Consider the following 72,089-nt stretch of genomic DNA (forward strand, 5'->3'; position numbering starts at 1 on the left):
AGAGAGTAGTCGCACTTGCGACTTTTTTGCGACAATTTTAAAGGGTATCTCTCATCAAAAAAACTTTTGATATATTATAGATTAATGTATGCAGAATAACTTTACAATTGCATGTTATTAAAAAATATGCTTCTTTCTATTTATTTTCCACTTTGAAGAAATTACCACTAGGGGTCTCCCTACCAGTCCTGGCAGCAAGCATTTCAGACTCATGCTGGAGTCCTAAACACTACATGCTGCCAGTCTGCTTTGTTCACAAAGGAGAACACTCAGAGCTGCCAGCCTGCTTTGTTCACAGCCTGTTTGGCTGTGAACAAAGCAGGCTGGCAGCTCTGAGTGTTTAGGACTCCAGCATGAGTCAGAAATGCTTGCTGACAGGACTGATCGGGAAAAATACAATAGAAAGAAGCATATTTTTCATTAACATGCTATTGGAAAGTTATTCAACATTCATTAATCTAAAATATATCAAAAGTTTATTTGATGAGAGGTACCCTTTAAGCAAAAAAAATCTACTAAATGCTTTGATAAATGTCCCCCAATGTTTATATAAGAAAAAATCCATCTAGATTTTTTATGTAGTTAGTTATGATTAAAGATAATCTGTCAGCTGTATTTCCTGAGCTACAGACACAGTTGGGTATAAAAGCAAATTGTACCTTTCCTGGAGCTGATGGTGGTTACCAAACTTTAAAAATCCATTTTTAGCTCTCAGTCAAGTGTCATGGAGGCAGGGCCCAACTGCACAGTGTCACAGCCTGGCACACCTCCTAGTTAATCCTCACCTCCCAGCCCCTCTCTAATTCAGGTACGGCTCCCTGTACATCAGTCAAAAAAGTTGCTGGAAGGTGAGGACAGGAGAGGAGGCATGCCAGGCTATGACACTTGAACATCTCAGCTCTGTTTCTTTGACACTTGGCTGAGAAAGGTATGGTTTGCTTTTATACCCTAACAGCTATCTGACAGTGTCTGCAGCTCTTATCAGGAAATGGACCTGACAGGATCTCTGTAAGAATATATTTTTTTACCTGGTATTACTTGTGTTAAAGAGCTTCTGTCACAGGGCAGGCCGGTCATTTTACAGCATTATACAAAACCTGTAAAACAGTAGTTAGCATCTGTATACATTGCATTCACTGGCTTCTGCTGGAGGAATACACTAAGAATGTATACTTTGTACAGAAGACTGTAATGGATGCCATGCCATCCCACTTAAAAAATGCATGTCAGCCTGATTGAGGCCAATAATGACTTATAATTGGTCTCCATCAGGTGAATAGGGGCCTATAGATACCAAACATAGTGTACAAACACTGAGCACTAGTGCTACCACTAAGTGTGCACTAATCCACCAACGCAAAACAGCAGGAAGAATCTAGCACTCTGAATGCAACTGGTTGGAAGAGAGTTCTCCTAAACATTCACTTAATATCATGCACTATACAGTGGGGATCAAAAGTTTGGGCACCCCAGGTAAAAATTTGTATTAATGTGCATAAAGAAGCCAAGGAAAGATGGAAAAATCTCCAAAAGGCATAAAATTACAGATTAGACATTCTTATAATATGTCAACAAAAGTTAGATTTTATCTCCATCATTTAAACTTTAAAAATAACAGAAAACAAAAAAATGGCATCTGTAAAAGTTTGGGCACCCTGCAGAATTTATAGCATGCACTGCCCCCTTTGCAAAGCTGAGACCTGCCAGTGTCATAGATTGTTCTCAATCATCATCTGGGAAGACCAGGTGATGTCAATCTCAAAGGTTTTAAATGCCCAGACTCATCGGACCTTGCCACAACAATCAGCACCATGGGTTCTTCTAAGCAGTTGTCTAGAAATCTGAAACTGAAAATAGTTGACGCTCACAAAGCTGTAGAAGGCTATAAGAAGATAGCAAAACGTTTTCAGATGTCAATATCCTCTGTTCGGAATGTAATTAAGAAATGGCAGTCATCGGGAACAGTGAAAGTTAAAGCAAGATCTGGAAGACCAAGAAAAAAATCAGACAGAACAGCTCGCAGGATTGTGAGAAAAACAATTCAAAACCCACCTTTGACTGCACAATCCCTCCAGAAAGATCTGGCAGACACTGGAGTTGCAGTACACTATTCCACTATAAAGAGATACTTGTAAAAATATGGTCTTCATGGAAGAGTCATCAGAAGAAAACCTCTTCTACGTCCTCACCACAAAAATCAGTGTTTGAACTTTGTAAATGAACATATAGACAAGCCTGATGCATTTTGGAAACAAGTTCTGTGGACCAATGAGGTAAAAATTTAACTTTTTGGCCGGAATGAGCAAAGGTACGTTTGGAGAAGAAGGGGAACAGAATTTAATGAAAAGAACCTCTGTCCAACTGTTAAGCATGGGGGTGGATCAATCATGCTTTGGGGGTTGTATTGCAGCCAGTGGCACAGGGAACATCTCACGAGTAGAAGGAAAAATGGATTCAATAAAATTTCAGCAAATTTTGTATGCTAACTTGATGCCATCTGTGAAAAAGCTGAAGTTAATGAGAAGATGGCTTCTACAAATGGATAATGATCCTAAACACACCTCGAAATCCACGGGGGATTACATCAAGAGGCATAAACTGAAGGTTTTGCCATGGCCTTCACAATCTCCTGACCTCATCATAATTGAAAATCTATGGAAAGACCTTAAAAGAGCAGTGTGTGACAGACAGCCCAGAAATCTCAAAGAACTGGAAGACTTTTGTAAGGAAGAATGGGCAAAGATACCTCAAACAAGACTTGAAAGACTCAAGCGTTTACAAGCTGTGATACTTGCCAAGGGGGCAGTACAAGATATTAACTCTGCAGGGTGCCCAAACTTTTGCAGATGCCATTTTTTTGTTTTCTGTTATTTTGAAAGTGTAAATGATGGAAATAAAATCTAACTTTTGTTGACATATTATAAGACTGTCTAATCTGTAATCTGAAGCCTTTTGGAGATTTTTCCCTCTTTCCTTGGCTTCTTTATGCACATTAATACAAATTTTTACCTGGGGTGTCCAAACTTTTGATCCCCACTGTACCCATAAAATCACAAGGTGGTAAATACACAGAAGCACACACTGAAGTTACATTCTTGGGTTCTTTGAGGATGAATAAAAAAAATACATAAGTCTGGAATGGGCATCCAAAAAAAATAAAATAAAAGAAACTATAGTCACTGACTAGCTACTTTTGGTACCTGGTGACATGTGGTCCCCAAATGAACTGTCCTGCACAGCCAATGACTAGTCAAAGCTGTGTCTCATCTCAATAAGTGATTGTTTGAGTGGCAACACATCACCAGAAACAAGGAAGTAGAAGTGATGAGGAGCAATGGCAGAGCAGATGCACGGGCTAAGGGTAAGTGAGCATTTTTTTTTTTTTTACAGCGTCTCGCATAAGTATTTTCCTCTTCCCAGCTCCCTATCCCCCCTAGTCCTTTCAACATTTTTTCATGGTATAACCACAGATTCAAATTTATTTTATTGCCATCTTATGTAATGAACCAACACAAAACAGTCCATCATTTTGAAATATTGGATTGCAAAAATATTTACAAATAAAAATCTGAAAAAGGGTTGAGTGCATATTTTTTCACCCCCTTTACTGTGAAACCCCTAACAAGAATCTGGTGCAACCAACTGTCTTCATAAGTGACATAATTGGTAAATAGGGTTGAGCTGTCTTCAATTAAATCTAAATTCAAATACATCTGTTCTGTGAAGGCCACAGAGTTTGTTAGAGAGCAATACTAAACAAACAGCCACATGAAAACCAAGGACCTTACCAAACAGGTTAAGAGATAAAGTTGTGGAGAAGTAGAAAGCAGGATCAGGTTATATAAAATATCTCATGAAGCACCATAATATCCAACATCAGAAAATGGCACAACCACAAACCTACCAAGACAAGGCTGTCCACCCAAACTGAGCCAGGCAAGGAGAAAATTTACCAGAAAAGCAATCAAAATGCCCATGGTGACTCTGGGGGAGTTGCAAAGATCATGTAAGGCATGTACTGCACAAATCTGGTCTTTAAGAAAGAGTGGCAAGAGGAAAGCTGTTGTCGAAAGTTAGCCATAAGAAATCCTATTTTGAGCTTGCCACAGGTCATGTGGGAGACACAGCAAACATGTGGAAGGTGCGTTGGTCATATGGGACCAAAATGTAACTTTTTAGCCTCAGTGCAAAGCATAACACTGCCCATCACCCTGAGCACACCATCCTCATAGTGAAACATGGCGGTGGTAGCACCATGCTGTGGGGATGCTTCTCTTCAGCAGGTGCAGGGGAAACTGGTCAGAATTGATGGGAAGATTGATAGAGCCAAATACAGGGCAATCCTTGCAGAATATCTGATGCAGTCTGCAAAAGACTTGAGACTGGGACACAGGTTCATCTTTCAGCAGGACAATCCTTGGGAGAGATTTATCAAAACCTGTGCTGGGATAAAAGTGGAGCAATTACCTAAAGCAACCAATTAGCTCCTTTTTTAGAGTTTTGTTTGGTTTTTAAGCCCTTGAGGACTTTTGCACTTTTGTTTTTTCCTCCTTACCTTTTAAAAACCATAACCCTTTCAATTTTGCACCTACAGACCCATATGATGGCTTGTTTTTTGTGCCACCAATTCTACTTTGTAATGATATTGTAACACCATTTTGTAACTTTTGGGGGCTTCCGTTTCTATGCAGTGCATTTTTTGGTAAAAATGACACAATCTCTTTATTCTGAAGGTCCATACAATTAAAATGATACCCTACTTATATAGGTTTGATTTTGTTTAACTTCTGGTAAAAATCATAACTACATGCATGAAAATTAACACGTTTAAAAATATCCTCTTCTGACCCTTATAACTTTTTTATTTTTCTGCATACGGGGCAGTTTGAGGGCAAATTTTTTGCATCGTGATCTGACGTTTTTATCTGTATCATTTTTGTTTTAAATTTTTATGGTATAAAAAGTGACCAAAAAATACGCTATTTTGGACTTTGGAATCTTATTTACATGTACGCCATTGACCGTGGGGTTTAACTAATTATATATTTTTATAGTTCGGACATTTACACACGCGGCGATACCACATATTTTTATATTTATTTCTATTTACTTTATTTTTATTTTTTTTAAATGTGATTCAAACTTTTATTAGGAAAGGGGGTAAATTACATTTATTAACTTTTTTTTTTTTTAGACTTTTTTTTTTTTGCAATGTTATAGCCCCCATACCTTGATTGCAGACACTGATCAATGCTATGCCATAGCATAGCATTGATCAGTGTTATCGGCGCTCCACTGCTCCTTCCTTGATCTGCCACTAACTCTGGGCACGGAGCAGTGAAATGGCGATCGGACAACGAGGAGGCAGGTAGGGACTCTCCTTGCATCCTCTACAGCGATTGGTGATGTCCGGTATAAGACACGGGTCCCGGCTATCATTAGCCGCTGGGACCGACCTGCTATGACGCGGGGTCACCGCATAATCCTGCGTTAAAGCACGGGAGCAGGCACAGGGCATACAAGTACGCCCTTCATCCTTAAGAGGTTAAATGAAAGAAGCAATCTGATTGGTTGCTATGGGCAACTGCTCCACTTTTCCTCTGTACAAGTTTAAATAAATCTCCCCAAATGTCCCTAAACATACAGCCAGAGCTACAATGGAATGGTTTAGATCTAAGTGCATGTTATTGTGTGAAAATGGCTCAGTCAAATCCCAGACCTAAATCCAATTGAGAATCTATGGCAAGACTTGAAAATTGTTGTTCACAGACGATTTCCATTCAGTCTGACTGAGCTTCAGCTTTTTTTTCGCCAAGAAGAATGTACAAACATTTCCATCTCTAGATGTGCAAAGCTGGTTGAGACATACCCCAAAAGACTAGCACCTGTAATTGCAGCAAAAGGTGGGTCCACAAAGTATTTTGCACTTTCAAAGCACCATGCAGGTTGTGTTGATCGTATTGTAAAAGTCTATTAATATTTCAGTTTGTAACAGTCCAAAAGGGGTGAATATTTATGCAAGGCAATGTATATCGCCCTGAACCATATATACATTTTGTTTTTAATCCCTGGACATTTACTTTAATTATGTCTGGTAAAAGATGCCCTATACAAAGCACAAGATGCCACAAATATAAAATGAACTTTTGAGGAAATGTTTGAAAAACATAGTAAAACTAACAACCGTGCCTAAAAAAAAGTGAATAATTTTGATTAAAAATGCAGTGTCTTTTATAGAGAATTTATTTGTACGATTAATACCCTTTAAGTAAATAAAGGTTATTCATTGTGTATACTTTCTGGATCAATTCTTCAGCTATTCAAGATCTTTTTACCGTCATAGAATTGGATCCTTCATTGATTACTTCCAGTGGATAATAATCTGTGCAGATCATGTGACGGACATATAGCTGCATTGCTATTTACAGTACGGTTATCTAGTAACTGTTACGCCAAGCGCTCCGGGTCCCCGCTCCTCCCCGGAGCGCTCGCAGCGTTTACCTGCTTGCAGCGCCCCAGTCAGACCCGCTGACCGGGAGCGCTACGAAAGTGTCTCTAGCAGGGATTAGACCCGCGATGCGGGACGCGCCCGCTCGCGGTTCGCATTCCAGCCTGCTTACCGGACCTGTCCTCCGTCTGTTCAGTCCCGGCGCGCGCGGTCCCGCTCCCTAGGGCGCGCACGCACTGGCTCTCTGCGATTTAAAGGGCCAGAGCGCCGCTGATTGGCACCTGGCCCAAATTAGTAATTTCACCTGTGCACTGGTCTATATTACCTCACTTCCCCTTCCCTGTATTGCCGGATCTTGTTGCCATTGTGCCAGTGAAAGCGTTCCTTGTATGTCCCAAGCCAGTGTTCCAGACCTCCTGCCGTTGCCCCTGACTATGATCCTTGCTGCCTGCCCTGACCTTCTGCTATGTCCGACCTTGCTCTTGCCTAATCCCTTGTACCGCGCCTATCTCAGCAGTCAGTCGGGGTTGAGTCGCTATCGGGTAGAACGACCTGGGGGTTACCTGCCGCAGCAAGTCCATCCCACTTTGCGGCGGGCTCTGGTGAATACCAGTAACCCCTTGGACTCCGTTCCCCTGGTACGGCCCACGTCATTACCCCACTGACACAGAGGATCCACCACCAGTATCCTCTCAGTACCCGGATCCTGACAGTAACAAGCCATACGGCCATCGGGACATATCATTATCCCTTTATCATAAACAATGAAACTATATGACTGCAAAAAAGGACCTGAAAGGCATGAGGAATTGATGAAGAAAGTGAATCAGAAAATTGTATAACTTTTCATTTTATAAAAAAAACAAAAAAAAAAAAAACAACATTTATTTGCTGAAACCGGAATACCCCTATAAATATATATAAGAACAATCTATTAAATCAATAGCATTAACAAGAAAGAAGAGGAGAGGAAATAGCATTTAATATAAAAAGTTGCTAGTTTAAGATCTGTATGATCCCAGCATATTTCTGAATACTAAATAAATCTATTGAGAATTGCACTAGGAAATTAACTCATCACTCACATTAGTTGATATGTTTTCAGTGCACAAAATGTAACCATTTATTGTGATTATGAACAATGTCGTTTTCTAAACAAAGGAAAAAAATATATAGACGTTGCTTATCTTTGGTCCAATGGTATAATAATCCATCCGGTCCTTCTTCTAGTAAAATGGGACTTTTTGCAGACTAACATCAGTGTTGTCAATGCCCCTCCCCCTATCCCCTCCAATGGTATAAATGCAATAGCTGCACCGATCAAGTATCGGCAGCTTGATAAGTTTCAGGCGAAAGATTGTAAAATTTCAGATTTGGGTGACATTACTTTCAAGGTTCGGGCTAACACCTGATCTTGTGAGTCAGTGACTTCCCAAATAAATCAAATGAAGAATATGCAAATTCATGACCTACAAGAAGCATTTGAAAAGGGAAAGTCTGTATAACTAAAGAACATCTGGTATCCCCCACCATGTTCAATAGACACAGATAGGGTAGACATTATGCATAAAAAAGGTGCAACAAACCACAATATCACTGACAATAATAAACAGAAATAAATAAAAAATACAGTATTTTTTTTTTTTTTTGCAACTATTATGCAATATAATTTCAGAAACCTGCTGTAAAAAGAATCACATTATAAAGCATTCTTACAGCATTATCTTGAGCTTACTACTGTTATAGTATCTGTGGTGACCTCAATAAGCCACCAGGTGGAGAGTCATGTATAGACACAATTGTGCCACGATTCTTGATTACATTCTCCGCAGGAAACCTTACAGAGAGAGGGCACTTGATAAGGATGCACGATAACTTTCAGTCTATTTGTTTCTTAATAACTGGAATAATCCAATTTATAAATTCTTTTTTTTTTTTTTGTTTGTGGCCCCCCAAGTTCTCTATATGTCAGGGCCACTTTGATATAAATAGCAATCATAACCACTTGAATAAATGAGAACAAATGTAATATTTATCCACATACAACAGTCACGCTTGATCCTGACACCCTGGACTGTACAGCATCCATACCTGTATGCAGCACCATCTCTTAATGCAGACATCACCCGTCCTGCTTAACCCATTCACTCTCAGGCCACAGACAGGTGTAGCATACACAGGGACTCTGCACAACTACGCTGCATTTATTAACGGATAGTAAACAACCAGAAGGGGAAGTACGGAGTACACATTGCATTCACAGTCACACACACTGCCCTCATTTGTTTCAGTCACCCAAGAAGCTCACTTGGAACCAGCCTACACATACACACTCCATTCATAGATTGAAAATAACCAAACATCCGGCCTTGACAAAGAAACAATGTCTGCAAAGACCCACACAGTCATACGCAGACTCACAGACAACTACCCTGTCCCCCGTCCCATAAATTTCCCCACTCCCTTGTCCACCTGCAGCTCCTCACTTATCGCTTCGGAGGGTGTTGCTGCTGCTGCTGCCGCTGGGCTCTGGACAGCACCCTTAGGTGCCGAGTGCTCAGGAAGTAGATTCGAGCAATGAATCGAAGAGGAGCCCGTGGTGGCTGCTGTTGTTGACCGTTGTTGCGCCCCAGAGGCGGGACACATCCTGGGGACTGGGCATTCGGACCCTGAAAAGGAGACAGCACCTCTGCGGGGATCAACAATGCAGGTGCCATCCCACATGGCAGAGGAGGCAGGCGAAATACAGCAGGGGGCATCTGTGAAGGAGCAGCAGGGGATGGGATTGGTTGAGCACTGGCCTGAGGGGTTTGATCTCTGGGATTGTGGGGTTTCTCCTTGGGGTTGGAAGGCAGTTTCCTTTCAGGGGGCATTTTGCTGGTTTGGATGGGCAGTTCTCGAGGTCGGGAAGGCTGTTTGCCCCCAGGTGCCACATCACGAGGCTTCATTTGAGGATCCCGATTTGGGGGCATTTTGGTGGATTGAGGGACAGGCAAGGCCTGCTTATGGGGCAGTTTTCTTGATTGTGGGGGAAGTTCCTGAAGCTTTGGGGCCAGGTTCTGGTCAGAGGGTAGTTTGGTGGGTTGTTGAGGGGGCATATCCCGGTCAGGAGGCAGTTCTTGGTTTTGGGGGGATGTGTCCTGTTCAAGAGTCTCTCCCAGAAGCTCGAGCAGCTTCTCATTCTGGATCCTGCGGATGTGACATTGAGCCCGTAGCAAATGGTAAGAATCCAGGAAAACAAGGAGAGGGAGGGAGCCCTCCAGGAACAGCTGAGAGAGGGCCTAGTGTTGGGGTTTTGAGATGTCACCGATGTAAAGACAAGCACGATAAGAACATGACAGTGTAATGGATTCAATTCCGCCAGAAAAGATTGAAGAGCAATGGTGTGAAAAATAATGACATAAACAATGGGTGAGTAATGAATACGTGAAAAATGGACCAATAGGGGGAAAAGGTTAAAAAAAGAGAAAAAGATTGCGTTAGATATTCAACAGGCCAAGGATCAGTTCATCTTTTATTTATTCGGAGATTAACTATTTTAATAAGAATTCTTTATTGCCGGTCCCCATATTTTCTTACACATTGTTTACACACAACTAGAACAGATGTAGTAGTATTTCCTTTACATGGACACAGTAGTTTAGAACTTAAGATGTTAAAGGAACATTCCAAGCAAAACTGATTGGGTATACCTAGTGCAGGGCCTGAGGGTAGATTATATGATTCGCTCATTCATGTTCTTTTAAGTCCAGCCTTGCACTGGGCATAACACAGTATCCAAGTTTCAGACATGTCTGCAGTGTTCCTTTAAAGGGAACTGAACAGTACCTTTAAGTTGTTGTGCATAGCGTTCGGAATGCAATGCAGCAGGATCAAAATAATCAACTTTTATTTCTTCTCCCTGGCAAGTAGGCATGGGCACAGTCACAGCAACTGGATGTAGTCACACTGCCTCTGCCCTCCTCCAAGCAACTCAAGTTTGATTGACTCCCTAAGTGCTAGGAACTTCATGAAAAGCCCAGCACTTGGTGTCAATCAAACCTGAGCGGCTGGGAGGAGGGCGGAGGCAATGTGACTACTTGCTGCTCCTCCCTCATGTCTACTAACAGGGAGCGGAGATTAAAGTCGATTATTTTGAAAATGCAGCTATGAACAACATCTAAAAGGTAGTGGCAAGCATTTATATAGCATCAGGGAGCTAACTGGTTCCCTTCATGTTTAGGAACACTTATTGGAATACTTAACCTTTTAATTCATTTTCTTGTGGCCATTTAACTGACCATGAGGCCCTCATGTTTCCTACAAGAACAGCTTAATATATACAATCCTAGGATTATCTTCCTGTACGTTGATACTTTGTATTCATTAGGATATGTCCAGTTACTGCAGTATATGGGCCATCCTTCTCAGTGACTAATTCCTGTAAATTTGCACAAAGTTTACAAACAGAAACAATTTTTTTTCCGCCTCTCTATTTAACCCTAGTATATCAGGTCAGACTTCACATCTGACATCTCATGATCAGCGTGATTTATACTGTACGATTCCTTAGTGCCTTGAACAGAGATCTGCTTTCAGACAATTTGTGCTTGAAATGTTGGAATCCTCAACACACACTGACCTCACATTCTGCCTCGGTGCTCTGCAGCTCCTCCTGCAGGTGGCTCAGTGCAACATGGGGATTACATTTCTGCAAGAGGCACTCTACGAAAGAAAAATATGGTTAGTTTTATTGTAAAAATTCATACCTAGTCATCTTGCTTGATTCAGATAATGTGTGCACATTAACCCCTTAAGGACTGAGCCCTTTTTCACCTTAAGGACTGAGCCCTTTTTTTGCAATTCTGACCACTGTCACTTTGTGCATTAATAACTCTGGGATGCTTTTACAGTTTATTCTGATTCCGAGATAGTTTTTCCGTGACATATTCTACTTTAACATAGTGGTAAATTTTCGTCATTACTTGCATCCTTTCTTGGTGAAAATGTTTTAACATTTTGCATTTTTTTAACTTTGAAACTCTCTGCTTGTAAGGAAAATGTATATTCCAAATAAATTATATAGTGCGCTCTTACTCCTGAGCCTTGTTATGCTTCCACAGAGCATTTTATGCCCACATATGGGGTATTTCCGTACTCAGGAGAAATTGTGTTAAATATTTTGGGGGTCTTTTTTTTCCCCCTTTTACCTCTAGTGAAAATAAAAAGTATAGGGCAACACCAGCATGTTAGTGTAAATTTATTTTTATTTTTTTAGACTAACAGGCTGGTGTAGACCCCAACTTTTCCTTTTCATAAGGGGTAAAAGGAGAAAAAGCGCCCCAAAATTTGTAACTCAATTGCTCCCAGGTACAGAAATACCCCATATGTGGCCCTAAACTGTTTCCTTGAAATACGACAGGGCTCCGAAGTGAGAGAGCGCCATGCGCATTTGAGGACTAAATTAGGGATTGCATAGGGGTGGACATAGGGGTATTCTACACCAGTGATTCCCAAACAGGGTGCTTCTAGCTGTTGCTAAACTCCCAGCATGCCTAGACAGTCAGTGGCTGTCTGGAAATGCTGGGAGTTGTTGTTTTGCAACAGCTGGAGGCTCCATTTTGGAAACACTGCCGTACGTTTTTCATTTTTATTGGGGGGGACAGTGTAAGGGGGTGTAGTATTTTACCCTTTATTGTGTGTTAGTGTAGTGTTTTTAGGGTACATTCACACAGGCGGGGGTTTATGGTGAGTTTCCCACTAGGAGTATGAGCTGCAGTGGAAAATTTGCCACAGCTCAAATTTGAAGCTGGAAACTTACTGTAAACCCGCCCGTGTCTATGTGTGTGTGTGGGGGGTGGGGGAAAACCTCCAGCTGTTGCAAAATTACAACTCCCAGCATGCACTGACAGACCATGCATGCTGGGAGTTGTACTTTTGCAACAGCTGGAGGCACACTGGTTGCAAAACCTTCAGTTAGATTCTGTTACCTAACTCAGTATTTTCCAACCAGTGTGCCTCCAGCTGTTGGAAAACTACAACTCCCAGCATGTACTGATTGCCAAAGAGCATGCTGGGAGATGTAGTTATGCAACAGCTGGAGGTACGCAACTACAACTCATAGCATGGGGAGACAGCTGTTTGCTGTTCGTGCATGCTGGAGATTGGTAGCTTTGAGTTGTAGTTGTTTCTGACTGACCAATAGCAGGGATAGGAGGGGTGGCACCCCTGCCACCTCACTCCTATCCCTTCAGGGGAATCGTAGGTGTCTTGGACAGCCCCTTCCCCCCCTATTTTCCAGGGTCACTGGAGACCCGTATGACCCAAATTGCCGCAGATCGCCAGTCTGAATTGAGCGGTGATTTGCGGCAATCGGCGACATAAGGGGGTCTCAGGAACCCCCCCCTCGGCAATGTGCCGGGATGCCTGCTGAATAATTTCAACCCTCAGTCCTTAAGGGGTTAAGTGCAAGAAATACAACACCTTTTATTATGTAACAACTTTTAACTGTAATTCTTTAAAAAATTATGCTATTATAATCAGTTTTTTTTTTATTATATATATATATATATATATATATATATATATATATATATATATATTGCCCCAAACAACCATAGTCAATAAAACCACTGACAAGTGATGCATATTGATTATCTCATGACAATGGTACATAGTCAAAGAGTGGTGTACATTAGGCAGCAAATGGTTTGTCAGTTTTTGAAGCAGATCCGTTTGGCAAGAGTAAGGCCACTTTCACACAGCTTTAAGCAATGTCCAGTTTATTCTGTGAAACAAAAATGCTGGGACAGGTCCCAGAGCATGCAGTAAGGCTGGGTTCACACTACGTTTTGTACTTACGGTCCCGTATAGGGCTGGGAGGAGGAGGGGCGGGGCTTAATCGCAGCGCCCGCACTCTGCCCTATTTGGGAACCGTATTTAATGCATGTCTATGAGCCGACCGGAGTGAACCGCAGCCTCCGGTCGGCTGCGTTTTCGGGTTTCCCGACAGCAGGCAAAAACGTTGTCGACCGCGTTTTTGCCTACGGTCGGGAAACCGCATACGGCCGAAAACGCAGCCGATCGGAGGCTGCGGTTCACTCCGGTCGGCTCATAGACACATTAATTACGGTTCCCGAATACGGCTGAGTGCGGGCGCCACGATTAAGCCCCCCCCCCCCTCCTCCCAGCCGTATACGGGACTATAAGTACAAAACATAGTGTGAACCCAGCCTTATCTGATTCATAGGCCACATATACCTAACAAAGGCCAAAAATGTGTCTTTTTGGCCTCCATTCAGGACACATGAGGTGGGAGTAACACCACTGAACTGTAAATAAATGTATAACACCTAGTATACTTTTTATTACTATGGATCCTATATTTGTCGGATGCCTCTAAGTACCATCCATCATAAGTATACATCAGAGGCACACGTCGGGAACTACCCCAATGTGTATGTCTACTGACACTGCTTAACATGGTGTGAAAGGAGCCTTAGAATCATAGCAACTTTGATAGATGACAAATTGTGATGGCTAGATGACTGGGTGAAAGTACCTCCAAACAAAAGGGTATGCAGTAGTTACTATCAACTAATACACCTGTATTCCCTAATGGCTGTGGTCTGTTTCAGTAGAATAATGCATCCTGTAAAAATTGGTTAGGAATCGTTTGAGAAACATTCCATAAAGTTCAAGGTGATGTCGTGGCCTCCAAATTCCCCAGATCTATTCTTATTTGAGCATCTCCGAAATGTGTGGAAAAGACACGTCCTTCTCTCAGAGACGCATCTGACCGATGATACTAAATAGGTGCTAAATAAACCATGGTTTGGCCATACCTTCCACACCACTTTCTCCTTCCATGCTGGGGGTGGGGGGGGGGGGGGGGTAAGTGTCCCTACCCATAGGAATATTTTGTTTACCTGTTATTCTAGTCTAATTGACATGGAGGGTTGGTTTGTCTGCCTTCATGGCAAATTCTATCGCTTTCCTCATATTTTATTTGTGGATTACATTCCTCCCCCATATTCGAGTGATTCGCAGAATAGTGGCTTATATCTCCTCTCTGCCTGACTTGCCGCTCCTTTTGGTGGGGGACTTTAATAACCTTTTAAACCCTACATTAGACAAATTTAGTGGTAGGGGGTCCCCTCCGGGGTCCTTCTCTACCGGTCTGACCAGGTTTGTGGAGGAGGTTGGGTGGGCTGACCTGTGGAGATTATGTAATCCCCTGGGCGTACAATACTAGTACAATTCTAGTTCTCACGGTACTTTGTCACGTATTGATCTTGCGTTAGGTAAACCTGATTTTCCCATTGGTTACTTTGGTAGAGTATCTTCCACGCAGTTTATCTGACCACTCTCCCCTTCATGTGCACCTCACCTTAAATTATTGTCCTAGGTTGCGGGGGACCTTGTGGCGCCTTAATCCGTTTTGGCTTCAGGTTCCCACAATTGGCCATACTCATGCAGCTGATGCTGCATCCTTTCTCGAGATCAATGCGGGTTCTGCCTCAGTGGGTACGGCTTGGGATTCTTTAAAGGTGTTTGTATGAGGAATATTTTTAAAGGGACTTCAATACAGGAATATTTGTAAGGGACTTTAATACATGTAAGTCGAAGAATACGGCAATACAGGACTCTTTGCAACAACAATCGCTTTCTGCGGAGCAGGAGTTCCTGAGGAACTCGTCTGACACTGCCGAACTTTATTGGTAATCTCTTTGTTCATTGTTAGATACACACTTGCTACAAATGGCGGATAACAAGCATTTCTTACTACAACAGCGCTATTTTGAGTGTGGAGAAAGCACAGGTCGTTTGTTAGCCTGTACAGTTAGGGCCCAGCAGAGGTCTGCGTGATCTCGTATATTTCTGGTAGGGCTGGGACTCTGGTCCAGGAAGATGTGGTCATTTTAGATGTGTTGGTTTCCTTTTATGAGGAGACTTATTCTCCCAGATTGATCTATGATGCTACTACTGAGCAGTTTGTTTCTACCATTACAGTCGCAGCTCTATCGCAGACACAGATAGACCAATTAAATACACATATTACTATGCAGGTTTGGAGGAGGCGATTGGGGCTCTGCCTACCAAAGAATCGCCAGGTGTGGATGGGTTGCATGAATATCTTAAATGGTATAGTGATGTGCTGCCTCAATTGTTAGGCTAGGTTCAGACTACGGAATTTCCGCCTGCAATTCCGCTTTGAAATTGCAGGCGGAAATTCCGCTTGCTAAAATGTATAGTGTAGTGAATGGGTTTCTGTTCACAAATTCACACTTCAGAATTTGTGAACGGGAAATCCGCTTGGAAATTTCCATCTGAAGAATGGCGTTGCTCTTTCTTCAGGCGGAAATACTCGTGGAACACATTGCAGTCTATTGGAGACTGCAGTGTCTGCGCGGTCCTAGCGCCGACTGATTCAGTCGGCACTGGCCGCACTCGGAGTCTCCGGGCGGAAATTTTCTGCACGGAGATTCCGTAGTCTGAACCTAGCCTTAGAGGTTCTGTGGGCTGCTGAGGAGGTAAACCCCTACCACCTTCTATGTCGGAGGCCATTATAGCTTTATTGTTGAAAGCTTGGAAAAATCCTCTATTAGCAGGTTCGTACCGACCAATTTCATTACTTTGTTCAGATGTTAAGTTGCTGGCAAAGGTTTTAGCTAGTCGTTTGTTGTTGGTGATTTCTACCCTGGTGCATAGTGACCAGACTGTGTTTTTGCCGGGCAAGTCCACAGCAGATAATATTAGGAGGCTCTTTCTGAACCTTCAACTGGTGTCGGAGGGGGCAGTCAGTAGGGCCATACTTTTCCTCGACGCAGCCAAGGCCTTTAACAGCGTTGAGCGGAAATTTCTATGGAGTGTCATGTGCCATATGGGATTTGGCCCTCAATTGTTAGAAGCTGCCCGCGGGCTAGGATAAGAGCCAATGGCTTGCTCTTACATTCCTTTCCCCTGGGTTGTGGTACGCGCCAGGGGTGTCCTTTATTCCCGTATCTATTTGCCATAGCAATAGAGCCTCTGGCCATGCTGGTCAGGTTGTCACTGAAGTTCAGAGGATTTTGTTATGGGGAACTGAACGAACGTATAGCTTTATATGCTGATGACATGCTCCTCTTCCTAGGGGATGTCGCTGATTCCTCCGTTGATGAAACTTATAGAACGGTACGGTAGGTTTTTCCGGCTTAGCTATTAATTGGGACAAGTCAACTATACTTTCCCTAGATCCCCTGCCTCTGGTCCCAGAAATTGCTCGGATAGGCATGCCAGTAGTAACTCAATTTAAGTATTTGGGTATTCAGGTAACAGCTTTCCCTTTTAGCTGTATTGACCTTAATTTAGTGCCCCTGTTGGACCATAGCGCCAGAAAGGTGGCCACCTGGCGTAAGCTCCCTCTTGCTGGCAGATCTAATCTGATAAAATGGTACTGATGCCTCAGTTCTTCTATATCTTACATAACTTCCCTGTTTGGGTCCCCATGAAGTATTTTCTCAGAATTCAGTCTTTGTACAGAGAGCTTATATGGAACAGTAAGCCCGCTAGAATACGTCTTGAAACCTTGCACCGGGGTAAGGAGGCAGGTGGTCTATCGGTCCCCAATCCCTGGTTATAACTTCCTGGCAGCGCAGATCCAACAGTTGAAGGGATGGTCCCTGCATGCTACTATGGCATCATTGGTATCAAAACACTTTGGGGGAGTGACTTCTATCTATCTGTAGGAAATTGCGGCCCTGACAAGATCCCCTGACATGGTCCCTACTTTTCTTTTAATTCATAAGGTATGGATGACATTTAAAACCCTTATGCAATACACTACCTTTGTCACTCCCCCTTATGGAATAATCCCAACATGCCTGAGCTTCATACACTTCCTGATTCATCTCTTTGTTCTACACAGTGAGTCCTCTATCTGTCTCAATTGTATGATGGAGCGGTGTTGAAATCCTTTACCAAACTCTGAGAGGAATTTTCATTGTCACAGTCCTTTTGTTATAGATTTCTTCAACTATGCCACACCCTTGAGATCCAGTCGAGGACCTGTGATATGTCTTTCTGCTCGTCTACGGTGGTCAATAGGTTATTTACTCATGCTTCCACAAATAGGATGATCTCTGAACTTTATAGTGAATTATTGTCTTCATGTCACAGGTATTACCTGTTGACTATTAAAGAGAAATGGGAGTCAAACGTCGGTCCTATCTTGGATGAGCAGTGGGCTCAGGTTGTGAACATGAACCCGCGACTTGCGGTGTCAGAGGCTCACTGTTTCTCACAGTTCTTGTTACATAGAGTGTACCGGACTCCTGCCTTTCTCCATTGGAGTCTGGCCGGATTCCTGTTGTTCTCAATGCTCCCTACCTGATGCCCATCTGCTGTTGTTCGTGTTTTTTTTTTTTTTTTTTTGTATGTTAATAACAAAACTTTAATAAAAATTTCTGATAAAAAAAAAAGAAAAAAAAGACACGTCCAGTTCATGGAGGCCCCACCGCACAACCTACATGACCTAAAGGATCTGCTGCTAATGTTTTGGAGTGAGAAACCACAGAACACCTTCAGAGGTGTTGTGAAGTCCATGTCCCAATTGGTCAGAGCTGTTCTGGCCTGGCAAAGGGGAACCTACGCAACATATGGCAGGTGCTTTTAATGTTATTGCTGATTGCTATATGTAAACTATGACATTTTCTGCCATTTGTTTTATGTTGCTTGACTATCAATATAGAATAGAAACCTCACTGTTCAGCTTTGAGCAGAGTAACTTGAAGGGGGTGGTGGACAGATGTACTGCTGAAGGTCTAACAGAACAGCACCTCTATTCACTGATAATGCTCTGTATGCTTTTTCCATGCTGCTAACTGGGAGGATAGTACCCCATCTCTTTAAAGGAGTTGTCTGGTAAAAAAAAATAACTTATCCACTATCCAAAGGATAGGGGATAAGTTATAGATTGCGGAAGGTCCAAGCGCTGGGACCCCCTGCAATCTCCTGCACGGGGCCCCGGCAGTCTGCTAGAAGGGGGCATGCCGACACGCCCCTTCATGTACCCCATAGAGATACATGGAGGGGGTGTGCCGGCCGCGGCTTCCTGCGGGGTCGGATGTCAGCTTCTGGCATACTGCCGGGGCCCCGTGCAGGAGATCACAGGGGTCCCAGCGCTCGGACCCCCGTGATCCATAACTTATCTCCTATCCTTTGGATGGGGATGTTATTTTTCACTAGACTACTCCTTTAAAAAGGCTGTATTATTCTTTGTGGGTCCCTTATCGGATGGGCATGGACGCAGATTTTGGCTATGACCCCGCGGCTTACCGTCTTGGAGGCTCATTAGGTGTCCCAAATTTTTCTACTGCATCAAGTGTATCGCACTCCTGCATTTCTTCATAAGATTGGGGTACGGCCCGACTCCTGCTGCCCCCAATGCTCTCTGCCTGATGTGCTCTGCTTGTGCCATTTTGGGCTGATGTGGGGTGTTTGATTAGGAGGGTTTATGGATGCCCGTCTAGACTATCTGCCATGACGTGTATCCTGGGTTACTTGGACGGGTTAGATGAGGACAGTGGCTTATATATAGGTATTGACAGAATTTTGTATCAAGCCTGTAAGCTAATAGCACAGTTTTAGCTGTGTTTTTCAAAACCTTGTCCTATCCGCTGTATTTACCACAGGTAAAGACTCCAATCAAGGTGAAGAAACATCTTAGAAATGATAATGGTGCAGAGCTAAATTCCATGTGTCATAGGTCATAGAAAAAGGATACTTACGTCCATGAAAAATTTTAGGTTTGCCTTTTTAAAGGGGTTGTGCGCTGCCCTGCAGTTCGGAGCTCCGCTCACAGCATCCGGAAGTTCATTACTTTGAACGCTGTGTGCGGGCTTCCGTGTTCGCGGCCGCCGGGAGTGATGTCTCGCCCGCCCCCTCGTGACATCTCGCCCGCCCCCTCAACGAAAGTCTATGGGAAGGGGGCGTGACCGCTGTCACGCCCCCTTCCCATAGACTTTGGTAGAGGGGGCGGGTGAGACGTCACGAAGGGGCCTGGCATGACATCACGCACGGCAGCCGCGACACGGAAGTCCGCACACAGTGTTCGGAGTAATGAACTTCCGGACGCTGCAGGCGGAGCTCCGAACTGCAGGGTAGCGCACAACCCCTTTAATAAATTTGCAAAAATAAAATCGAAAATTCTCTTTTTACATTCTTACTATGGAATATTGAGTGCAGACTGATTTGGGGGCTTGAATGTTTTTGATTTTAGCACATGACCTCACCATAAACAAAAAGTGAAAAAAGTGAAAGGGTCTCTAGAGAAACACAGAATGTGTTGGCAGATAATAACCATTTGGGCCATCTAGTCTGCCCAATAATCTGAATCCTATGAATAGTCCCTGGCCCTATCTTATATGAAGGATAGCCTTATGCTTATCCCATGCATGTTTAAACTCCTTCACTGTATTCGCAGCGACCACTTCTGCAGGAAGGCTATTCCATGCATCCACTACTCTCTCAGTAAAGTAATACTTCCTGATATTACTGCAGAAAACGTTTCCCCTCTAATTTAAAACTATGTTCTCTTGTGGTAGTTTTTCTTCTTTTAAATATGCTCTCCTGCTTTACCGTGTGTATTCCCTTTATGTATTCAAAACTTTCTATCATATCCCCTCGGCCTTGTCTTTCTTCCAAGCTAAGTCTGAAGACATTCTGAATGCATTGTACTTTGAAAAGATCAATACAGAGAAAAACAATGGCACATATATCCAGAAAATATATATCTGGGAAGCATGCATGTACAGAATGTATTTTCTGGTGTCAGCAAAGTTGCTAAGGATAAATATAGCAAAAGTGTCAATGGCAGCCTGTGCCAAACAGAAATACCATAAGAACCACCAAACACTTCCTATAATTTCACAATCTTTCATGGTGCAGTTGAGAAATGTGTGCTTTAATTCAGGTACATTAATAGATGTTTGCATATGAAATTATGTTTTCAAAGTATGTATGGACTAGGACTAGCCAATCCAAAATTTCTATTTCTACTGATGCATAATCCAAGGATGTTTCATATTTTGTTATTTACCAGATAATCAGACAGTTGGGCACAAATTCTTTAAAAGGGTAGTCTCAGCTGGGACGGCCACCATCAAGTAAAGTTTATCCATATAATGAAGACCTATTGGTCTGGCACAAGTTCATTGTTATTATGGATTATTGTAGGTGCAAAAGGAGCCCTGCTTACCATCCAATTAATCTTTTTTGTTCAATTTCTTTACTGTTATGGAGTGGCAAACACTGTCCTTAAAGGATAACTATGGCAAAAAATAACTTATCCCTTATCCACAGGATCTCTGGGACGAGACCCGACGCTCAGTGAGGAACGCGGGCACATGCTCCATTCATTTCTATGGGAGCGCCAAAGAGACCCAAGTACAGCTCTCGGGCATCATCGGTGCTCCCATAGAAATGAATGGAGCAGCTGCTGTCTACCGGCAGACGGCACATGCTCCACAGTGAGACAGCCGGGGCTTTTTCTAAAAGTGGTCAGACCCCCGCAATCAGCTACTTATTTTTTGTATGGTTATCATGTGATATGTTGCCCACTGATTCTCATTTTCAAGATAATGTATCAAATTTAAAGGGTAGGCTGGTTAAGTGGGCATTTCCTGTAGAGATGACACATTGAATTGGAAGCCATTGGAAGAGCAGCTGCAGGATAATGGAGCGGGTGAGTATGAGATTTTTATGTTTAAAGCACCTTTAGGCCACTGTAAAACCTATTATACCCCAAGTATACCCCCTTTACGTATACTTGTCATTTCAGGTTACTTTTCAGAATAAGCTGCCCTGTGGGTGTACATGAGAAGCGGCACTATTACTGGCCATTATATAGCTTGTAACAATATTTTTGTATATTTTTCAGAAGATTTCTGCTCTGAAGGCTTTATTTCTAATTTGCAGTTCTCCAGAGTTGGTGGTCGAAGCACCCTCCTTCGACCAGACACAGGACAAAGTTGAGCTGATTTTCTGAGTGGAAGAGATTAGCAGCAGAAGGGGGAGGGGGGGGGGGGGACTTAATAACAGGAGAAAGAGGCATTTTTGTCTAATAATCATTATTAGTAATAATGATTTTAGGATTATTTGATAATAAATAGTAAAAAGTAAAATAAAAAATGTGAAAAGAAAAACACCAAAAAATGTGAAAAAAAAATGTTCAAGATAAAAACTAGATAAAAAAAATTTCATATTCTGATGATACATACCCTTTAACCCCTTAAGGACCCAGCCCTTTTTCACCTTAAGGACTGAGCCCTTTTTCGCAATTATGACCACTGTCACTTTACGAATTAATAACGCGAAAAAGCTTTTACCGAATATTCTGATTCTGAGATTGTTTTTTCGTGACATATTCTACTTTATTTTGGTGGTAAATTTTCGGCGTTAATTGCATCCTTTTTTTGGTGAAAAATCCCCAAATTTCATGAAAATTTAGCATTTTTCTAACTTTGAAGCTCTCTAATTGTAAGGAAAATGAATATTCCAAATAAATTTAATTTTTCTTCACAAACACAATATGTCTACTTTATGTTGGCATCATAAAATGGACATATTTTTGCTTTTTGAAAAAATTAGAGGGCTTCAAAGTAGAGCAGCAATTTTCAAAAATGTCATGAAAATTGCTAAATCTGAAGGGACAGATGTTACAGAACTACAACTCCCAGCATGCCTGGGCAGTCAAGGCATGCTGAGAGTTGTAGTTTGGCAACATCTGGAGGGCTACGGTTTGGGCACCACTGTAACAGTGGTCTCCAAACTGTGACCCTCCAGATGTTGCAAAACTACAACTCCCAGCATGCCCAGACAGCCTTTGGCTGTCTGGGCATGCTGGGAGTTGCAGTTTGGCCCCCCTAGTGGTTGCCACAGTAAAGATCGATTTACTTTCACTTTCAATTCCCCCCCCCCACTGTCGATTCCCTACCAGGAATCAGGATCCTGCAGGATCCTGCAGGCTCCAGCGAAGATCCCAGTTCCCCAGGCATCTTCTCCTGCAGGTACGGCCTCCATCTTCTTCCCAGAGCCCCTCGACATCCAGGGGCGGGCAGAACGGGGGGTTGCCATGGCAACCCCCTGTTCTGCGCTGCCATTGGTCAGAACTCTGTTCTGAGTAATGGCAGGGGATAGGAGTAGATCGCAGCTTTGCGACCTCACTCCTATCCTTTAGGCTGATCGGGGCTGTTGCTGACAACTCCGATCAGCCCTATTTTCCGGGTGATCGGGTCACCAGAGACCCGATCAGCCCGGATTTTGGAGAAAATTGCATGTCTGAATTGACATGCGATTTTCTCCGATCGCCGACATGGGGGGGTCTCAGGACCCCCCTGGGCGATGTGCCAGGGTGCCTGCTGAATGATTTCAGCAGGCATCCAGCTCCGGTCCCCAACCGCTAGCGGTGGGGACCGGATTTCCCACGGGCGTATGGATACGCCCTCGGTCCTTAAGTACTCGGAATGCAGGGCGTATCCATACGCCCTGTGTCCTGAAGAGGTTAAGGGTATGTTCAAACAGCGAAATATCAACGTGGAATTCCGCAGAAGAATTTAGATGGGAATTCTGCCATAATTTACTGCAAATTGATTTAAATATGATTTCACAGTCCCATTCAGACAGCAGAATTTCCATGGCAAGCATTCCACTGCGAAAATATCAGACTAGTCCTATATTTTGCTGAATTCTGTGGCAGAATCCCATTGAAATCATTGGGGCTTCAATGTCAGTGGTATTCTATGTTTAGATTACACAAAATTCTGCCACAATTCTGTTACAATTTTTGCAAAAAGACATGTGAAAATACCCTAATGCTAAGTTTCTTCTTGTTTTTTTGTGGCACAAAAAAAAAAAGGCCAGAAAAAAACACCACAGCATTTTCCTGTGTTTGGCGTTTTTTTCTTGCATTTTTTGCCTTTTAGTGGAAATTGCATTTTTGGCCCCTTTGACGTTTTTTCAAAATTTGTTGGGTACCAAAAAAAAGATGCAGTAGTGGATTCAGTAGTGATGGAAAAAATTTGATGGAAAAAAGTTTATTTAATGACATTCATTTTTTTTATAACAAAATGTTATTAATTTTTAAACAGGGATCAATTTATGTGGATGGGCAGGGCAATAAAAATGTAGCGGACAATAATAAAAATGTAGTGTGTGTGTGTGTTTCACTTTTTTTAAATATTTTCTTTATATTTTTTAGGTAGTACTACTCCCAGCATGGAACACACTGTTCCATGATGAGAGTAGAATTTTCTGTATTAATTGACAGATTGCCCCGGGTGTCCATCCTGACACCCACTGCGATCCTCCTGTATAATGTATAGACGCTGGCGGCTGGTCTTCTATGGTCCCCTGCACTGACGTATATAAACACATATTCCTATTTCTCACAGAGAGCTGTGATTGGCTGGAACCATCTGGCCAATCACAGCTCTGCGGGAAATATGAATATGAGTATATATACGACAGTGCAGGGGACCATAGAAGAGCAGCCGCCGCATCTATACATTATACAGGAGGATCGCAACGGACCCAGGGCGATCTGTCAATTAGTACAGGACCTACTTACTCCCATCATGGAACAGTGTGTTCCATACTGGGAGTAGTAGTACTACCTAAAAAAAAAATGTTAAAATAAAGAAAAAAAAAATTTGAAAAACACACGCACACACTACATTTTTATTATTGTCGGCTACATTTATAGGTCCCTGCCCACCCACATAAATTGATCCCTGTATTAAAATAAATAAAAAAATGAGTTATAAAAAAAGATACATTTCGTTAAATAAAAAATTTTTCCTCACTACTGTATCTTTTTTTTTTTTTAATGGTACCCTACAAAATTTTTGTAAAAAAGTATCTCTTTTTTTTTTTATTGCTAAAGTTAAAAAAAAGAATAAAAATCACCTGCAAAAACGCCAAAGTTAAAACCCAGATCTTAGCATTTTTTTTTACTCCCATAGGAGAAAAACGCCATGATTTCAGGGGAAAAAATGCCATAGGCTCAACAGGCAAAACCGCCAAGGAGCTAAAAAAGATTGAAACAACGTCAAAAGGATAGGGGAAACAAAACGGCAAACTAAAAACGTAAAGTGAATTTTTAAAAAATGATTTCTCATTGATTTACAGCTAACATCTGGCCGCAGCGTTTTTTCAATAAAAATACCCCATGGGGGCCATTTTGGCGTTTTTTGGGGGAAAAATGCACAAAAGGAAGTAGAAACTTAGCCTAAGGATGTTGTCTTATGAGTCCAATCGTTGCCAACATGTCGTCCTACAAGGTATGTTCACACTAAGATTTTTATACTTGGATTCCATGTGGAATAAAAAAAAACAAAAAAACTGTCTGAAATTTTACTCTACAAGAAAACTCAGTGTGAACATACACAGTCATATGGATTTCCTAGCGAAAAGTCACCTATCTCTACCAGCCACAGCTACAAGCAGCATCTCTTGGTATATTTTATGTATGTTCTGAGAGAGAAGTATAGGTTTTATGTTATTACACAGCCTGGGCACATTTATTAAAAAAGTTTACTGGATAACCCCTTTAACAATAAGACATCTTTCAGAATGAAAATTATGCAGTAAAATATCAAATAAAAAATGCATAGAAATAGTTATTGAAGGAGAAATGGCTCTTATTTCCCATTAAAAATAAATGTATAATTATATTAATACAAATCTTCACGTCTTACCATTAAGGCTGGGTTTCCACTACGTTTTCTCCCATGCGGGAGCGCATACGTCAGGGTGGAGCTAAAACCTCGCACTCCCGTATGCGCTCCCGCTTGTCATTCATTTCAATGAGCCGGCCGGAGTGAAACGTTCGGTCCGGTCGGCTCATTTTTGCGCTGTGTGCGCTTTTACAACCGGTCCTAAAACAGTGGTTGACCACAGTTTTAGGTCTGGGGAAAAAGCGCATACAGCGCAAAAATGAGCCGACCGGACCGAACGTTTCACTCCGGCCGCCTCATTGAAATAAATGACATACGGGAGCGCATACGAAGGCATACGGGAGCGCGAGGTTTTAGCTCCCCCCTGCCGTATGCGCTCCCGTATGGGAGAAAACGTAGTGGGAACCCAGCCTAACAATTCCAGTCCCTGTTTTAACATGACAAACCATTATCCACGAAGAAATGCTTTGCATTGAGTTGGCAGTGGAAGAAGCCGACCTCAATTGTGTTTGTCAGATTGCAAATGAATCTGTACCCAGAACACAAATCGGGCCTTACTATCCAGCATCTGTGCCCAACTTCGCTAATGTGCCAGTGCCTGAATGGAGGAGTAGCCCAAAAGCTACTGTCATGTCTGTATTGGCCTATGTTCACACACAGCTACTGGTTTGGTTGTGTGTGAACAGTTCTACGTTCCCTGGTCAGGGAATAGTTAATAGCCGCTCCATGGGGACTCCTTGTCTACTGGAGGTGTTTTGAGGAATTGCAATTTATCCTGTCTTGTGTTCAGTGTGAACAGTGTTCTATAATTATATACTGTTGTATCTGTTTTTCTGAGTTGTAACAAGGCATCCCTGTTATCGCTCCATGGGGACTCCTTGTCTATTAGAGGTTTTATGTGGGATTGCAATTTATCCTGTCTTGTGTTCAGTGTGAACAGTGTTCTATAATTATGTCCTGTTGTATACATTTTTCTGAGTTGTAACTTGGCATTCCTGTTACCTATCCATGGGGACTCCGTGTCTACTGGAGGTGTTCGGAGGGATTGAGATTATTCCTGTTTAGCGATAGATCCCTTTTACCTGTCCGTGGGGACTCAAAGGGTATTGTTATTCCTGTGTCTACCGGAGGTTTTTCTAGGGGATTAAGCTTATTCCTGTTTTGTTCTGGAGTATGTTCGGACTTATCCGTTTTCCTGTCTGGTGTTTTGAACTCTATGGGGGAGATTTATCAAAACCTTTCCAGAGGAAAAGTTGCCCAGTTGTCCATAGCAACCAATCAGATTTCATCTTTCATTTTGCAGAGGCCTTGTTAAAAATGAAAGAAGCAATCTCATTGGTTGCTATGGGCAACTTTTCCTCTGGACAGGTTTTGATAAATCTCCACCTATATGTTTATTAGTTCTTTAGAGTTCTGTTCATGACCGCTTATCTATAGTGTCCTCTGTTCACGACCACTGAATCCTCTGTTCATGTCCGCTGATATAGTGTCCTCTGTACTAACTCTCTGATCTGTGTCCTCTGAACTTTATACTATAGAGTTCTATGTTCCTATGATGTTTCTGCTTTGTGACCAACTATTTATTACTATGTGTTTTTAGCCCACTGCCCTTTAGTTCAGGGAGGGACCGGCGCCCAGTTGTCGAGCCACCATTTAGGGTGGATGGGCAAATAGGCAGGGAGATTTTACGGTCAGTTTAGGGCTCACTCTCCCTGTCCCCCGGTCAGTCCCTGACAACTACGTATTCCTGTCTAAAAGAAAGCCGAGCCAGGACAGTGGAGGCTGTTACAGCAGCTATGACTATGTTCACACTACATTTTTAAAGACATTTTACATCTCGGTAAACACCCAAACAAATTTTTTCTACTTTTTTCCACATTAAATTTTACAGAACTCAATGGAAAAAACTGCTCTTTGTTGACAAGTTTAATTTTACATCCATAATTGTAAAGGGTGTAAAATTAGATCATTGGTTTAGGTGAGAAAATATGGCCTTATTTTGGCACATTTTTGGGACATATTTTGTAAACAAAACATCTTGTTCCAAAGAGTAATTTTCTGGACTATAGCTTTTGTTGTACCTTTAAAAAAAAAAAAAAAAAGAGAATTTGTTCAAAAAACATTTAAATGTAAAGTCAGCAAGTATTGCCCTTGTTGTCTGAAAACCTGCATTTAGTCAGATTTCCTAAAAGTATTCTGTTCCTGTGTGGGAATACCCCTTTAATGTAAGAGTATTTATTTTAATTTTTTTTGGTTAAGGTTGTTCTGCAATTTCTATGCAAAAGTACACTGCAGCAAACTATCAGAGTACCAATAAGCTTAAAACAGACCAAACAGATTCTATACATTTATATTAATTTGTGGTATGGAAAAGCGTACTACCACTCTATTCAGTTCTACAAAGAAAACATTTTGGGGGGCATTTCGACACATGCATGCTTCGTAGTGCCCATTCTAGCTGTGAATCAACCTTAACCGGGCCTAGTTATGTTTCTAGAACGTGTGGGCAGGAGACAAGTAAAGGTATTTTATCTTCATTAAGGTTAGATTCTTGGAAGTAGCAAAAATCATAAATGTGCCAAGGACGTACCACCTGAACAATCTCTGGGGTGAAGTATTCAGGGAAAGGGCTTCAAATCCTGGATGCTATGTAAGAGTTTTTTCTTTCAACAGACCAGGAATATATTCAGAAACATTTCTCAAAAAGCGATGGACCATATACCAGGTCAATGTGAAAACTGGGTCCTCCCAAACTCAAAAGAGAACGTACAGAGATTGAATGAAGATTCATCTGTAATGGTCCCAGTATTTATTGTTACTGCGTGTTCAAATAATGCTTACGTTTTTAGTATACCTATCACCTTTGCAAACTTGCCACATGTCATAGTGACAAGTCAAAAGTTTGATCAGTGGGAGTCCGGGTACCGGGTATGGCCGTCACGCCCCCTCCCATAGACTTGCATTGAGGAGGCGGGGCGTGACGTCACAAGGGGTGGAGCCGTGACTCCACAATACTCTGTCCTCTGTATCGCCACAGAGCCATCCTCACTCCGAGCAGCTGAGGAACAGGGGTGCTGCAGGAGAGATCAGATCAGACCTCTTATCCCTTATCCTTTGGATAGGGGATAAGATGTCTAGCGGCGGAGTACCCCTTTAAGAGGCTACATAGAGCAATACAGTTCTGCCTTGTGCAATATGTTACAAGCCAAAACGCACATGCTGAATGGCAGAACATGGGTACATTGCGGGCATAGAATAGAATGGAGATATCTATCCCCAGATCAGGCTTGGGTTTGGCCATGGACTATGCTTGTTATCAAAATAGGATTCTGTGACATGGGCCTCCTTAAAAAAATCAGTTTCAAAGATATGTTTAAATCTAGGAATGTTAAGAGCAAGTCTACATACATGTTCACATCACTAAATATCAGACTGAAAAATAAAAGGTGCTAAATCCACACAACTTGTATCTGAAATCTGAGCTGATTTTCAATGCATATTTCTAAATCAGAAGTGGATTTGGATGATGCAGAAGTCCTGTGGATATTGAGGCAGATTTTAAGCTCTACAGAAGGGATGAAGCACAGAACAAGTCCCCAAAATAATTGGCATCCTCAAATGGCATACTTATTCTGTTTAGGTGGGTGTCACGCACGACAGTCTTTTGGAGCTACAGTCAGAAGTGGATTTAAAAGGAATGGGAAATATAAAGGAAAGACTTATACTTTTCCTTCATCATGGATCTACTTCTGACTTTGGCTCACAAAGTGATGGTTTTCCAAAAACACTGCCATGTGTCACCAGTGTCCAGGATTTCAAGTGCTATAAAGTTTACAAAGAGGTGCTCATGTAAAGATATCTAAGGTTCTGGCAACAACTGCACAAGTTTATATATAAGTTTTATATATGGTACTGTACATTGCTGTCAATTGCTAACTGAGAAAAAGTTTAAAGAAAACCTGACACCTGTCAGAAAGTGGAACACATTTGCTCCAGTTAGAATTAAAGGGGTACTCCACTGGCCAGCGTTCAGAAGTAAATGTTCCCAATGTTGTTTTCGTGCTGCGGGGGTCGGCCACGCCCCTCGTGACATCACGGCCATGGCCCACAATGCAAGTCTATGGGAGGGGGTGTGACAATGCTACAGGGGCTGTAAAGTTAGTGTAGTTCATAATATAGTGTCTGTACCTGTGTTTGATGGCTGGTCTTGCAGTTCTTATGTAACCTTTTCCCCGATGTTTATTTTTAACAGCAAACAACATGAGTGTCGTATAAGGTTTTCCCAGGTTCTAGTGCGGGCCCAAGACATAATATTTAAGGTGGGTGGGGGGGGGGGGGGGGGAGATAATTCTCCACACGGCTGCAGGGAATTGTCCCATGTGTGCTTCAATGGGTGAGGTGGCTGATGTGTGGGAGGGAGAAAAGTGACCTCATAATTACAAACAAGGGATCCCGGGACTTGTAGTTGGAGGGAGGGAACTCCAACAGGAAGTAGCCATTTAACAAGAAGAAAGCAGCAGCTTATGGTGGACTCTCAACACTGCTATCTAGCACCAAGACAAGCACAGATCCTTCCCAAGCATGTGCATTATTGTATTATTGTCTGGGAGGTAAGTAGCAAAATCACAATATGGTGGATAACCTTTATAAGGGTATGTTCCAATGTTGCGGCTACCACAGGCAGATGAAACAACACCTCCATGTGTGAGGGTAACTGTGAACAGTTTTACCTGTAATACCAGCAATATGGTGCAGACATTGTGCGCCATACACAGTTATGGATTCATCTGCATGCAGCAGTTACAACATACGGTCAAGAATACACCCTCACTAAACAAAGCTGGTCACCGCAAATCTTGCTCCTGAAGTCCTCAGCAGTAATAACAAGGAGTAAGCTACATTAAGTCGTACATTTAGGGTACGTTCACACATACAGGATCCTGTGCAGATTTGAAGCGCAGGATTTGTAACTGCCGATTAGAATCTGTGCTCAGTCATTCAGTTTACATTGAAATCTGCAGCAGCAAATCCTGTGCATCAAATCCTGCACATCAAATCTGCCTACGTGTGATTGTACCCTTAGGGTCTATTCACACGTACAGTATTCTGCGCAGATTTGATGCTGTGTTCAGTCATTCTGTTTACATTGAAATCTGAAGCAGAAAATCCTGCGCATCAAATCTGCGCAGAATACTGTACGTGTGAATAGACCATTCAGGGGAAACTGACAGCTGGTTCACATGACTTAAGCTAAACACACTAAAATAACCTACTGAAGATAGAACAGCATCTACAACATACATAAATATTACACCCAAATTACACTGCACATTAATGCGGACCTGTCAGCAGAAAAATATAGCACAAGGCTACATAGGGCTAGTCATCGGGGATCCATGCCTTTTTTATTTTCATACGCCTTTCTGGTAATGAGATATAAAAGTCTTTTTGTTATTATGAAGATGAGGTTTAAAAGCCCAGGGGGTGTTCCCCAGCACATCAAGAGCCCAAGTAAGTCTAGCCCATGTCCTAAAATGTATATTACTGCCCCATGACCCGCTTGCACCACCTACCCCATCTGGCTGATAACCATGAGATAAACAAGACATGTACTGGACTTACCCGGGCTCTTGCTGTGCTAGGGAACACCCCTGAGCTTTTGAGCCTCCTTTGCATAATAACAAAAAGACATATCTCAGTGCTGAAGAGGACTATGGTAATAAATAGAGATGAGCGAACTTACAGTAAATTCGATTCGTCACTAACTTCTCGGCTCAGCAGTTGATGACTTTTACTGCATAAATTAGTTCAGCTTTCAGGTGCTCCCGTGGGCTGGAAAAGGTGGATACAGTCCTAGGAGACTCTTTCCTAGGACTGTATCCACCTTTTCCAGCCCACCGGAGCACCTGAAGGCTGAACTAATTTACGCAGGATAAGTCATCAACTGCCGAGCCGAGAAGTTTGTGACGAATCGAATTTACTGTAAGTTCGCTCATCTCTAGTAATAAAGAGAAAGGTATACCTGGAATCCTGATGACTAGTCCTGTCTAGATATGGACTTATTTACGCCCCAGTTTTCCTGCTTGGCAGGGTCGCTTTACATGTTCACCAGAAAATAAACCAAACTGCTTATAAGAAGTCACAGTAACCATCTCCTGCAAAACAAATCCTGTCAACCAGTTCCCAAGTTTATGCTATGTCCTGTCAAGAGCTTCATAGGTTCAAATGGAACCTTCCTGACACGTATAGAACTAATAGCAGAATATACGGAAAATTTAGGGTGAATTATTGTGATCATGCCTTGTTAAAGGGGTACTCCGGGGGAAAACTTTTATTCTTTTTTTAAATCAACTGGTGCCAGAAAGTTAAACAGATTTGTAAATTAGATGTGTGGAAGTTGTGTAGCTCACTCGGGGGGTAGATTGTACCTGAGGTTTAAGGTGTTACCTTTACCCAAAAGGCCTATAGTAGAATATATGGAGATATATAAAAATAGAATTTATATAGAACCAGTCCTCAAAGGTACAATTGAAAGGATAGAAATGAAGATATAGATGAGAGTAGGTCCAGTAAATATTAATAAATGGTGTTTATTATCATAGTACGGTAGATATAAAAATTGTTAATAATATATGTATGATAAAGGACGGCCTAAAAACCTCAGCAGGGCCCTTGCATGGGGTATAGGGGTCCAAAAATGAGTAAAAGATAGATAAAAAATGATAAAAAGTAGATAAAATCAAGGGAATATGCTGTATATAGGGGCAATAAATAGTCTCTAATGTAGATGGTATAGATGATATTTTCACCAGAAATAGTCCATTCAATCAATTGTGTATGCATACAGTTCATAGGTGGTACGGTGGAAGATAGCGCTTATTGATAGAAATGTCACAGTTCAGTTATAATATTCAGCGCTGAGGTTATATTGATGCGTGGAAGTACAATGTAACAATGTACTGAGATGTGCCTGATCGGCTCCTTGTAACAAGGTTCGGTGCACAGCACCACTCACCCGCTCCTGGAGGGGACAGAACAGGCTGATTCTGCTGTATATCGGCATTCAGAACTGTATGGTCATACAGACATTTGCAACTGCTGGATGCCCCCGGTTCAGTGACCACCGCATCACGTGCGCAGTTAGCGCCCTGTTCAGACTCGTGGACGCCAACACAACCCATCACTCCCGTAACCAACTCCGGAGCGATCAGCGGCAAACCAGAATCCTGGACATCTACCCCAAGAGGCCGGACGCCAGCCGTGCCAGCCCAGGAGCCAACTAGCCAGCCGCCAGACAGGTATCCTCTTGTGCAGACTGCCCAGCCGCGCCAGCCTGTTCTGTCCCCTCCAGGAGCGGGTGAGTGGTGCTGTGCACCGAACCTTGTCACAAGGAGCCGATCAGGCACATCTCAGTACATTGTTACATTGTACATCCACGCATCAATATAACCTCAGCGCTGAATATTATAACTGAACTGTGACATTTCTATCAATAAGCGCCATCTTCCACCATACCACCTATGAACTGTATGCATACACAATTGATTGAATGGACTATTTCTGGTGAAAATATCATCTATACCATCTACATTAGAGACTATTTATTGCCCCTATATACAGCATATTCCCTTGATTTTATCTACTTTTTATCATTTTTTAATCTATCTTTTACTCATTTTTGGACCCCTATACCCCATGCAAGGGCCCTGCTGAGGTTTTTAGGCCATCCTTTATCATACATACATACATTATTAACAATTTTTATATCTACTATGATAATAAACACCGTTTATTAATATTTACTGGACCTACTCTCATCTATATCTTCATTTCTATCCTTTCAATTGTACCTTGAGGACTGGTTCTATATAAATTCTATTTTTATATATCTCCATAGATTTGTAAATGACTTCTATTAAAAAATCTTAATCCTTCCAGTACTTCTTAGCTGCTGAATACTACAGAGGAAATTCTTTTCTTTTTGGAACACAGAGCTCTCTGCTGACATCACAAGCACAGTGCTCTCTGCTGACACCTCTGTCCAGAGTAGGAGAAAATCCCCATAGACAAAAAATTTTTTCTTTAGCAGGAAACTATATGTTGCAAGATCACCCATTCACAAAGTCACTATGAAACCTAGCCAACATGACATCATGTAGGGCACCTTTGCTTAATATTCAGGATATGCCTATGTTTTCATAGCATAGCTATAATCCAGCACTTACACCCTCAGTAATGTGCAGGTGTATCAAATGCTAGATACTGACCAAGTATTTGTTACGGTAGCAATCAGATTCCTACTGACAGCTGTAAAATGATTGTTAGCAACATAACTAGTGCCCAAAGCATTGCCATGGTCAACTCTACTTTTATTAGGGTGCATTCACACCATGTTTTTGCAATACAGTTCCCGTATCAGGTTTTTGATGAAAAACAGATTCCTCAAAACCGGACTAAACTGCATCAAAACGTGTGTACAAATTTTAACCCGTATACGGTTTAAAAAATGATGTCCGGTTGCATCCGTTTTTTTAAGAAAAAACTGTATACGTTTTTATCTTTTCACTCCATTATGAATAAAGTTTCATTTGTTTGATTGAAATTCCAAGAAAAAAAACTGTGCAAAGTCAAAAACGTATGGTGCAAACCGGATGGAACCGTACGCAAATACAGTTCCCATTGACTCCCATGTTAAAAAAAAAAAAAAGTATACGGTTTTTTACCAGGGCCAAAAACCGTGATAGGCTACGGTTTTGGGTACGGGAAAAAAACTGACAAAACCGTACAAGACGCAAAACGGATGCATCGTTTGGCATATGGTTTTCAATGGAGAGTCAATGCATATGGTTTTCAATACGGTTCCGTACGGTTTTCACATTGAAAATGTATACGGGAACTGTATAGTAAAAACGTGGTGTGAATGCACCCTTAAAGAGTTTTTAGTAACAAGTATGGGCAAAATGATTTACTGCACTAGACAGAATGAGGGAGTGTATCAAAAACTGGCAGTAAATCTGTGTTTGTTGCTAGGGTTGCCACCTGGCCGATATTTTACCAGCACAGCCAGTATTTTGGCCACCCCGCCAGTATTTTTAAAGGAGTACTCCGGCGCTTAGACATCTTATCCCCTATCCAAAGGATAGGGGATAAGATGCCTGATCGCGGGGGGGGGTCCCGCCGCTGGGGACCTCCGTGATCTTGCACGCAGCACCCCGTTACAATCAGTCCCCGGAGCACATTCGCTCCAGGTCTGATTACTGGCGATCACGACGGACGGAGCATTGTGACGTCACGGCCCCGCCCCCGTGTGACGTCACGCTCTTCCCCATCAATGCAAGCCTATGGGAGGGGGCGTGACAGCGGCGGGACCCCCGCGATCAGGCATCTTATCCCCTATCCTTTGGATAGGGGATAAGATGTCTTAGCGCCGGAGTACCCCTTTAAGTAAAAAATACTGGCATGCAATGGCAGGAATTTATCCAACCAATCCTCCAATGTTGCACCAAATACTATACCAGTGTTTCCTAAACAGGGGTGGCTCCAGCTGTTGCAAAACTACAACACCCAGCATGCTTGCATGCTGGGAGTTGTAGTTTTGCAACAGCTGGAGCCACCCCTGGTTGGGAAACACTGACCTATACTATATACTACTATATAGTCCAACATGCTGGAAGTTGCAGCTTTCATTTTGGGCAGCTGCTGAGCCACAGGCTGTATCAGGGCATGCTGGGAGTTGTAGTTAGTAACTAACTGCAACTCCCGAATTTAATAAAAAAAAGCGATCAAAAAATCACATGAAAACAAAAATGGTACTGTTAAAAACTGCAGATGGGGGCACAAAAAATGAGCCCTCATACAGCCCCGTATAAGGAGAAATAAAAAGTTATAGGGGTCAGAATGGGATAACATTTCACCGACATATGTGTATCCTGTGATGTCACACATATATAATGAATTATGCAAATTAGCATGGCTGGTATTTTTTTTTTTTTTTTAAAGAAAGGTGGTAACCCTATTTGTTGCCCATAGTACCAGAGCTGAGCTTTTCCTAGAGCTTGTTAAGATATAAAAGCTGAGCACTGACTGGTTGCTATGAGCAACAAGCACAGATTCACAACTAGACAGTTTTGGATTATCCCTTCCCCACTAGGATTTTTATTCATTTAAGAATAAATTAAAAAGAGAAAGGACTTTCGTAAACCTAAACTAGACATTCAGAAGAGTGTAAGTCATCATCTCTAGAGCTTTTTTTGTAGGGAACCCTCAACATGACTGCATGTGCCACAAGGTAGTATTAGACACAACTAAAAAGAGTTCCCTCTTTAAAAAGACTGTCAACACATTTTCAATATGCAGGCTTACAGTAGAAATAGCAATAAAACTGTGATTTGTATTTCCTTTGGATACATTGAAATACTATAAGAAATGAATGGCATCATTATTTCATGAGGGAAATCATTATATTTGGCAGATCATCTGGCACCAGGACGCACTGACAGAACAGCACTCACGGATTTTTCGTAGTTTCCCACGACAAGATGCACATGTCTCGCGCAACAGCTGGTACTTAATTGCCAGGTTGGCTTTTCCCGTCTCCAGACGTGGGCGAAGGGACAAGTTTTTCTGAGCAAGCTCAAAGTTAGAGGCCAAAGACGTTTTTCTCTCCTCTTGGAGGGACTGCACCTACGAGAAGAAGACAGAGAAATGGTAACAGATACGGAGCGTGGTGTATAGGGAACATGGTGCACATATATAAATACACATCATTTAACTTGGCAACCCTATATTTGCAAGCCCACCATATAAAAGTCATTACTAGAAATGTTTGGACTAGGGCTTCATGGCATTCCTCCGCCACAGAATGGTAACGGTAAACCCATAACCTCAATGTTTCAATACGGGGTCAAAAAACCCAAGAAAATTGCAAGAATTAGGGCCTAAGTAATATGGAATTCCGCTAGGAATTTCAAGTGCAGCAGAGTCCCATTGTTGTAAATGGAATTCTGCTGCACACTGCACATTATGGAATTTAAGCGACATGTTCATTCTTTCTGTGGAATATCGCGTGGAATGCATTGACGGCTGTAGGAACTGGAAATGTTTGCACGGTCCCAGCGCCAACTAATGCCAGCCACTGCATCTGCGACGGGGCAGAGATTCCATAGTGTACATGGACCCTTAGGCTGGGTTCACACTATGAAATTTCCGAGCGGAACTCTGTTTTAAAAATGTTAGCAATGGGATTCTGCTGCACAGTGTACACCAAATAATGAACTTGTTCATTCTTCAGGCAGAATCCGCTCCGCAGACGTTGCCATCTATGGGGGCGCCAATGTCCATGTGGTCCTAGCACCGACTGATTCCCTCGGAAGCTCCGGACTGAATTTTTCTGTCCAGAGCTTTGTAAGTATGAACATAGCCTTACGTTCTGAAGTCAAAAGAAATCTTGATAATGATTCAGTCATGAAAGTAAACCGGAGGCACATTTTATCATGATAATGTAATTGTATATGTGACACTACAGCCAGTCACTGGTCTGCTATACATATGTAAAAAGTCTGCTAAGGTCAGTGATTGGCTGCTGAAATATGTGAACAATGTATGTGACTTCATCGCAGTATCTCTGCTGGGGGACACCAAAGCGGCAGAAAAGTTAGGGGTCGGTAAAGGTTTTTTTTTTGTTTTGTTTAGTTTTTCCTATTCCAGTTCCAGACCGTACTTAACTTTTTTTAAACTACCGAAAAACCTTCAGCAACCGACCTCCCATAAATCCTGTTAACAACAGTTTGTTTAAGGTAAACGAAAGGAGCATGGCTAGGTGGAATCTGATGGGACATGTCCCTCGTGCCTGGGGTCAGAGGTGGTTGCAACACGGAGACTGAACCTCTGCTCCTGTAAAAGAAACCTAGCTATGACTCTGGTTATCACCCAAAGGTGAAATATTTCTCCTTGAAAACTCCCTTAAAGGAGCACTCCAATGAAAACTTTTTTTTTTTTTAAATCCTCAACATTAGCATGGTCCTTACCCCCTTTTCTTGGGTGGTTTTCTCTATGTAACGTTATGAGATGCCCAATGTGAGCCTTTTAAAGTTACATAGAGAAAGTGACTTCTCCACAAACCAACAATGAGCTCTGCATTGACTTATCAGCATGTATTAATAAACATCATGTATATGATACAAAAACAAGTAGTTCTGACCAATGAACACTCTTTCTATGGACACAAAGAATTTATATAATTGTAATATTATTATGGAAAACACCCCGATCACTAGCTATAGCAGCAAAAGTTGGCGGCTCACCACAGCCTGACTTTACCATCCACTTCCGGACTAACCGGCTGTGCCACCGGTCCAATAGACAGAACTAGAAGAAGGAATGTCCAGCGCAGGATAAGGTCAAACAGGAACTTTATTAGCGATCACATGGGGCTCACAGAAACACCAACGCGTTTCGGGTCAGACTGGACCCTTAATCATGGCTTCATTAAGGGTCCAGTCTGACCCGAAATGCGTTGGTGTTTCTGTGTGCTCCATGTGAACGCTAATAAAGTTCCTGTTTGACCTTTCCTGCGCTGGACATGCCTTCTTCTAGATCACTAGCTATGGGATGACAAATGATACGTGCAGCAATTTACATGAACAATATCTGTAACTGGAAGAAGAATTTTCCACCATTCCCATATCTAGACCGGTGTCTAGAGAGAAGATAACAATACTATTTGGATCAGCAGAAAATCTTATGGCTGGTTTTCATGCAATTACAACCTTCCTATGTTTAGGGAATAGCAACAAACCCTCAACTGTTTTGTTACAGGGGCTATCCAGGAATAGAAAAAAAAAGAGCTAAATTATTCCAAAAAACAGCACCACACCCGTCGTCAGCTTGTTGTGTGGTATTACAACTTGGCTCCATTCACTTGAATAGAACTGAGTTGCAATACCACACACAACCTGAGGACAGGGGTGGTGGTGTTGAGTTTTTTTTTAAAAAGAAATAAGTTATGCTTTTGTAATCCTGGATAACCTCTTTCCTCATAGTCTCCTCTTTTCTGTGGTCGCCATTAGCCAACCTATGGGACATTTATGGCATACATTACATATACACCAGAGGCACCAGAGGTTTCCATACTCCTGAAGTTAACCACTGTGTTCCATTCTATGCTGTAATTGTCATAAGCCTCTATCTCTCTTTACACAGGACTATGACTGCAATAATTCAGTTTCTCCTAGGTATTCATTGATCTGGGGTGCCCTGTAGATTTATGTGTTCAGAATTAAGCAGCTGGCACCTGTTTTTGGGTTGGTTTTCCACTGATGTGCTTACAAAATCAGACTAAAAAAGTCAAGTTGGCTTCTGGATTCATGTGTCTGGCTATAGGGCCTACAATATTTTTTACCAGTTCATGGTTTAAATACTACAATACCCATCACCTGGAGTTCCAAAATAAAGCTAGATCTACCCATACCAACCTTACCCTATTTACTACTGACACGGTCTACAGTCATGAATGAATATTTTGGATGGGAAAAAGAAATCACAGCAAACCAAGACCCTGGTCTGATGGATCATATTCTTAGTCCAATGTACACATAAATTGTCATGATATTGTATTAACCTTTTAGAGTATATTCACACACAGCAGAAATGTCTGGATGCAATGGAATGGGTCTGCTTCAGCGGGTGCATGGATTTCTTCAAGTGTCATTCAGATAACTGGGACTGTCGAAGAAGTTTCTTCCATAAATCTGAAGTGTGGGACACTGATTTATGTAACTTGCGTAGCCTGCCTAGTATCCTATTAAAACTTTGCGTTTTCTCATAAGCAACCAAAGATCGGCTCTACTGTAATGTCATGTTTTTTTGTTTTTTTTTTAAATCTATATATAAATAGTGACTATGACAGAACCGTCAATGTAACCTATACTTGGCTACAAGACGAAGGGCATCAGTCATGATCACTTTCTGCTACCGGATATGTCACTATTAGATTTTCAACCAGTTTAGATCATTTGCAGATCTACATAGAGTAGTCCCTCAAGTTACAATATTAATTGGTTCCAGGACGACCATTGTATGTTGAAACCATTGTATGTTGAGACCATAACTCTATGGAAACCTGGTAATTGGTTCTGAAGCCCCCAAAATGTCATCCAAAAATAGGAAAAAGTGAGGAAAATAGGCAGATAACTAATACAGATAAAGCAAGTCCTTACATATAAAAGTAACAAAGTCTATGTCAGTGTTTCCCAAGCAGGGAGCCTCCAGCTGTTGCAAAACTACAACTCCCAGCATGCCCGGACAGCCAAAGGCTGTCCGGGCATGCTGGGAGTTGTAGTTTTGCAACAGCTGGGGGCACCCTGCTAGGAAAACATTGGTCTATGTAGAGGACAGGAGCTTCTTCAGGGTCCTGTACAGTACACAGTGTCCTAAAAAAGTAATATGGAGCCGCCCTCACCTGATGTCCAAAGGAGCAGGTAACCCTGGTACAGGTAAAGTGTACAGAACATGTAATACCTCCCTGTACTGTAGGGGGCGCTACCAGACACCAGTCAGTGCATACGCTTCAGTAATACAGGGTTTTTACCAATAAATTGCCCATTCTGATTGGTCGGTTCTTCCAGCCATTGACAGATTTGAACTGTTCGATTGTATGTTGAGTCTATTTTACAATGGTCCAGAAAAGACCATTGTATGTTGAAACTATTGTATGTTGAGGGATCACTGTACTACAAAGATAGTCACCTTTTCACCAATAAGTCTTGCAAGATTTTAATATCCATAAAACATTCACTTAAGAAATCGGATTGACAAAAAGTTTTGACCTCTATCTGCCAAGAACTCCCATATTGGGACTCCAGCTCAAGGGGCATAGATATGTAGATTCCAAATATTTATTGAAGATTATTTTGTATTCCATTGAATTCATTGTTGCTTTTCCTATAAGTATTATTCTCATTGCTCGGTATAAAATAACCTAAAATGCTAAATACACTTGAAAAAAAAATACTTGTGCCAACCAAGACTACAAATCTCCATTTGTCAGAAGTGCCCATTTTAGTACCACAGACGAATCCTATTGATCTCACAGTCACCCGTCATCCATGATCATTGTTCTGTCTGTGGCCACATTACCACACCAGACGGAAGAAATAAGAGAAGAAATGCAGACACCATGCAAATGGAAAAAAAAAAAAAGACAAAGCCATGGATAGAAAAGCTAGGACAAACAACAATGAAAAGACACACGTGAAGTGATACAGAGTGGTGTGCGGCCGACAGGTAACACACCAAACACTAAAAAGAGAAGGAACACGGATGACAAAAATCAGGAGGAGAACAAAAAAAAAAAAGAACAAAGGAAAGATGTAAGGGGAGGGAGACGTAAAGAATAGACAAAAAAAAAAGCCAGCCTGAGAGCTTAGCTCACCGAAACAAAGCACGTCACCATCAGCAGGCCTGTAATGTCACAAGCAATGCAGTTTATTGTATGTGAGTGTATATACTGTGTGCATGTATACAGTGCATACATCTAAAGGCCTTCTCAGTGGATACAGGCATCACAAAGAACGCTACAGGTTCTGTGCACATCATAGAGCTGGACTGGAGCTACAGGCTGTGTTTCGGCATAAAAGGAATATGTGGGTGGTACAGGCCTAGTCTGTGGTTGCTACAATCTCTGCCCATACATATAAACATGGACTGTTGTGATACATCCCAGCTTGGCGGAGACCCTGGCACAATCCGCTGGATGCTGCTTATGGCTTTGTGTAAACACACACACATATACACACAGCCCCTGAATGGAGGTATACATAGGATGCTGCAGGGAGCCTGCACGTAGACAAGGTGTGGATGGTCCCTCATCTTGGAGGAGATGTCAGGCATATAGGCCCTGGCAGTCATAATAGGACATGCATGGCACATCCTCCATAGGTTGTCTCCATCTACACCCAGGCAATGGCTGGCTTTATTTACAAACAAGTCAATGGCTGTGTGCAGATGTGATGCCCAGGCACAAAGCCTGCTGCTGCCCACAACAATGGAAATGCAGAGATTGCAGGTGATAATAACACAGGGGCCTGGACTGTGGGCAGATGCCACCTATACATGCAGGGCACCATAGAGATGAGTGTGAACAGGAGCCTATGGAGGGGCTGACTAATGATGCTGCCCGGCTCCATGGATAGCCAAGGTGTCTGCCCGCTGGATGGGATGCCAGGGCTGGAGATGGGCTCGGGCTGGCTCAACAGGCAGGGTCTGCAGCTGCTCCATGTCTCAGGTGATGTATGGACATAGCAGCACACACACACATCCACAGCTGCCCACTACCTGCTCGCTCAGGCGGACGATGCGCTGCAGTTTTCCCTCGTCCTGCAGCAGCTGCCGGAGCTGCTCGGTGCTCAGCACCCCGAATCGGTCCGATGGGCTGGAGCCGCCACCACCGCCGGCCTCCGGGGAAGGATCAGTGCGGGCGGCGGGCTTCGAGCTGCCTGGCTCCGAGGACAGGTGGGGGCGGGTGACCCCCGGCTTGGCGCTATCGTGCTCCGGGGACGGATGGGAGCGGCTCCCCGGGTTCATGCTGCCGGGCTCCGGGTCCACTCTCAATCCCGCGGTCCCCGCAGTCTGCAGCGGGGGGCGCAATACCCGGAGCGGCCGGCAGAGGGCGCCCGGAGCCTTCTCTATGTTGTCCAGCTCGCAGTGTAATAGCTGCCGCCTGGAGCTGTGTCTGCCTATACACAGAGCTAAATATACCTCAGCCCTGCACAGAGATAAATATATAGCCACATGTATACATACACCTGCCCGGGGGCCACAGGGGCCCTGCTCTCTGGAGCGCCCCACACACTGCCTGCACCCGGAACTTTTATTAGGGAGACGAGTCCACAATATGAGGGATTCCCTTCTCCCTGTCATCCATTGTTCACAGACATGACAGCACAGATGTGCAGGCCACTTGTGGAATACACTCAGGACATGGGCTGTGGACGACGAGTCACCTCACTATTCTGCTCCATGTCACACAGGGAAAGAAAGGACCAACCTTCTATACAGCATAAGGTGCCATGCAGCAGAGCTGAGCTAGGATAGCAGAGCTGAACCAGAATAGCAGAGCTGAACCAGAATAGCAGAGCTGAACCAGAATAGCAGAGCTGAGCCAGAATAGCAGAGCTGAGCCAGAATAGCAGAGCTGAGCCAGAATAGCAGAGCTGAGCTAGGATAGCAGAGCTGAGCCAGAATAGCAGAGCTGAGCTAGGATAGCAGAGCTGAACCAGAATAGCAGAGCTGAACCAGAATAGCAGAGCTGAACCAGAATAGCAGAGCTGAGCTAGGATAGCAGAGCTGAGCCAGAATAGCAGAGCTGAGCTAGGATAGCAGAGCTGAGCCAGAATAGCAGAGCTGAACCAGAATAGCAGAGCTGAGCTAGGATAGCAGAGCTGAGCCAGAATAGCAGAGCTGAACCAGAATAGCAGAGCTGAGCTAGGATAGCAGAGCTGAACCAGAATAGCAGAGCTGAGCCAGAATAGCAGAGCTGAGCCAGAATAGCAGAGCTGAGCCAGAATAGCAGAGCTGAGCCAGAATAGCAGAGCTGAACCAGAATAGCAGAGCTGAGCCAGAATAGCAGAGCTGAGCCAGAATAGCAGAGCTGAACCAGAATAGCAGAGCTGAACCAGAATAACAGAGCTGAACCAGAATAGCAGAGCTGAGCCAGAATAGCAGAGCTGAGCCAGAATAGCAGAGCTGAACCAGAATAGCAAAGTTGAGCCAGAATAGCAGAGCTGAGCCAGAATAGCAGAGCTGAGCCAGAATAGCAGAGCTGAGCCAGAATAGCAGAGCTGAACCAGAATAGCAGAGCTGAGCCAGAATAGCAAAGCTGAGCCAGAATAGCAGAGCTGAACCAGAATAGCAGAGCTGAACCAGAATAACAGAGCTGAGCCAGAATAGCAAAGCTGAGCCAGAATAGCAAAGCTGAACCAGAATAGCAGAGCTGAGCCAGAATAGCAGAGCTGAGCCAGAATAGCAGAGCTGAGCCAGAATAGCAAAGCTGAACCAGAATAGCAGAGCTGAGCCAGAATAGCAGAGCTGAGCCAGAATAGCAAAGCTGAGCCAGAATAGCAGAGCTGAGCCAGAATAGCAGAGCTGAGCCAGAATAGCAAAGCTGAACCAGAATAGCAGAGCTGAGCCAGAATAGCAGAGCTGAGCCAGAATAGCAGAGCTGAACCAGAATAGCAGAGCTGAACCAGAATAACAGAGCTGAACCAGAATAGCAGAGCTGAGCCAGAATAGCAGAGCTGAGCCAGAATAGCAGAGCTGAACCAGAATAGCAAAGTTGAGCCAGAATAGCAGAGCTGAGCCAGAATAGCAGAGCTGAGCCAGAATAGCAGAGCTGAGCCAGAATAGCAGAGCTGAACCAGAATAGCAGAGCTGAACCAGAATAGCAAAGCTGAGCCAGAATAGCAAAGCTGAACCAGAATAGCAGAGCTGAGCCAGAATAGCAGAGCTGAGCCAGAATAGCAGAGCTGAGCCAGAATAGCAAAGCTGAACCAGAATAGCAGAGCTGAGCCAGAATAGCAGAGCTGAACCAGAATAGCAGAGCTGAACCAGAATAGCAGAGCTGAACCAGAATAGCAGAGCTGAGCCAGGATAGCAGAGCTGAACCAGAATAGCAGAGCTGAGCCAGAATAGCAGAGCTGAGCCAGAATAGCAGGGCTGAGCCAGGATAGCAGAGCTGAGCCAGGATAGCAGAGCTGAGCCAGGATAGCAGAGCTGAGCCAAGATAGCAGAGCTGAGCCAGGATAGCAGAGCTGAACCAGGATAGCAGAGCTGAGCCAAAATAGCAGAGCTGAGCCAGGATAGCAGATCTGAGCCAGGATAGCAGAGCTGAGCCAGAATAGCAGAGCTGAGCCAGGATAGCAGAGCTGAACCAGGATAGCAGAGCTGAGCCAGGATAGCAGAGCTGAGCCAGGATAGCAGAGCTGAGCCAGGATAGCAGAGCTGAACCAGAATAGCAGAGCTGAGCCAGAATAGCAGAGCTGAGCCAGAATAGCAGAGCTGAGCCAGGATAGCAGAGCTGAGCCAGGATAGCAGAGCTGAGCCAGGATAGCAGAGCTGAGCCAAGATAGCAGAGCTGAGCCAGGATAGCAGAGCTGAACCAGGATAGCAGAGCTGAGCCAAAATAGCAGAGCTGAGCCAGGATAGCAGAGCTGAGCCAGGATAGCAGAGCTGAGCCAGGATAGCAGAGCTGAGCCAGGATAGCAGAGCTGAACCAGGATAGCAGAGCTGAGCCAGGATAGCAGAGCTGAACCAGGATAGCAGAGCTGAACCAGGATAGCAGAGCTGAGCCAGGATAGCAGAGCTGAGCTAGAATAGCAGAGCTGAGCCAGGATAGCAGAGCTGAGCCAGGATAGCAGAGCTGAGCCAGGATAGCAGAGCTGAACTAGGATAGCAGAGCTGAGCCAGAATAGCAGAGCTGAGCCAGAATAGCAGAGCTGAGCCAGGATAGCAGAGCTGAACCAGAATAGCAGAGCTGAGCCAGAATAGCAGAGCTGAGCCAGAATAGCAGAGCTGAACAAGAATAGCAGAGCTGAACCAGAATAACAGAGCTGAACCAGAATAGCAGAGCTGAGGCAGGATAGCAGAGCTGAACCAGAATAGCAGAGCTGAGCCAGAATAGCAGAGCTGATCCTGATAGCAGAGCTGAGCCAGGATAGCAGAGCTGAGCCAGGATAGCAGAGCTGAGCCAAAATAGCAGAGCTGAGCCAGGATAGCAGAGCTGAGCCAGGATAGCAGAGCTGAGCCAGAATAGCAGAGCTGAGCCAGGATAGCAGAGCTGAACCAGGATAGCAGAGCTGAGCTAGAATAGCAGAGCTGAGCCAGGATAGCAGAGCTGAACCAGGATAGCAGAGCTGAGCCAGGATAGCAGAGCTGAGCTAGAATAGCAGAGCTGAGCCAGGATAGCAGAGCTGATCCAGGATAGCAGAGCTGAGCCAGAATAGCAGAGCTGAGCCAGGATAGCAGAGCTGAACCAGGATAGCAGAGCTGAACCAGGATAGCAGAGCTGAGCCAGAATAGCAGAGCTGAGCCAGAATAGCAGAGCTGAGCCAGAATAGCAGAGCTGAGCTAGAATAGCAGAGCTGAGCTAGAATAGCAGAGCTGAGCCAGGATAGCAGAGCTGAGCCAGGATAGCAGAGCTGAGCCAGAATAGCAGAGCTGAGCCAGAATAGCAGAGCTGAGCTAGAATAGCAGAGCTGAGCCAGGATAGCAGAGCTGAACCAGAATAGCAGAGCTGAGCCAGAATAGCAGAGCTGAGCCAGGATAGCAGAGATTAGCCAGGATAGCAGAGCTGAATCAGAATAGCAGAGCTGAAGAGCTGAACCAGAATAGCAGAGCTGAGCCAGAATAGCAGAGCTTAGCCAGGATAGCAGAACTGAACCAGAATAGCAGAGTTTAGCCAGGATAGCAGAGCTGAGCCAGAATAGCAGAGTTTAGCCAGAATAGCAGAGCTGAGCCAGAATAGCAGAGCTGAGCCAGAATAGCAGAGCTGAGCCAGGATAGCAGAGCTGAGCCAGAATAGCAGAGCTGCATGGTGCTGTGGTAACAAGCAGGGCACCTACTAGGGTTGCCACCTGACCGGTATTCTAGTATAAAAAATATAAGTATTTTTGTATAAAAAAATATAAATGTATCTACCCAATCCTCCAACGCTCGGAATGTTGCACCATATACTATACCAGTGTTTTCCAACCAAAGCGCCTCCAGCTGTCGCAAAACTACAACAGCTGCAACAACTGGAGCCACCCCTGGTTGGGAAACACTGACCTATACCACTACTGGGAGTTGTAGCTTTCATCTGGGGCAGCTGCTGAGCCTTAGGCTGCTTTCACACTATAAAAAGTACCCGTTATATAACACCCGTTCTAAAATAGCGGGCGATCGCGGGGTTAAACCGCCATTAGAAAATCCCTAACATACGTTAGAAAATCCCATAATAGTCTATGGGATTTTTCTAATAGCTGTTTTAACCCGTTATCGCCCGTTATTCATAACGGGCGTTATATTGTGACGGGAGATTGAACTATTTCACTATGCACTATTGTGATAGATGTATATGTGTGTATATATACATTTTATATACTGTATATGTAAAATGCCCATTTAAGATGAAGACTCCGTACTTCTGTTACTTGTCCACTCCTCCCCCATCTGCTCTCTCCTATCTCAGCCCCCATGATCGTGTAGAGGAAGTTGAGGGACACGAGGACAAGGCACATCCCCCATGCTATTTGCTCACTCCCTATATGCTAGAACATCCCACTAGTGAGGGTGGGAACTTATGTTAATGACAAAGGTGATATAACTACGTGAAGGACTGAATAAAGGCAAAGAAGCATTTGAAACCGACATGGCTCTGTTTGCTTTACTTCGCTATACTTCGAGATATACATTCTGTATATGGATTTGGCCGGGAGTAAGATAGCTACAAGAACAATGATAAAATCTATATCACTATTTCTCCCGTTACTATCTCCCGTCACAAAATAACATCTGTTATGAATAACGGGCGATAACAAGTTAAAACAGCTATTAGAAAAATTCTATAGACTATTCTGGGATTTTCTAACGTATGTTAGAGATTTTCTAATGGCGGTTTAACCCCGCGATATTTTATAACGGGTGTTATATAATGGGTACTTTTCATAGTGTGAAAGCAGCCTTAAGCTGTATCAGGGCATGCTGGGAGTTGTAGTTAGTAACTAACTGCAACTCCTGAACTTAAATGGGCACTGTCAGATACAAAAACTTTTGCTATGTTGTACAGCATGTAAAACCAATAGGTTTTGCAATTGCTTTCATTAGAACATTTTCAGTATTTCATAGTGAAAAAGCCAGTCAAACAACTGCCCCCCCCCCCCCCCCACAACCACCACCACCACCACCTGCTTGGACACATACTAGTCCTGCTGTGTCCATGCATCATCACCTATGACATGGACACACTTCCTTGATTGACAGCTCGTGTCAGCTCGTGTCCCGCTACTGTCTGTGAGGACAAGCTGGGAGTTGTAGTTTTGCTAATGCTAGGGGAGATGTGAGCAGACAGCATACTGAGGGAGGGGGAGGAGACCTGTACAGTGAGGCCACGCCCCCACCCTTTGAAAGGAATTCAGACTAGTGAGCTAAATTAAAAGTGTAATTAAAAAATAAATAAAGGTGCTAGACACATAAAAATTTGATGTACATGGTCAGGATTAGGTACTAAGTGATATATTTAAAAAAAAAGTTTTTTTGTTGGATCTGACGGGTACGCTTTAAGAAAAAAAGTGGTCCAAAATGGTACTGTTAAAAACTGCAGATCGGGGCACAAAAAATTAGCCCTCATACAGGCCCCTATAAGTAGAAATAAAGAAGTTATAGGGGTCAGAATAGGACAAAATGTCCACTGCATATGTGTATCCTGTGATGTTATGCATATATAATTAATTATGCAAATTAGCATGGCCGGCATCCCTAGCCTCTACATAAAACATCACCAGTAAATGTAAGAGTATCTGATTGGTTGCTATGGGTGATTGCGCCACTCTCTCGCTACACAGGCTTTGATAAATCTGCACCACTGTGCCTAGCCATAGGGTTCTGTAGACCAAATGTACTTGTGGTAAGGACTATGCTTTGGTACCCAGCAAATCCACAGTACAGACCAAATTTAGTCTCAAGTAGACTTCTTTAGGTCTTACTTATTGTTTTTGTTCTTGTTTTCTAAAACATAAAAAGGTGAAGACATGCATATTATGTTTACTTATGCTTCGTAAATACCTGCAATCTTATTTATGTATGTTCCTCACAATAAAAAATATTTATACTAGGTCTGTTAACCACAGGGTCGGCTCTGCCTATAGGCAAAATAGGCAGCCGCCTATAGCGCCCTCTTGATGGGGGAGCCACTCTGCCTGCTTCAATAAAGTAAGCAAGCATCCGAATCGCACAAAACCCCACCATGCTACCCCGACCCCACCCGTACTATAAAAATCTGCTTTTTCAGCCTGTTGGAGGAGTGCAGCGCCACCTCCAAGGCAGACAGGGGCAATCACTAAGGTTAGGTCCGTCCAACATCCTGACATTGCGCGCGCCTTCAACAGGAGGAGCCAATTGGCGGGGTCAAGGGGCGGCAAAATTAGTTTTTGCCTAGGGTGGAAAAAATCCTTGCGCCAGGCTTGATTAACCCCAAGGAGTATACCGCTGCATAAGGCTATGTTCACACATGGTATTTTGGTCCTTTTTTTAAGCTGTAAAACAGACCCCAAAAATTGCATTTATTTGAAATATTGAGTTCCAAAAACAGCTGGTAATTCCCATTTGGTAAAACTTCACCGCTGTAGTTCTCCTTATCTGCTATATTCACACATAGTTTTTGGTGTGTTTTTTTGAGCTGTAAAACAGACAGTTGACAGCTCAAAATCCAGACATTTTTATCATTCAGTTCCATTGAACCCCTGTTCAGGCCATGTTCTCACACAGTATTTTGAGCCTCATTTTGGTCAGTAATTTTACCAAAACTAGGAGTGGGTCCAAAAAAGACAAAAATGGTTCATATCTATCTATGAGGCTTTCTTCAGTACAGTGGTCCCTCAACATACGATGGTAATCCGTTCCAAACGGACCATCGTTTGTTGAAACCATCGTATGTTGAGGGATCCGTGCAATGTAAAGTATAGGACAGTGGTCTACAACCTGCGGACCTCCAGATGTTGCAAAACTACAACACCCAGCATGCCCGGACAGCCGTTGGCTGTCCGGGCATGCTGGGAGTCGTAGTTTTGCAACATCTGGCGGTCTGCAGGTTGAAGACCACTGGTTGGAGAAGTTGTACTCACCTGTCCCCGCCGCTCCGGACCGTCACCGCTCGTCACCGCTGCCCTGGATGTCGCCTTCCATCACTGTTGCTGCGTCCCTGGGGTGTCCCGACGCTCTGGAAAGGCCTCTGCTTCCCAGGTATCCTCGCTCTCCGTCGCCGCCATCACATCGTTACGCACGCCAATCCTATTGGATGACGGGACGGCGTGCGCAGCGACGTGATGACGACGATGGAGATCGCCGACGATGCAGGGGATCCCGAACAGGATGCGCCGGAGCCCCGAGGACAGGTAAGTGATCGTCAGCGGACCACACGGGGCACCGTAAACGGCTATCCGGTCGCAGCTGAAGAAGTCTGCGCTGTTGGACAGCCGTTTATGCGATGGCCCCGACATACAAAAGCATCGTATGTTGATGCTGCCTTCAACATGCGATGGCCTCTGAGAGGCTATCGTATGTTGAAATGATCGTATGTCGGCCCATCGTAAGTCGGGGGGTTACTGTACTTACGTTTTGCACCTTTCATTGGTTCTATATGAGGTACTTTGGGGGAAATTTATCAAAACTTGTGCAAGGAAAAAGTGAAGCAGTTGCCCATAGCAACCAATCAGATCGCTTCTTTCATTTTTAAAAGGTCTCTAAAAAATGAAAGAAGCAATCTGATTGGTTGCTATGAGCAACTACTCCACTTTTCCTTTGTAAAAGTTTTGATAAATCTCCCCCTTTGTGTGGAGTTTTTATGCAAAATAGTGTGTATTTTTTTGTAACATTTTTTGACCTGCTTTTTACTTTTTTTGATGGTATGCAGACATGTACCCACAGTATACAGCCATTTTCTGTTCAGAAAAGTATACAATTTTCTGTTTTCACCTAGGGTGCAAAAGGCGCTAGCTACAGCTCTGATGTAGGCAGAAGGGATGTTTTACTGTCTGTCTAGACATACAATGCATTTAGGAAGTCTTCAGACCCTTTAACTTTTTTATTTTGTTATGTTGCAACCTTGTGCTAAAATAAAGAAATCAAGTTTTCCCCCATCATTCATACACCAAGTAAAAACAGAAATGTTTGCTAATTTATTGAAAAGGAAAACCAAAAAGATTGCAAAGACATAAGTATTCAGACCCTTTACTCAGTACCTAGCTGATACAGCATTGGCAGCAATAACAGCCTCCAGTCCTCCTGGGTATGATGCCAGAAGGATTGACGGTAGGTATTTTTTGTTTTTTTCCTTGCAGATCCTCTTGAAGTTGAAGAGCATCGGTGGAAGACATTTTCAGGTCTTTCCCAAGATGGTCAATTGGGTTCAAGTCAGGGCTCTGGCTAGGCTACTCTGGGACATTCACAGAGTTGTCCCTAAGCAAATCCTGTGTTGTCTTGGCTGTGTGTTTAGGGTCATTGGGGAAGATTTATCAAAACCTGTGTAGAGCAAAAGTGGTGCTGTTGCTTATAGCAACCAATTAGATTGATTCTTTAATTCTTAAAAGCCTTACTGGTTAAAGGGGTGCTCCGGTGGAAAATATATTTTTTTTTTAAATCAACTGGTGCCAAAAAGACAAACAGATTTGTGAATTACTTCTATTTAAAAATCTTAATCCTTCCCTTACTTATCAGATGCTGTATGCTGAAGGGGTATGCTGAAGCTTTTCTGTTATTACATAGCCAGGGAACATTTACTGACATTTTTTTTTTTTTAGGATAACCCCTTTAAGAATATCTCTGTACTTTGATCCACTGTAGGGTGGTATTGGGTGGGTGGGGAGCAGTGCCTGGTTTCCTCCAGACATGAAGCTTAGAAGTGAGGCCATAAAGTTCAATCTTGGTTTCAACAGGTCAGAGGATCTTGTTTTTTACAGCCTTATAGTCCTTTAGATGCTTTACAAACTCCATGCAGGCTGTTACTGGCCTTTAAGTGAGAAGAAGCTTCTTTCTGGCCATTTTACCATGTAACCCAGATTGGTGGAGTGCTGAACTCATGGTTTCCCTTTTCGATGTTTTCACCATTGGTGCACATAATCTTTGGAGCTCAGCCAGAATGACCATTGGGTTCTTGGTCACCTCTCTTACCCAGGCCTTTCTTAATTTGTTACTTAATTTGTTAGGGTGGCCAGTTCCAGAAAGAGTCCTGGTTCATCCACACTCCTTCCATTTAGGAATTATGGTCACTGTCACTGTGCTCTTACAGTGCAACAGAAATAGTTTTGTACCCATCTCCAGATCTGTGTCTTTATACATTCCGTACTCTAAGCTCTACAGGCTGTTTTTTCTCACTCATGGTTTGATATATGCTCTGATTTACATAGTCAGCAGTGAGACCTTATATAGACAGGGCTGTGTCTTTACATATTATGACTCCAGTCAAGGTGTAGAAACATCTTCATGTTGATCAAGAGAAATAGGAGGCCCCAGAGCTGAACAGCAAGTTTTAAAGTAAATGAAAAATCTGCATTAGACCTTGACTTTTTAATATCTACTTTAAAAAACAATTTTTTTGAGATACTTGTATGACATAAAGCAAAGTGAGGGTCAGTTCCATATCACAGGTGTATGGGTATAAGAGTTAATAACTCACATTTTGTGGCTACAGGATCATGCTTTTCCTTATTGCGTCCTGAGGGGTCTAGAGATGACAATCCTCAGCCTAGGATCTCTTTATGCTTGAAACATCTGGTACACCTAATGTCTGGGAAGCTCATGCCTAGCATATAGCTATGCCTGCCTGTAGGATGCCTTTAAGCCTAGAACCTGACTCCTCAAATTGTTTCTTTTTAACTAAGACATGATAGAGAACCAAATAATATGGTCCCTTGATTTAAGGTATATGTGTGATGTCCCAGTATGGGATATAGTACCGTACAGTACCTAGGCCCTGTCAGGTTGAGTCCCTCTGTGTCCTAGGGGCCCTCCTGCAGTGTCTCCCCCATAATAATATATATAGTGTATGATGTTATGTGTGTTATGGATTAAGGACCTTTAAGGGCCTTTGAGTTGTCACATGATAATGTGTTCACATGATGTGTTTGTTACCCATAGAGCACCAGCTAACCAGGTGACCTGCAGCTTGACCTATGGGCTTCTGGCTCAGCCCCCCTTTATAAGAGGGGCAGCCATTACAATCCCTCTCTATATCCTGAGGCATAGTAAAGAACAGACGTCTCAGAGTCAGTGTCCAGCACATCTGGAGGCCTCAAGCCTAACCTACAGCCATATGCCAGTAAGTTAAGTCTTCTATGTCTGCTGTCACTACCTACAGTCAAGTCTATTATAGTCAGCGTGGCTGTCCTAAAGTCTGTCAATGTCACTACAAGTCCCAGCAAGCTGCGAGGTCCTGATGGGTTACTGGCAACTTCTCTGGGATCCTGGCCTAGCTGTAAAGACTATTTCCATCTGTCTACCTCAGTAAAGCTACCGTTAACCCTAACCTGGTCTTGGACTATTATTGCCCTGCCTTACCTTGGGATAGCCGTACTACCGTTCGGATGGTTACCGGGAAAACCACGCCCTGGTGTCACGAACATTTAGGGGTTAATAACACCTTTCCCCTGGGCTACATCATCTGCCCCATACAATTCACCTTCACACCCCAAGACACCACATATGCATTCAAAATGTGATCTTTTTGTGTGTCAGATCTATACATGGTGTTATTGTATTGTTTCTACAGGCAAATAACAACATATATAGATGTGACAATACAGAAAAAAGATCACATTTTGAATGCATATACATCTAACCTCAAGGGACCATATTATTTGGTTCTCTACACTTCTTAGGCCTCATTCACACTGCCGTTGGGCTCCGTCGGCAGTTCCGTCAAGAAAAGCGGAGAAAAAAATAGTGGTTACACGATTTTGTTCTCTGCTAAACTCTGTAAAATTACCGGATCCCATGCAAGGGAATGAGGGCCATCAGGACCTGGCAGTAGCCATTTGCATCCGACCTGTTTCAGGGTTCATTCGGCTCACTCAAGAAAAAAAAAAGAGCCGATCAGACCATGAACAGGTCGGATGCAAACAGCAATGGGAACCTAGTCTTAGTTGGAAAGGAACAATTTGAGTGGTCAGGTTCTAGGCTAAGGGGTGCCCTAAAGGCAGGCGTAGCTATACACTTGGCAAAAGTTTCCCAAACAAAATAAGAGTGATTTTCCCACAGCAACCAATCACAGTTCAGCTTTCACTTTACCAGAGCTCCTTAGCTAAACTGTGATTGGTTGCTGTGTAAAAATCGCTCCACTTTTTCTCTCACTGTACGATTTTATAAATCTGGGCCTAAGTGTACCAAATGTTTCAAGTATGTTGTTGTTTTTTTGGTTTGTTCTTTTCCAGTCTGCAGTGTAGGGATGCTCTGCAGACCTCCTTTATAGTGTATTGTTGCTCTATAATTACAGTATGCAGTATAATTCAGTCATAGTATGGTGATTTTATATATTAAACATATTGCGCTGTCATCCAATATATAGAAGTTATATACAGTCATGGTAGGTTGGTCTTGTATTAAGTCACAGGCATGGTGATATTCTTTAGTTAGGTTAGGGGGATGTTATCCTGTTTTATCCAGTATTTGACAAAGTTTTCCTTTTAATAATTTTCTTGGGAAGTGCTGGTTCCCTTACGTCCTAACCAGCAGCACAAGTGGGGTGTTCTGCCCCTGTGAAGCTGGCAGGACGGTGGAATTTTTAATTCCGCCCAAGCAATAAATTTTTCATTAATCCCCTCCTCCCACAGGCTACATTGCTTTTTTTCTGTCCTGTGCGGACAGCAGGACGGTGCAGGCTCTGTGTATGTTCACTGAGCCTGCATGGATTTATTTTCCCCCCTCATTTTTAGGGGGTATCTTTCTATTTTCTAGGTTCCTTTCTGCAGCCTAGCCTGCCTCTTATTTTTTCCTGGGCGGTGTTTTTTCTAATGAAAGACGCCACTCAGGAATCTATTATGCTTGTGTTGCCTCCTGCGCTCTATTGAATTTAACAATTAAAAAAACAAGTAAAACACAAATAATTATGAGAGGTAAGATAGTTAGAGTACAGGAAGATAGATAGCAAGGTGGGAGGACATATAGTCATCAGGATAAGATCTTATCCTGATGACTATATGTCCTCCCACCTTGCTATCTATCTTCCTGTACTCTAACCATCTTACCTCTCATAATTATTTGTGTTTTACTTGTTTTTTATTTGTTAACTTCAATAAAGATAAATATTTGTTACTTTTGTACTTTGGTCTCAAGCATTTGGTGTTGATGTGAGACATGACCACTGTATAGTTTTTCTCATACTGCTGAAGTAGTTTAGTGGCCTCCTGCACTCTCCGGGAAGCAGCTCCGCTCAGAGGCTTAGCGTGGGGGGTGCAGGGGGGGCCGGCCACACCGGGCGCAACATCTGGGGGGGCGCGCTCGCACTCGCAGCTCTCTGCCCCTGCCTGGCTCACTCACTCTCTCTGCAGTGCTGGCTGTGCGAATCCGATCCGAGCCGCCGGGTTGCCGCCCATTGTGGAGGCAGTGGGGCATCCGGGGGGGGAGGGCAACGGGGCAATTGCCCCCCCCCCCCCCCACCCGAGATTGTTGCCTCTCTTCCTGAACTATCGCATGGTGGAGCGGGAGCTGTCGGCTGTCCTGCTCCACCACCCCTTTCTCACGCCTGTCACCTTGCTATCACACGCCGCGGCTGCTCCATTCCTGCAGTCAGTGAGAGCCAATCATGGCAGGCCGGCGCGATGACATCACATCATCGGGCCGGCGCCCGGAGATCACGTCCCCGCGGCTCTCACTGACTGCAGGAATGGAGCAGCCACAGCGTGGGAGAAAGGTGACGGGCGTGAGAAAGGGGAGGGGGGAGCAAGTTATAAGTGAGAGGGGCAAATGATCAGTAAGGGGCATATGTCAGGGGGCATTATATGTGGGGGCACATGACATGACCCCCCCTGTCATGTGCCCCTCATATATAATACCCCATGTCCTGTGCCCCTCACATATAATGCCCCCCCTGACATGTGCCCTTCACATATAATGCCCCCTGTCCTGCCCCCTCAGGGGGCATTATATGTGAGGGGCACATGTCAGGGGGGCATTATATGTGAGGGGCACAGGAAATGGGGCATTATATGTGAGGGGCACAGGACAGGGGACATTATAAGTCAGGGTCACATGTCAGGGGGGAATTATATGTGGAGGCACATGACAGGGGGGCATTATATGTGAGAGGCACATGTCAGGGGGAAATATATGTGGAGGCACATGACAGGGGCCACCTGTCATGTGCCCATATAATGCACATATAATGCCCCCCTGACATTTGCCGCTTACTTATAATACCCAAAGTCATGTGCCTTGGATCATCTCCAGGGTATGGTTCCATTTTGATGTTTACTTTTTGTTCTTGATATTTTTTGTCGTTTACGATGGTTGTGAGACGACATATAATAGCATGGCCCATGCTAGGTTACTACATTTGTAGATTTGTATTCATAGACCTGCTGAAAATGTGGAGAATGTGTAATGCATGTTCGCACTCAATAAAGTGTTTGAAAATAAACTTGTATTTAGATGCATTTTACTTTAATTACATCAGTATTTTCATAACAAACAATACATGTGCTTAGGGGGTAAGGGTTTCTTTAACTAATCTAGTGGAAGAGACTTGAGTGCTAAAATCCACGGGTTAGGGGGGCAAATTACTTGCCTTGCCCCGGATGCTGACAACCCACGCTACGCCACTGGCTCCGCTGCCCTTGTATTACAGCAGGGAGCAGCGTGTAGCAGCGGCGCTTCTGCACCTCCTATATCAGTATAGTGCAGGCCGGGTCCCTTTCTCCCTCCCACTCTTAGCTGTCTTACCGTTTTCTTGTTGCGGGCAGCAGCGCTGCCTGCGCTCGGCACCGCCATTCAGCGGGGCCGCGGACCGGGAGTGTGTCATCTGACGATTTCCGGTCCTGGGTTTGCGCTTTTTTAAGTGCGCATTATTAAACATGGATTTAAAATAACTTATACAGTTAAAGTTAATTTTTTGTGATGTCACATCCGAAGGGGGTGGAGCTTATTTTAAAAATTCCGCCCGCTCCTCTATTTAAAGCAGCTCCTCAATGCAGCTCCTCAATGTAAGTGTTTCCTCAATGCAGCAGGTCTCTTGCTGCCTTGCTGCTGGAGTAATTGCAAAAGACTGGTGTTGTGTGATAACACTTTCTATTTTGCTCTCTGAGAATGTCTACTCCCCTAGTGGTGAGTCATATACTGGGAGCCGCAAAGCTACCTCTAAGAGAAGACATCTCACCTGTGCGGAGTGTGGTACCCCCCTTCCTGACTCCTATGAATTTAATAGGTGTCCGAGCTGCCACCCTCCCCCCAATCCTGCGGAACCAACCATCCAGGATATATTTATTTGGATGAAGGAGTTTATGGGAAAGTCCATTAATGAGCTTAAAACTGCTGTTGTTGCTAAGAGACCTAGAGTCTCTCCTAGTCCAACTTCTGTCCCTGAAGATTTTCTGATGTCTGTGGATGTTCGGTCTGAACAGTCCGTTGAAGAGATTGCGTTACCATCTCTCTTTCCAATTGACAAGACGCAAAGACTACTTCGGTTCATCCGGTCAAGGGATCAGGATGTTGACCAAGGGCAAGCCTCTACGTCCACCTCTAGAGGGCCATGGGCTTTCAAAGTGGACGAGTCTCTTAAAAAGCTTATGGTGTCCAAATGGAAACACCCTGATAAACCTCTTGTCCTCACTAGGAGGTTTAAGTTAATGTATCCGCTTCCAGAAAATGAAACGGAGTCCTGGCTTCCACCTCCCAAGGTGGATATGGCAGTTACCAAACTTTCCAAGAGGGTTTTAGCTCCTGCGGATGATGGAAGCAATCTTTGGGATCCATTAGATAGAAAGGTGGACTCTGTACTAAGACGCTGCTATTCGGCAGCTTCTGTGTCAGAAAATGTGGCTATAGCAACATCTGAAGTAGCTGATTTTGCAAAAGAACGTGTTCTCCAAGTACAATCGGATACTGAAGGGAATGTTCCCAGAGATAAAATTCTGGACTCATTCAAGACTCTCCTTCTTAATCTGGATTTTCTGTGTGATGCGTCTCAACAGCATCTTAGAATGGCTGCAAAATCCATGGCTCTTGCCTCTGCTAGCAGACGCCCCTCATGGCTCCGTCCCTGGATGGCGGATAACTCTTCGAAATTTAACCTCTGTGGTCTTCCCCTTGAGCACGGTTGACTCTTTGGTTCTGAGTTAGATAAAATCATGGAAGGCCTTGCTGATAAAAAAGGGAAATGCCTTCCTGTACAGAGCTTTCGCGGGTGCGGTAGATGGAGGAGTGGGAGAAACCAGGGCTCTTCTAGACCTCAGAAGCGCCAATCACACCAAAAACGTGGTGGGGGTCGCAGTAAAGACTGCAAATCTTATCTTTGACTCTCCCATAGCCTCCACCCACGATTCGCCTCCCCCTTCCCTTCCAGATCCTCAGGCGGAATGTCTATCCACCGTCCCCCTTCCAGTAGGAGGTCGTTTAAGTTTATTTCTAAATACCAGGAGATTCAGGATCCTTGGGTCTTAAAAGAAGTCAAGTCAGGCTACAGAATAGAGTTTATTCCCCCCCCCCCCCAAAGGACATTTCTGTTAACAAAATTGTTACCCCAACCAAAGCAATCCATCATAGAAGAGTCTGTTCTTCAGTATATAGAGAAACACGCTCTAGAAGAGGTGCCTCCCCATCAGAAGGGGATAGGGGTTTATTCCCCTATTTTCCTAGTCCCAAAGCCATCAGGGGACTGACATATGATTATCGACCTCTGTTTCCTGAACCGTTTTATAAAGAAAAGATGGTTAGGAATGGAAACCATCCGGTCAGTTATCAGCGTCCTGGACCCTCAAGATCTTATGGTCACCATCGATCTGAAGGATGCCTACCTTCATGTTCCCATCCATCCTGCTCACAGGAAATTCTTGAGGGTTGCTGTCACCATAAAGGGTGTGGTCAAGCATCTCCAGTTTGCTGTTTTGCCTTTCGGCATTACTTCTGCTCCCCACACTTTCACAAAAGTTGTGGCCCCAGTAGTTGCTGCTCTCAGACTAAAAGGTCTAGAGATCATTCCGTGCCTGGACGACTGGCTTCTAAAAGCCGCTACTCCAGAGGTTATACAATTCCATCTCCATCTGGCTCTAGATTTTCTCCAGCATCTAGGCTGGATTAGGATCTAGGCTGGGAAAAGTCTGACATTATTCCTTCCACCACCAGGAAGTTTCTGGGCTTTATAGTCAATTCTTCCCAAATGACCTTATCTCTGACTCCAGAGAGGAAAGGTGGATGTCACGATTCGGCAGGCTGGAGGTGGATCCTCTGTGCCAGAGAGGGATTGGCGTGGACCGTGTCGGTGGACCGGTTCTAAGTTGCTACTGGTATTCACCAGAGCCCGCCGCAAAGCGGGATGGTCTTGGAGCGGCGGTAGCAAGGTTCGTAGTCAATGGTAATAGCAGGAGGTCAGGAACACAGTAATGGGAAACACAGAAGAAGCTTTCTCTAGGCACTAAGGCAACAAGATCCGGCAAGGAAGTGCAGGGGAAGTGAGGTAATATAGCCAGGGAGCAGGTGGAAACTAATTAGGGTGATTGGGCCAGGCACCAATCATTGGTGCACTGGCCCTTTAAATCTCAGAGAGCTGGCGCGCGCGCCCTAGAGAGCGGAGCCGCGCGCGCCAGAGCATGACAGCCGGGGACGCGAGCGGGCGCGTCCCGCTATGCGAATCGCATCCCCGCCGGCAATGTCAGTGCAGCGCTCCCGGTCAGCGGGTCTGACCGGGGCGCTGCAGGGAGAGAAACGCCGCAAGTGCTTCGGGGAGGAGCAGGGACCCGGAGCGCTCGGCGTAACAGTACCCCCCCTTATGTCTCCCCCTCTTTTTGTCGGGATGTCGCTCCACATGGGACGAGGACATTGGGAGCGATTGTAGAGTCTCCTTCTGGGGGACAGTGAAGTCCTGGGTATACTCATGAATGGCAGACAGGTCAGAAGGAGTGGGAATGGGGAGGGGGGGCAGAGGGTGAGGCTTGGCACGGGGCAGAGTGTCACCAGGACGGGGGCTATGAGGAGGCACGGCACAGTCCTGATAGGCCTTGGGGAGACCAGGCACAGGAGGAGACACTGAGGCTCGACAGACGGGGCTGGAAGCAGAAGTGAGGCATTTCTTGCGGCAAGCAGGACCCCAATTCTTGATCTCCCCGGTGGTCCAGTCAAGGGTGGGAGAATGATGCTGGAGCCATGGCAGACGGAGGAGGACTTCAGAGGTGCAGTTGGGCAAAACCAAAAATTCAATTTTCTCGAGATGCAGTCCAATGTTCATAAGCAGGGGCTCTGTGCGGTAACGCACAGTGCAGTGCAACTTGACTCCGTTGACCGAAGAAATGTAGAGCGGCTTGATGAGACGGGTCACCGGGATGCAGTACCTATCAAGCAAAGAGGCCAGAATAAAATTTCCAGAAGAACCAGAGTCCAAGACGGCCATGGCAGAGAAGGAGGAGTTGGCAGAAGGAGAAATCCGCACGGGCACAGTGAGACATGGAGAGGCAGACTCCGTACCCAGAGACGCCAGACCCACATGAGCTGGTTGCGTGCGTGCATTTTCCAGACGTGGAGGACGAATAGGGCAATCCACCAAGAAATGTTCGGTACTAGCGCAGTACAGACATAGATTTTTATCCCTATGGCGAGACCTCTCTTCAAGAGTCAGGCGAGACCGATCCACTTGCATAGCCTCCTCGGCGGGAGGCACAGGGGTAGATTGCAAGGGATACCGTGAGAGAGGTGCCCAGGGATTAAGGTCTTTTTCCTGGCGGAGTTCCTGGTGTCTTTCAGAAAAACGCATGTCAATGCGGGTGGCCAAATGGATAAGTTCATGCAGGTTGGCAGGAATCTCTCGTGCGGCCAGCACATCTTTGATGTTACTGGATAGGCCTTTTTTAAAGGTCGCGCAGAGAGCCTCATTGTTCCAAGATAATTCGGAAGCGAGAGTACGAAATCGGATGGCGTACTCGCCTACTGAAGAATTACCCTGGACCAGGTTCAGCAGGGCAGTCTCGGCAGAAGAAGCTCGGGCTGGTTCCTCGAAGACACTGCGAACCTCAGAGAAGAAGGAGTGTACAGTGGCGGTGACAGGGTCATCGCAGTCCCAGAGCGGTGTGGCCCAAGACAAAGCCTTCCCAGACAGGAGACTAACCACGAAAGCCACCTTCGACCGTTCTGTAGGAAATTGGTCCGACAACATCTCCAAATGTAGGGAACATTGTGACAGAAAACCACGGCAGAGTCTAGAGTCCCCATCAAATTTGTCCGGCAGGGACAAGTGGAGGTTAGGAGCGGCCACTCGCTGTGGAGGAGGTGCAGGAGATGGTGGCTGCTGTTGCAGCTGCTGTAGCTGCGACTGAAGTTGCTGTAACATGGTGGACACTTGCGACAGCTGGTGACTTAGATGGGCGATCTGTCGGGATTGCTGGGCGACCACCATGGTGAGGTCAGCGACAACTGGGAGGGGGACCTCAGCGGGATCCATGGCCGGATCTACTCTCACGATTCGGCAGTCTGGAGGTGGATCCTCTGTGCCAGAGAGGGATTGGCGTGGACCGTGTCGGTGGACCGGTTCTAAGTTGCTACTGGTATTCACCAGAGCCCGCCGCAAAGCGGGATGGTCTTGTAGCGGCGGTAGCAACCAGGTCGTATCCACTGGCAACGGCTCAACCTCTCTGACTGCTGAGATAGGCGCGGTACAAGGGAATAGACAAGAGCAAGGTCAGACGTAGCAGAAGGTCGGGGCAGGCGGCATGGTTCGTAGTCAATGGTAATAGCAGGAGGTCAGGAACACAGTAATAGGAAACACAGAAGAAGCTTTCTCTAGGCACTAAGGCAAGATCCGGCAAGGAAGTGCAGGGGAAGTGAGGTAATATAGCCAGGGAGCAGGTGGAAACTAATTAGGGTGATTGGGCCAGGCACCAATCATTGGTGCACTGGCCCTTTAAATCTCAGAGAGCTGGCGCGCGCGCGCCCTAGAGAGCGGAGCCGCGCGTGCCAGAGCATGACAGCCGGGGACCGGGACAGGTGAGTTACTTGGGATGCGCTTCGGGGAGGAGCAGGGACCCGGAGCGCTCGGCGTAACAGTGGAGTAGTAAGAGCCGCAGAGTTTTTGAGGAGTCCTCGCAAGGTCTCCATTCAAACCCTGATGAAGATGTTGGGTCACATGTCAGCATCTAGAGAGGCAGTTCCGTGGGCCCTATGGCATCTCTGGCCACTTCAAGAGCAAGTCTTGTCTGTCTGGAATCGAATCGAATATGCTCTCCCCCCCCCCCCCCCTCCTTTGAACCTCTGGAAGAAGTTGACTTTTGGTATTTATCCCTTAAAGTCACCTTTTTATTGACCATAACCTCAGCCAAAAGAATTGGTGAGCTTCAGGCCCTTTCGGCTTTTGAGCCTTACACACTCTTTCTCCAGGACAGAGTCCTGTTGAGATACTTGCCTACCTTTATTCCTAAGGTCCCGACTTTCTCCAACACCAATCAAGTCATATCCCTTCCAGTTCTGTGTCCTAATCCATCCTCTCCCGAGGAAGCTGCGGATCTTACCCTGGACATTTCAAGAATTCTGAAGATCTACATTGCAAGAACTGGAGAATTCAGAAGATCAGAACACCTTCTTCTCTCTTTTTTAGGAAAGAACAAAGGTTTTAAAGCCTCTAAACCCTCTCTGAGTAGATGGATTAAAGAGGTAATTTGGGAGGCTTTTGTAGCCCAGGGGTTAACTCCTCATGCCTTTGTTACTGCCCATTCTACTCAGGCAGTATCTACCTCTTTTGCCGAGAGGAAATCTGTTCCCCTGGAACAAATCTGTGCTGCGGACTCATGGGGCACCCATAACACTTTTGTCAGTCATTACAGGGTTAATGCCAAATATTCGGAAGAGTTGGCCTTTGGGCAATCCATCCTAAGCGCCACTCTGCCCTAGTCCCTCTCTATTTGTGTTGTTACTTGCATAGTCCCCACTTGTGCTGCTGGTTAGGACGTAAGGGAAGCGTTAATTTTTAACGTAAATATGTTTTCTCTTAGTAATAACAGCAGCACACAAATTTCCCGTCCTTATTATTTTTAGTTTTTGTTACTTGTTATTAAGCAATGTGGCCTGTGGGAGGAGGCCCTTTATGGGGGGATTAATTAAAAATTAATTGCTTGGGCGGAATAAAAAATTCCACCATCTTGCCAGCTTCACAGGGGCAGAACACCCCACTTGTGCTGCTGTTAGGACTAAGAGAAAACAAATTTACGTTAAAAATTAACACTTATATGCCTTTTGTTGGATGTTACAAAGGAGCATTTCATATTTACAAAAAACTGTGCTTGTAATCTGTAACCTACTTTTATTAAGGATTCTTAGGGGTGCCAAAGTATACAGTGTTTGTTTGGTAACAAGTGTGTATAATGGCCCCTGTAGTAATGCACATGGCCATTTATTAAAGGGTTAATAGTTCAGCTCACTGTGGGCACCTGCAGTAACCATGGCAACAAGGGCACGCTGCCATGATCAATCAGTGCCATCTTGGATGCGCCTTTGGACCTTGAGCCTCACTATCTTACTTCACCCTACCCTTGATGTAATTTGGAGGTTCTAGCAGGGGAAAGGGTTGTCTGCTTTAGACAACCCCTTTAACCCTGTGTTCACCTACTTGGGAAGTGGACCTGGATATTAAAGGGGTATTCCAGGAAAAAAAATGTTTTTATATATCAACTGGCTCCAGAAAGTTGAACAGATTTGTGAATTACTTCTATTAAAAAATCTTAATCCTTCCAATAATTATCAGCTGCTGAAGTTGAGTTGTTCTTTTCTGTCTGGCAACAGTGCTCTCTGCTGACATCTCTGCTTGTCTCGGGAACTGCACAGAGTAGAAGAAGGAGTAGAAGAAGTTTCCTATGGGGATTTGCTTCTACTCTGGACAGTTCCAGAAACAGATGTCATCAGAGAGCACTTAGACAGAAAATAACAACTCAACTTCAGCAGCTCATAAGTTCTGAAAGGATTAAGATTTTTTAACAGAAGTTATGTACAAATCTGTTTAACTTTCTGGAGCCAGTTGATATATAAAAAAAAGTTTTTTCCTGTATAACCCCTTTAATCTGGTGACGGATATTGCGGCCAGATCTCTCTCACATCCTGTTTACTATATGTGTTGTCTGCTTTTCTCATGCTATTGTCTGTAAATTGGATAAAATGCACAAATTCTTAAACTGTGCTAATTTACATATTGGCATTACCCTCTAAGCCCAAGGGGAGGGGAACCTCTCCAGTCATGGCTCCCTTGAGGTTTTCCCCTCCTCAGAGGTTTTTTTTCCTCGCCTGAGTACTGGAGGGTGAGTCGGGGTTTGCCATTTTCAGTGTTATGTCGTTTTAACCTGTTAAGGACCAAGGGCGTACCTGTATGTCTTGGGTCCTTTCCCTTTCTATAACGCTTCATAGCGGGTCGGGCCTTACCTCTAACAACGGCCGGGACCCGTGGCTAATAGCATGCGGCACTGATCGCGGTGCCGCGCACTATTAACCCTTTTAGACTTGGCATTCAAAGTTGAGTGCCGCGTCTAAAGTGAAACTAAACTACCCCCGGCTAGCTGAGGGGGCTGTCCGGGACCTCCACGGTGAACTCAGGCATCCAGAACAGCTGTAGGACACGAGGAGGGTCCCCTTACCTGCCTCCTGGTGTCTGATCGCTGAATGAATGCTCAGTGCTTGAGATCCAGGCATGAGCAGTCAAGCGGCAGAATCATCGATCAATGGTTTCCTATGAGAAACCATTGATCAATGTAAAAGATCAGTGTGTGCAGTGTTATAGCCCCCTATGGGAGCTATAACATTGCAAAAAAAAAAAAGTGGAGAAAAAAAAGTTAATAAAGATCATTTAAGCCCTTCCCTAATAAATGTTTGAATCACCCCCCTTTTCCCATGAAAAAACAAAAAAACTGTGAATATAGAAATAAACATATGTGGTATCGCCGCATGCAGAAATGTCCAAATTATAAAAATATATAATTAATTAAACCGCCCGGTCAATGGCGTACGGAAAAAAAAACTCCAAAGTCCAAAATAGCGTATTTTTGTTCACTTTTTACATCATGAAAAATTTATAGAAAGCGATCAAAAAGTCTGATCAATACAAAAATGGTACCACAAAAAATTTTATATCACAGCACAAAAAATGAGCCCTAATACCGCCCCGTACGCAGAAAAATAAAAAAGTTATAGGGGTCAGAAGATGACAATTTTAAACGTATATATTTTCCTGTACGAAAGAATCAAACCTATATAAGTAGGGTATCATTTTAATCATATGGACCTACAGAATAAAGAAGTAAAAAAAAGTTGCGGTCTACTTGGTGCAGGTTGCCATGTACAACGCTTTTGTACTATCCCAGTACGCTGGCAACACAGGGACATTCCTCCAGTACCAAGAAGAAGTCCTAAGGTTCCTGATCTTTGCTGACCGGGAAAGAGCAGGCCGGACTTCCCAAGGGTCTGGAGTTATAGGCGCCAGGCCAGCCCGTTCCAGGTGTGATCCCCCCCACTGGAAACATGGGACGATCCCAGAAAAAATGCAGAGTGTGTCGCAGGAGGGGGATACGGAAGGACACCACGTATCAGTGTGACACTTGCCCAGATAATCCGAGCCTCTGCATAGGCTGCTTCAGGGAGTATCACACTTCCATGGAGCACTAAATTTTCCCTTTTCATTTAAATTTTCCATAATTTGACCAATGTACCAAGTCCAGAGTACATTCAAAATTGTCACTATCATTGGGGACTTTTTATGTTGCCTCAAATGCGCAGCGCTCTCTCTCCACCTGAGCAGGTGCGCATTTGAGGCAACAGGTTAGGGACGACCACACACATCACATTCCCAGAATAATGATTCAGAGCATAGGGTTTGGGGCGGGCATATTTTTTTTGTTTTGGCTATGCTCTGGGTCATCATTCTGGGAACATATCCTGTTTTATTATTTTATGATTTATAGTTTTCTGGCCCACTGTACCCCATATTACGGGCCTCTGTACCCCACCTGTCTACCCCAGTTACGGCCCGTTGTCCCCCAAAGTGTTCCCCTATTTTAGAGTTCAGTGCTCCCCCCATTAACGCTCCTTGAGGGGGGGGTCCCACATCCTGGCTGCTATAATAAGCTCAAGGCTTCCCACTCCAACACCTGGTGTGCACCCACGGAGCGAAAATCATAAAAATTAAGGTATGTCCTTACTCCCAAAAAATGTATTTACAAATTTTGGGGGGTCTTTTCTGCTATTAATCCTTGTAAAAATGTAACATTTTGGGGAAAACCCAAATTTTAGTGAATTTTTTTTTTTTTTTACATATGCAAAAGTCGTGAAACCCCTATGGGGTATTAATGCTAACTTAATTCCTTGTTATGTTCCTCAAGGGGTCTAGTTTCCAAAATGGTATGCCATGTGTTTTTTTTTTTTTTTGCTGTCCTGGCACCATAGGGGCTTCCTAAATGCAACATGCCCCCCGAGCAAAATTTGCTCTCAAAAAGCCAAATATTACTCCTTCTCTTCTGAGCATTGTAGTTTGCCCGTAGTGCACTTCAGGTCAACTTATGGGGTACCGCCATACTCAGAAGATATGGCGTTACAAATTTTGGGGGGTATTTTCTGCTATTAACCCTTGCAAAAATGTGAAATTTGAGGGGAAACACACATTTTAGTGGAATTTTTTTTTTTTTTTTTTTTACATATGCAAAAGTTGTGAAACACCTGTGGGGTATTAAGGCTCACTTAATTCCTTGTTACGTTCCTTAAGGGGTCTAGTTTCCAAAATGGTATGGCATGTGTTTTTTTTTTTTTTTTTGCTGTTCTGGCACCATTGGGGCTTCCTAAATGCAACATGCTCCCCCAAAACCATTTCAGAAAAACGTACTCTCCAAAATCCCCTTGTCGCTTCTGAGCCCTCTACTGCGCCCGCCGAACAATTTACATAGACATATGAGGTATGTGCTTACTCGAGAGAAATTGGGCTACAAATATAAGTATAAATTTTCTCCTTTTACCCCTTGTAAAAATTCTAAAATTGGGTCTACAAGAACATGCAAGTGTAAAAAATGAAGATTGTGAATTTTCTCCTTCACTTTGCTGCTATTTGTTACGCCGAGCGCTCCAGGTCCCTGCTCCTCCCCGGAGCGCTCGCGGCGTTCCTCTCTCTGCAGCGCCCCGGTCAGACCCGCTGACCGGGAGCGCTGCACTGACATTGCCGGCGGGGATGCGATTCGCATAGCGGGACGCGCCCGCTCGCGAATCGCATCCCAAGTCACTCACCTGTCCTGGTCCCCGGCTGTCACGTTCTGGCGTGCGCGGCTCCGCTCCTTAGGGCGCGCGCGCCAGCTCTCTAAGTTTTAAAGGGCCAGTGCACCAATGATTGGTGCCTGGCCCTATCAGCCTAATTAGCTTCCACCTGCTCCCTGTCCATATTACCTCCCTTCCCCTGCACTTCCTGGCCGGATCTTGTTGCCTTGTGCCAGTGAAAGCGTTTAGTGTTGTCCAAAGCCTGTGTTCCAGATCTCCTGCTATCCTCATTGACTACGAACCTTGCCGCCTGCCCCGACCTTCTGCTACGTCTGACCTTGCCTCTGCCTATTCCTTCTGTCCCACGCCTTCTCAGCAGTCAGTGAGGTTGAGCCGTTGCCGGTGGATACGACCTGGTTGCTACCGCCGCAGCAAGACCATCCCGCTTTGCGGTGGGCTCTGGTGAAAACCAGTAGCAACCCTAGAACCGGTCCAACGACACGGTCCACGCCAATCCCTCGCTGACACAGAGGATCCACATCCAGCCAGCCGAATCATAACACTATTCCTGTGAAACACCTAAAGGGTTAAAATGCTGACTGAATGTAATTTTGAATACTTTGGGGGATGCAGTTTTTATAATGGGGTCATTTGTGGGGTATTTCTAATATGAAGACCCTTCAAATCCACTTCAAACCTGAACTGGTCCCTGAAAAATAGTGAGTTTGAAAATGTTGTGAAAAATTGGAAAATTGCTGCTGAACTTTGAAGCCCTCTGGTGTCTTCCAAAAGTAAAAACTCATCAATTTTATGATGCAAACATAAATTAGACATATTGTATATGTGAATATTTTTTTTCCTTACAAGCACAGAGCTTCAAAGTAAGAAAAATGCAAAATTTTCTAATTTTTCATAAAATTTTGGGATTTTTCACCATGAAAGGATGCAAGTTACCACAAAATGTTACCACTATGTTAAAGTAGAATATGTCACGAAAAAACAATCTCAGAATCAGAATGATATGGGGCTGTATACTAAAGAGAAATCCAAAAAAGAAATGCATTTCCTGTGATGTCCTGACCACAGTGCTCTCTGCTGAGCTCTGCTGTCCATTTTAGGAACTGGAGAAAATCCCCATATATGCTTCTCTGGACAGTTCCTAAAATAAACAGCAGAGGTCAGCAGAGAGCACTGTGGTCAGGACATCACAGGAAATGCCTTTCTTTTTGGATTTCTCTTTAGTATACAGCCCCTAAAAAGTACTGGAAGGATTAAGGTTGTTTATTAGAAGTGATTTACAAATCTGGTTAACTTTCTGGCACCAGTTGATTTAAAAAAAAAGTTTTCCACAGTAGTACCCCTTTAAACCATAAAAATACAGAAAAAAAAAGAAAAACAAGTATCATAAAGTTGCAAGGTTTCATGGAAGTTACTACATAAAGACATTTAGCAGGAATCTTGCAGACAAAAAAAAATACCTCCTTCATTCCATAATTCGTTGGGGGCCAGCTGATGTCTATTCACTTATGAAACTCAAGAGAATGTGCAGGTTTAGATCCCATTTATTTCAATACCCATGTGGTCAGTGCACAGACAGAAGAGGCTATTTAGATATCACACATGTACGTATTTGTATGTGTATATGCTATGTGTATATGTTATATAGTACAGTGGTCCCCTGACATACGATGGACCCGACACACAATCGTTTCAACATACGATGGCCTCTCAAGATTTATGGTTTGTTTGAAGACGCCCTCATCAGAATTACTGTTTAATGTGATCCTAACTGGATTTAGGGATGCGAATCAATAGGAATCTCTACATTGCCAAGACTTTATCATATCTATTGTTTCCATTTGCCTCTCTACCTTTATCGACATTGAGGTCAACGTCTTAAAGGGGCACTCCGCCCCTAGACTTCTTATCCCCTATACAAAGGATAGGGGATAAGATGTCTGATCGTGGGGGTCCTGCCGATGGGGCCCCCGCTATCTCTGTGCAGCACCCTGCATTTGTTTGGTGACGGGGGTCGTGATGTCACAGCAACGCCCCTCGTGATGTCACACCACGCCCCTCAATGCAAGTCTATGGGGGGGACACGCCCCCTCCCATAGACTTGCATTGAGGGGGCGTGGTGTGACATCACGAGGGGTGTGATCGTGATGTCATGACCCCCGCCGCCCGCTCCAAGCATTCGTGACAAAATGTTCCGAATGATGGGGCAGCAGAGTGCCCCTTTAAGCTTGTTTTTCCCTTTCCTTTTTCTAGTTTTTTCTTTATGCTATGTATTGTATTACATAAACCGTTGATTATACTTCCAAAACTTTAATAAAAGCCTTTGAAAATATAAAAGGAGAGGAGGGAAACGTGAAAAAAAGCAAAAATTAAAATTTCCAGTACAAAATCACCAGAGGGTCAAATAATTCTTTCTGCCGCTGTATATTTACTACAGATTTCTTTTATTTATTTTAATAAAAAAAAACTATTTGATAAAAAAAATATATATATGTGTGACATCACGGGAAATGAAATAATTTCAAGAAGGGCAGCACAACTAATTGTAGAAAAATAGAGAAAAATTGTGGTGCAAGCAGGTTATAAGCCTAGCTGAAGGGCTCCCAATCTATATATATAAAACTCAACGTGTGTGTATGTTCCACAAAAACTTCTAAACGGCTAAAGATATTAACATGAAACTTGGCACACGTGTTACTTATATGTCAACAACAAACATGGGATAGGTGATTTAACCCTTACTCACCCCCATTTGCCAGGGGCGGGGTTTATGTTTAAAGTCCCATACAAGCCAATGGGAAATATATGTTACTGCATAACTTCCAAACGGCTGGAGATATTTCGATAATACTTGGTCACATGTTACTTATATGTCCACTTAAAATATAGGATAGTTAATTTAACCCTTAACTACCCCCATTTGTGAGTGTCGGGGTTATTGTTTAAAGTCCCATGCAAATCAATGGGAAATGTATGTTCCCACATAACTTCTGTATGGCTGGAGATATTTCAATACCTGGTACACATATTACGGGTCAGGATAGGAGGTCAGGATAGGAGGTCGAGATAGGTGGTCGAGATAGGAGGACAGGATAAGAGGACCGGGATAGGAGGACTGGGATATGAGACGGGATAGGAAGACGGGATAGGAGGATGGGAAAGGAGGACGGGATAGGAGGACAGGATATGAGGACGGGATAGGAGGACAGGATAGGAGGAGGGGATAGGAGGTCGAGATAGGATGTTGGGATAGATGGACGGGATAGGAGGTCGGGATAGGAGGTTAGGATAGGAGGTTGAGATAGGAGGATGGGATAGGAGGTCTAGATAGGAGGATGGGATAGGAGGACAGGATAGGAGGTCGTGATAGGAGGTCATGATAGGAGGTCGGGATAGGAGGTCAGGATAGGAGGTTGAGATAGGAGGACGGGATAGGAGGTCGAGATAGGAGGACGGGATAGGAGGTCGTGATAAGAGGTCGAGATAGGAGGTCGTGATAGGAGGTCATGATAGGAGGTCGAGATAGGAGGTCAGGATAGGAGGTCGGGATAGGAGGTCAGGATAGGAGGTCGAGATAGGAGGACGGGATAGGTGGTCGGGACATGGGGACGGGATATGAGGTCGAGATATGATGATGGGATAGGAGGTCGTGATAGGAGGTCGGGATATGAGGACGGGATATGGGGTTGGGATATGACAACAATATATGAGGACGGGATATGAAGTCAAAGGCTTCCTCCTTTGTTTATTTTCCTCCCCAACAAGGATTTGGAAGGAAAAACCGGGCAACGCCGGGTATTAAGCTAGTCCAATATAAAAAGATACTTGCAGCACACAAAAATGTCCATTTAAGGTGGGTTTATTCCATATTCCAGTGTTACAAAAGAAGAGCAATGTTTTTGCAGCCTCTTGTTGCCATTTTCAAGGAAGTGAAATAAGAGATAAAATACATATGCTGGGGAAATTTTTAGTTTTTCCTCCTCTCCTTTTAAAATCCTTAACTCTTTTGATTTTCCAGCTACAGACCCTAATGAGGATTTGTTTGCGTGACATATTGTACTTTTTAGATAAGCTCCGGTCACCTGGATTGTCCGGATAGGAAAAGAGGGTCTTTAAGGGCGCACACCGTGTAAAATAAAAACATGAATTTATTACGGACAATGCATTTCGGAAGCTTGTTCTTTCTTTATCAAGTCTGAACAGTATACATAAACCAAGCCTTATATACACACAGATGTACCACATAAGCAATGACATTACAGGGGTCAAACTTTGAAGTCCAGAAACGCAAGTCCTGTAGGTCTAAAAGACTTAGCCTTATACTGCTGGGAGGAATATAGTATTCACCAACAGTCTTTTTTTTGCAGTGTGCCCCTGTCTTCCCCTCCCCTCAGGAGATCAGTCCAGTTGCAGGAGTTCCAGGTAGTGAGATCCTTCTCCTCCATTACCTTGCTGAACAATTTGCAGGAGTTCCATTGAGAGGAAAATTCTGCCGACCAAGAACTGAAGATAGCAGATCAGGGAGCGTAGCCGACAGCACGTCTCACAGACGGGAAAGTGTTGCTGGAAGGTTTTCAGTATGTTATGTGCAGTGCTCCGCCTGAGAAGTCCTTCTGATTACACAGTAAGCACACACTATATAGTATCAGTGCAACATTTAGTTTACCCTCAATATGGCACCCATTGCAGCCCTACAGCTCTCTAATCAGAGGGGACCCTAGGGCTGCCATTTGCCAGTAAAGCTTGGATCGGTGCCAGCAGTACCTGCAGTGGCATAACCGGCCCCTTACCTGTGGGCTCCATCACACCCTCTGCGACTGAGCTTACAAGTGAAGGGGGGCTGGGACACCAGCAGATCCAGAACACCTGCCCCTAATCCAAGAGCAACTGCTACTTTCAACACTGAGTGCGCCTTTAAAGGGTACCTCTCATCAAATAAACTTTTGATATATTTTAGATTAATGAATGTTGAATAACTTTCCAATAGCATGTTAATGAAAAATATGCTTCTTTCTATTGTATTTTTCCCGATCAGTCCTGTCAGCAAGCATTTCTGACTCATGCTGGAGTCCTAAACACTCAGAGCTGCCAGCCTGCTTTGTTCACAGCCAAACAGGCTGTGAACAAAGCAGGCTGGCAGCTCTGAGTGTTCTCCTTTGTGAACAAAGCAGACTGGCAGCTCGTAGTGTTTAGGACTCCAGCATGAGTCTGAAATGCTTGCTGCCAGGAGTGGTAGGGAGACCCCTAGTGGTCATTTCTTCAAAGTGGAAAATGAAATAGAAAGAAGCATATTTTTTAATAACATGCAATTGTAAAGTTATTCTGCATACATTAATCTATAATAAATAAAAAAGTTTTTTTGATGAGAGGTACCCTTTAAGACGCACGCAGTGTTGAATGTGCCCTCCGGCGGCAGCTGATGTGACAGGAAGGAGCCAGCGGCTTAGTTCTGTCACTCCAGCACAGGTTTCCTGTGCTGCAGCAGCTCTGCATGACACTGTCTGCACAGTAAGCTGAGAGAAAAGAGGAGCATCAGGAAATGCGGGAGAACGAGGTGGAGTTGAGTGGTGTTTTTTTTCCCTACATAGTATGAGGGGCATTGGGAGGCAATATGAGGGGGATAATATACAATGGTGGCAATATGAGGGGGATAATATACAAGGATGGCGACATGAGGGGGTAATATACAAAGGGGGGCAATATGAGGGGAATAATATACAATAGAGGGCAAAATGAGGGGCATAATATACAATGGGAGCAATATGAGGGGCATAATTAAC

General features: G+C 44.1%; 1 protein-coding gene across 1 annotated transcript; it reads right to left on the reverse strand.

Moving 5' to 3' along the window:
* Nucleotides 1-3,453: 3,453 nt before the first annotated feature.
* On the reverse strand, nucleotides 3,454-41,854 carry VPS37D (VPS37D subunit of ESCRT-I). Its single transcript, XM_056558633.1, has 4 exons — nucleotides 41,473-41,854; nucleotides 35,652-35,823; nucleotides 11,070-11,152; nucleotides 3,454-9,729 (listed from the first exon to the last, which is right to left on the reverse strand). Exons 1-4 carry the CDS (start codon nucleotides 41,719-41,721, stop codon nucleotides 8,935-8,937), a joined length of 1,299 nt encoding a protein of 432 aa, XP_056414608.1. The 5' UTR covers nucleotides 41,722-41,854; the 3' UTR covers nucleotides 3,454-8,934.
* Between the last annotated feature and the right edge of the window lie 30,235 nt (nucleotides 41,855-72,089).

The sequence above is a fragment of the Hyla sarda genome, chromosome 2 (assembly GCF_029499605.1).
Source record: "Hyla sarda isolate aHylSar1 chromosome 2, aHylSar1.hap1, whole genome shotgun sequence".
NCBI lineage: Eukaryota > Metazoa > Chordata > Amphibia > Anura > Hylidae > Hyla > Hyla sarda.

Bases quoted from the DNA above. Each gene is read 5' to 3' on its own strand.
- VPS37D (XM_056558633.1), bottom strand. From the start codon at position 41,721: ATGAACCCGGGGAGCCGCTCCCATCCGTCCCCGGAGCACGATAGCGCC. The intron at 35,824-41,472 runs GTAGTGGGCAGC...TTCTTCTCGTAG, and splicing joins TCGTCCGCCTGAGCGAGCAG to GTGCAGTCCCTCCAAGAGGA. The intron at 9,730-11,069 runs GTCAGTGTGTGT...CCCCAACACTAG, and splicing joins GCACCGAGGCAGAATGTGAG to GCCCTCTCTCAGCTGTTCCT.